Source organism: Fundulus heteroclitus, chromosome 5, assembly GCF_011125445.2.
Source record: "Fundulus heteroclitus isolate FHET01 chromosome 5, MU-UCD_Fhet_4.1, whole genome shotgun sequence".
Lineage (NCBI taxonomy): Eukaryota > Metazoa > Chordata > Actinopteri > Cyprinodontiformes > Fundulidae > Fundulus > Fundulus heteroclitus.
This window is the reverse complement of record NC_046365.1, coordinates 19,625,875-19,686,822: the sequence shown is the minus strand read 5'-3', so window position 1 is coordinate 19,686,822 and position 60,948 is coordinate 19,625,875. Positions and strand designations below refer to the sequence as shown.

The 60,948-nt window shown below is 39.4% G+C and overlaps 2 protein-coding genes across 5 annotated transcripts; both read left to right on the top strand.

Moving 5' to 3' along the window:
• The first annotated feature begins 878 nt into the window (after positions 1-878).
• Positions 879-12,094, top strand: ccdc40 (coiled-coil domain containing 40). 2 transcript variants are annotated; one of them, XM_036137126.1, is made up of 20 exons: positions 879-937; positions 1,309-1,409; positions 1,661-1,724; positions 2,425-2,460; positions 3,533-3,645; positions 3,810-3,893; positions 4,083-4,302; positions 5,380-5,537; positions 5,661-5,783; positions 6,568-6,689; positions 6,981-7,224; positions 7,344-7,526; positions 7,679-7,924; positions 8,720-8,933; positions 9,153-9,322; positions 9,404-9,495; positions 9,649-9,769; positions 10,902-11,090; positions 11,168-11,326; positions 11,756-12,094. In XM_036137126.1, the coding sequence occupies exons 2-20, from the start codon at positions 1,314-1,316 to the stop codon at positions 11,996-11,998; spliced, it is 2,877 nt and encodes a 958-aa protein (XP_035993019.1). In that variant the 5' UTR covers positions 879-937; positions 1,309-1,313; the 3' UTR covers positions 11,999-12,094. The 2 variants fall into 2 exon arrangements, with proteins under 2 accessions (XP_035993019.1, XP_035993020.1); XM_036137127.1 differs by lacking the exon at positions 2,425-2,460.
• Positions 11,948-33,194, top strand: card14 (caspase recruitment domain family, member 14). 3 transcript variants are annotated; one of them, XM_036137124.1, is made up of 21 exons: positions 11,948-12,034; positions 14,910-15,220; positions 16,922-17,059; positions 17,150-17,475; positions 19,992-20,102; positions 20,197-20,316; positions 20,452-20,577; positions 21,723-21,872; positions 21,969-22,091; positions 23,062-23,162; positions 23,645-23,700; positions 23,906-23,963; positions 24,952-25,168; positions 25,244-25,370; positions 27,726-27,966; positions 28,060-28,123; positions 28,201-28,321; positions 28,441-28,605; positions 30,632-30,750; positions 31,075-31,190; positions 31,776-33,194. In XM_036137124.1, the coding sequence occupies exons 2-21, from the start codon at positions 15,007-15,009 to the stop codon at positions 31,981-31,983; spliced, it is 2,901 nt and encodes a 966-aa protein (XP_035993017.1). In that variant the 5' UTR covers positions 11,948-12,034; positions 14,910-15,006; the 3' UTR covers positions 31,984-33,194. The 3 variants fall into 3 exon arrangements, with proteins under 3 accessions (XP_035993017.1, XP_035993016.1, XP_035993018.1); XM_036137123.1 differs by having other exon boundaries at positions 23,903-23,963; XM_036137125.1 differs by lacking the exon at positions 11,948-12,034 and having other exon boundaries at positions 15,120-17,059; positions 23,903-23,963.
• The last annotated feature ends 27,754 nt before the right edge of the window (positions 33,195-60,948 follow it).

Below are 60,948 nucleotides of genomic sequence, written 5' to 3'. Positions count from 1 at the left end.
AAAAATGGAATCTATGGGAAGACTTTAAGGTGAAAACCACTTCTGATCAAAAAGAGCAAAGGCTGTTCTCGCAATAACCAAAAGATCTCTTGATTCCCAAGACATTTGAGAAAATATTCACTGGAAAAACAAGAACAAATTGGAGCTTTTTTAATTTATTTTTTTTTATTTATTTTTTTAGATGTGGTTAACATCTGATATAAAACGAAAACAGCAGTTCAGTTGAAGAATATTGCAACATGCAAACAAGGCGGAGATAGTGTGATGGTATGCCTGCAGGTATGCCTGCACAGACCATCAGACGTGATCTGTTAGGAAAATGTCTGACCAGCAATTCATGGTCAAACTCAACATACCTGGATCTAGCAGCAGGATAATGATCTGAAGCAAAACAGCAATTTAGGCATACATTTAAGAGGACCAATTAGGGATATATGTAGCCATGCCCGTTCATTGTTTAACATAAAAATGTTAAAAAAAAAAATCAGCCATCACGGGGGAGCATGCATTAAAGCATCTCTACACATGTCAAGACAACTAGATATGTAAACAACAGTCACGATCCAACAGAGCTTGTTTGGAATGTGATGAAGTGAGAGATTCACCTCATGGAAGTGAATCCGAAAGAATTGCAATAACTACGTGAGAATTCACGAATATTAATAATAATAATAATAATAATAATAATAATAATAATAATTTAGCAGAAGTAATGGTGTTTACGTTTAGTGTATTATAGACATAATCTAAGTGACTGGAAGCCTAAGCGCATTTAAACACATTTAGGTTTTTTTTTACAAGACAACTTGTTTTTAATAACTGTTTATTTCGCCGAAATATACATACCGGAAGTTGCCGCTGATGCACTTCCTCCAGCAGCGGAAATTTACCGTTGCCTAGTTACGACACTGGGTTTGTTTGCTGCAGGGCGGTCGCGGTAGGTTTTTTTGTTTGTGGTCTTTTTTGGTGCAATAAAATGAAAATATGAGTTACATGCTTTCTCAAAGCGTTCCGTTTAGCTGTCAAAAGTTTTCATTCAGTGGTTGTTGTACTCAGTTGCCATGAAATACTGCTTTCTTTGGTTTTAGACCGTTTAGTTTGAATACATTAAACAGAGGGTATTACAATATATATATTTTTTTACATCCAACGGTTTGCGTACTTTACAGCAGTTAAAGGGGAAAATATATAAGTCAGTCTGGTAGTAGTTGTAATGCTGGAATTTGTGGGGGGGGGGGGGGGGGGGGGGGGGGGGGGTGAAGATATCTCCTGTGTGAGTGTTGACGTGTTGACGTTTTGTTGCTGTAGGTAAAATGGAGAACGCAAGAGATGAAGACCAACATGACGAAGAAGACCTGCTGATGAGAGAAGATGGGACTAGTGGAGTGACAGTCCCACTTTCTCTTGAGGTTTAATGTCCATATGAGCAGAGAAAGACTTTTTTTTTTTTTTTTTTAGGTTTTCATTTCTACACTGTGTTGAACCATCTACACAGTGTAGAAATAAATATTTGATGTGCTTTCTTGTTCCACATAATAATAGCAGGGAATAATGACTGCCGTATAAAATATTCCCTTTGTTAAAATATTCAAAGCTGAAGTTGTTTCAAACTATACACAATGTAAAGCTCATAAAAGACTTCCTATGTTATTTCACACAGAATCCACCGGCACAACAGTCAGACAGCCTCACTCCTCCTCCTGTTCTTGACCCAAATATGGCAGGTGAATATTCCTCTCTATCCTGTTCAACACAAAGCTGTCATTGCACAGCCGCATACGGTATACTCTGTACAGAGGGCTCATACTCAAACAGCTACAAGTAACTCTGGATATCATTATATTTAAGAATAATATCCATACATAAACACTGTAAAATTGTTATTTTTTTTAATATTTCAATAAAATTAGATCATAAACACGATTACAAAGCCAGTAGAGTGTTCAATTTTACTGATTCATCCTTATATAAAGATAGTTTGAGCCAAGATAAAAAAAAATTAAAAAAAATCTGATTCATCCTTCTATCAAGATGGTTTGAGCCAACCTGGCTGGTGACACAAGTCAGTGACTATGTAAAGGAACACTCTGTCCTGCAGCATGTTCCAGTTGATTTTAATCTATTTACGCTTAGCCTAAAAATTATTAATTCTCTTTACATATTTAGACTTATCATTATAGTTCAACCAAGAAATTGGTTCCAGATAGGAAAATCGGAGGAATCTCTGAAAAGATAATAAAATGTGTAAAATTAGAATGAATATTGTAAAAAAGATAATTGCTCTGTTTGGTGTTTTTATATATATATATATTACATTCACCATAATGTCGAACATGAATAATAACTTTTCTAGTAATTAATTGAAAAACTTTATTACAGCAATAAAACTCTTCTTATAACTGCTGCCAAACGTTTTTTATGCAGAGCTCCAACTCACTGACGTCAGGAGGCCTTGCCAAGGTTATAATCTATATTTCCCTCCAAAGATTCTTTATGATGTTCAAGTCAGGCTTCTGGCTGGGCCACTCCAAAACATTAATCTTACGTCCAGTCGGAAGAAATTAGTTGATAAAATTAAAAGATGACTTTAAATCTAAATCTGCCAGGTGTATGAATAGTTTTAGGGCTTAACCGTATGTGGGAACTCCCCCTTTACAATGACTGTGAGCAAAACAATGTATAGAAACAAGACTGAACCTGGATGATACTCACTGCCACCAAGGATAAAAATATCCTCAGTGAAGAACAAGCTTTACATTAGAATGAAAGAGCAGAGAGAATTAGTTGAATCCAAGAATCTAATTCCAGTGTAGTTCAATCCCATGTTGAGAATTTGTCATTATTCATTCATTTCCTTAAAAAGACATTTTAAGACTATTTTACACATATATTTCTGTAAAATTATTATTATTTATTTTCACAAAAATCTTTTTTATTCCTCAAAATGTGAATGTCTTCAGTTTGAGAACATTTTGTAATCCAAAATAAGGAGACTATTGGTTGATAATTATGTATAGTTCATTAGTTCCAAATCTGGAAAATCAGTCGCAGATAGCTTTACTCCGTTGCTGTTTTCTCTGATCTAAGATGAAAAAGAAAAAAATTATAGTTCTCAGGATCAGGAGAGTAATACAAACTGTCCCACCTAGTACAGCTACAAAGTAATGATACAAATGAATTTAAACTGTTTAACATTCTCAATTACATTCTCTCTGTGTAAACAACAGAAAAAAGCTTCTTGCAGCAGTTTACAGTATTTTAGGCTCTTAAGACTATGTTCTGTATGCCTGGATATAAACAATACATCTCTTTTTAAGGTGGACACAGGGAGAAAATAAAAAGTTCAAAATGTCACATCAGAGAAACATTACAAAAAAGTGGGATTTTTCAAATTGCTTTAAAGGACAAAGAAAAGAAAATCAAAACTACCCATTTTAAAACATTGTCAGACATGAACAAAAAGTCCAAAATTAAAGCAACATTTTTATTGGTTGGTTTGCTTTATTATTATTTTTTTTGGTCCTCTTTGTAGCACAAGTACCTCACCAGTTGAGCCTTGGCACAGCAGAAGATGTAACAGATGAGGAACCACCACGGGAGGAAGAAGACATGAATGAGGAGTTCATCATCCTGGACCCTGAACATGTCCGTGATTTAATGTTTAGATATATGCTTAATAGTTAATGTATAGATTTAAGCTTATAAGTATGTTAATACTTCAGTTTCACAAACCTTTAGTTTCAAGTTATACTGGTTATCTTGCATCCTATTGACATCCTGTTTATATATTTTGTACCCTTTGGTTGTAGCCGCTGATCAAAAGGTTTCAAGATGCTTTAAACATTTACTTCAGCAAACGTCTGGAGAAAAACCAACAGGAACTGAAGAAACAGGTCAGCAGTTTTTCAATCTATAGTAACCTAACCTTAGAGAAAAAAAAATCCTTTCTGTGAAAAATTCTGATTCAAATGAAATGTTGTAGAAAGAGCACATGTTTTGCACCAACATGGCTCAAACTGAATGGCAGCTTTGCACATTTATTTTCTGATTCTTTCATTGTGCTCTCCTCCCTGTAACTCCAGCGGGAAACTAAAAAGGAGGAGGCAAGACAGTTACAGGAGGTTAGCATTGAGTTGTTTAATATTCAAGAACAGCTGACCAAAATTGAAAACAAGCTGAGTGACAGCCATCAAGCCAAGGCACAGGCTGAAGCCCAACGGCGGCATGCCCAAGATCAGCTGCAAACAACAAAGAGCAAATATTCTGACAGGAGCAGTCAGAGCAGCAAAGCCAAAACTAAAGGTAGGACTTGTTTGTCATCTGGTGCTCCTGTTTTAGATCATGTTTTAAGGTTAGTGTGTTTGACTCTTTTCTTTTGACTCTTAACAGAAATAATCTCTGATCATTAAGATGTTTGTATGTGTGACTTCAAATATGAGAAGAATACTGATCAAGGGACACAATTACATTTGAAAATCTAGACTTCTCTATCTAGAATCTAGATCTATTTGCCATAATCTTAAATCAGTTTGTGCATCTGTGATCAAACACTGAAGTAGAAGAGATTTACTTGAGTTTGGGTTAAACCAGATGGAAGTTATTAAGCTTATTTACTAATTAGTAGTTGTTTTTTAATGCAGTGCCCCAAACAGATATCTTCATTTTTTGCTTTGCCTGATACTTTAATGTTTTTGATTGTCAAATCCATTTTACTATCAGATAAAGATAACTCCAGTAAATAGAGAAAACGATTTTCAAAGTATAATGAAAAAGCTTTCCAAACAAACCTTGTCCCAAGTAAAAAAAAAAGTAATTGTCCCTATTGTTTAATAATTTATAATCCGTGATTAACTGCATTTTTTTTTATCAGTGTTGCTTGTCACATATAGGACTAATTACTGCCAGCACTGTAGAGTCAAGAAGTCCCTTAATGGACAACAAGAAGTGGGCTAAAAGATTCTAAAAAGCAACACATGATGCCTTGTTATACTAAATTCAACGAGTTACAATGGGAGAGGATCGCAAAGCCATTTTCAAGGTTTTGTGAATCCAATGAGCTACAAAATAGGGGACATTATCCACCCAATGGAGAAAACGTGGAACAGCAATAAAACTCCCCATGAGTAGCCAGCTAGCAGGATTCCCCCAGTAGCACATCAGCAACTAATCCAAGAATAAAGAAACCCAAACATAAACAAACAAATTATCACTGTGCAATGAAAAGGTTTCGAACTACAGATTCACAGGATATTGAAAAAGGTGTATATGACACACAGCCTATACAGGGTTGTTTAGCAGCAAAAAGTCTCTCCCACATAATTTATCCAAACTGCAAACATTAAACGTCACAATAATCTTTACTTCTCTGTTTTACTCCAGTCTCCAGGCTACAGGCAGAGTTAGAGAAGACGATGCAGCATGTCATTTTTGCACAAGCAGTCAGTGAGGATCTGCACTCCAAAGTCAAAATTATGAATAATGTCAGACACAAAGTGGGCACTGAGAAGACACAGGCAGAAGAAGAGAAGATAAAGCAGGTGCATAAGCTCTTGTGGTATATTGTGTGTTTCAAATGACACATCTCTTCAAGTTTTCAATGTGGAAGGAAACTTCCTGAGCTAAGTATGTGCTAATTAATTGAAAATGCTGCTTGTCATCAGGACTTGTATGTAGAACGTTTGACAAAGGACTTGGAGAACCGGACACTGCAGGCAGCAGGGTATGAGGTCCAGAGAAATGCTCAAGCACAGGAGACATTAGAAGCCTCTAAATCACTCGCTGAGGTAACTGTTGTAGACTTGTTGAAAAAAGTCACTTATCAGTTATCAATTATGTGAAATTATGTTAAAATGATGTTATAATGCAACATTATATTTGTTGATCACTTTTAATAGCTGTCCCTGAGATTGGCAAAAGATGTCTATGGCCTAGAAAATTACTCTTTGTAATTGCTATTCAACAATTTTTTTAATTATTTTTTATCATTTTCATTCACTGAATGATGGTTTCATTTAAAGCAAATGTCAGTATTTCAGGTCCTATAACATCAACTTTTCACATTACTTTTACCATGGCTCATGTGCCCACATCAATAAACTGTTGAACAAAAAAGAGTAGAATAACGATTTTAATTATTATTACTGACTACAATAGTATATTGAAAATAAAAAGGAAATAAAACGTAAGCGATGAAATACGCACATACAAAAACCAAAATAACTCACACCATATACAGACTGGATTTTACTACTTATTTCTAAATCTTTTTTGCTGAGAAATGAAAACGGATCTTGTCACTAAACAAGTAGTGTCTTTATAAAAAATGTTGATGCAGCACCCATTTCAAGAGAAGCAGAAAAGTGGAAACATTTTGCATTATGTTGGATTTTTTTACTTAGGGAAAGCAAGCTAATTGGTGAAAGAGGAGAAGTTCACATAAGCTTTAAGATGGTATGCATTTGTCCTCTTTCCCCAATTAGCTTATCTTATTATTATTGGTATCTTAATTAATGCATGCACTGAGGTCAGACTTGTAATCTGTGTTTTCGTAACTCTGTCTTTATCTAGGCTGAGATGGAACTGGAGTCGCTGCTAATGATGCATAAAAAGCTGCTGCAGCAGTGGAACAGCAACATAGCAGATATAAGGAAACACGATGAGACTGTTAATGCAATGCAGGAAGCTGTACGGTAAGAGGAGAGAAAAGAAAAGAAAAGTTGAACATGTATCAGTCCCTTTACATCAGAAGGATGTTGGTTTCACAAGGAAGAAGTTTAAATGAAAATGAATTTGCTCTTTGTTTGTATATATTGTCATGCTTCCATTTGTGTTTCACTATCCCCAGTGAGGCACAAAGGTTATTTCTATTCTAGCTCAGGCAGATATGTGCAAAAATATGTGATCATTCTTGTCTGAAGGGATATATTTAGGATACCATGCTTACAATGTTATCTTTACTCACACTTCTTTCTTTGCGTTAGTGCCATTGAGGACGAGGTGATCTTGCTGGGCAGAGAGATTGAAGGCTATAAAAAATCCACCGCTGTAGAGCAGGAGAACAATGAGACACTGACTGTTCAGCTGAACTGGTGTGAAATGGATTGCGTGACTTGGAACAAACTGATCAGTCAGAAACAGACGGCCCGAGAGGTGCTGCAGGCTCAGTACAGCGCCTGTCTGCGCTCCCTGACGGAGACAAAGCACATCCTCGCCACACTCACAAAAGTATCTTCATAAAACTCCTGCTTTCTTCTCTGAGAATATTTTGTTATGCCTGCTTGCAGCTTCTGTAACTTTTCACTGCTCTGAATCTCTTTTTTTCTCTCTCTCTCTCTCTTGTCAAGGAAATGAGTGCAAATCAAACTGAACTAAACAACCAGAGGAGCCAGGAAGAGAAACTGAGCGCTGCACGTCTGGAGCTGGAGGAGAACATCATGGCCCACATTCAGCAGCAGCTCACACACAGCAAGGCCGCCACATTTTCACAACAGCTCATAAGCAAGATGGCCACTCGCAAGAAGGACAAGGTAAATAAATAATAAACTAATATCTCCATCTGAAATTTACATGTCTTTATATGTTTTATTTTGTGTGTTTTCATTTTTCTTTTCTTCACTGTGTTTTTTTTTTTTTTTTGAGAACGTTTGTCTTTTATCTTTCTTACCACATTTTTTTATAGATGCATCAGCTGCAACAGCTGGAGAGAGACAGTTTGTCAGTGAAGCTGGAGAGCCAAAAGGTTGAGCAGCAAGTCAACAGCCTGATCCTTACCGTGGAGACACTCGAGGAGGAGCTTAATAAGCAGCACAAGTTACTGACGTCACACGAGAATGTCCTTTCTTCACTGGTTCGGCAAATCAAGCAGAAAGAAACGACAATCAACAACCTAAAAAACAGGATTTCTCATATTGTGGAAAGCACTGGGGTAAGAGCCTGAATGGAAGCAGGATACCTTAGCAGTGCATTGTTATAATATGTGCATCACCGACCACATATATTCGTACCCCTGGTAATAATGACGTGTAAAAGGCCTTAGATAAACTCATCTTTTAACTGAAGTTTCATATTGACGACCCATCCATCCATCCATCCTCTTCCACTTATCCGGGGTCGGGTCGCAGGGGTAGCAGCATCTTTTGTATTTGTTTTTATTTATCATTATTGAAAGGTTCTGGTCAATGTATAAAAGAGTAGCATTCAACGCAATTTCAATTACACAATAAAAAAACATCAAAGAAACATAAAAAAATTGCTTAGAAAATTGTAAAACAACAGCAAACAATAATCTGAATGTTCATTATCAGGCCCCTTTAAGTAACAGGTTCATTTTGTTTGTTGGTTGATGTTGTTTTCTTACTTGATCATTTGTTAAAAGTATCGGTGAATATATTGATTCTTGACATGACTAGTTCCAAAAAAATATTTTTTTATAGTATAGAAATCTAATTCTATAATTTCTTTAAAGTATGTGATTAGATGGCTCCCTCATAAAGTAGAAGAATTTACCATTCAGATTAATCTTCAGTAGACATGAGACTGATCAATTTGATATCTTATAGGATTTTGATGCATAAATATAATAAGTACCCATGTCCATTGGTATATTTAAACATTTGTTTCTTTATAATTTCCGTTATTACATAAAGTTTTAAAATTGCTCCTTGTAACCTAGACCTAAAAAATATCTAGCAGCATTTGTGATTTGCCTTCCTATTTTCAGCAAGAAGATCTGAGTCCTCTGCAAATCCAGATCAAGGAAGTTTTATCTCAGATTCAGGAGCTGGCTGCTCACATCAAGAATGACCACCAGCTCTGGATGCTGCACCAGGGAACACTTGTGGGACTGTCCAGAGAGTTGGGGGCCAACAGCAAGAAGATACGCAAGCTGCAGAAAGACAACACTGGAATGCAGCAGAAGGAAATCAGACTTGACAGTATGCATTCCATGCACGCCCAGACGTACACGAATAGACAGGGAAAATCATTTCTCGCTTAATGAGTTTAAAAACACTCATAAGACTGATGTGATACAGTACATTTGTAACATGTGAGGTCCCAGAGTCTGATAATAACACATTTAATTGTAAAACTATTCACTTTTAGTATGTATAACCATTGGTAAAATGCGGCGACTGTGACTTCGTCATCACCAGGTCAGACTGAACAAGAGGAACGAGAGCAGGCAGAGCTGGACAAGAACTCGAAGCTGCTGAGGAGAGATCTCGAGAAGCTCAGCAAGCTGATGAAAAAGAACAAGCAGCAGAGTGAGACTCTGGAGCTGGAGAACATATTGCTGGAGACGGACTTCATTCAAAAACTCAAGGCACGGCTTGGCAGTGTTCGATAGTTATTTGCTCTCTTTTTTAACCTTGTAATCTAACTAACTTCAACTTCGCTTTGTCAGGAAGCTGAACAAGAGTCGGTCAGTGTTCAAATGAAACTCGAGAAGACTCAGGAGGAAAAAGAAAATCTCTTCAGGAATCTGTTGGAAGCTGAGTCAGTCACATCACAATCTGGTCTCCATCTGAATTACATCCCTTAATATAATATAATAATAAAAAAATGTATATAATGATGATCTGCCGAAATCAATAACATGATATTAAAAAACAGAAGCTCAGGCTGATTTAAGGCTCATGTGACCTGCAGGCGACAGATATTGCTGTGGGAGAAGAAGACCCAGATTTTAAAGGAGACTCGATCAGTTGTGGAGTCAGAGCTAGGCCAGGAAGAAATCCAGAAGATGAAGGTGGAAATACATCGTATGGAGGTAAACATATGTAGCATAATGCAATAATTGGGGTGGGGGGTTGAATAAAGCATCTATAAACAATATTAATTAGTAATTTTAGCGCAACTCATGTATGGAGGCCTTAGTCCTCGATGCGGTCGACCCGGGTTCTACTCCGACCCGCGGTCCTTTGCCGCATGTCTCTCCCCCTCTTCCACCCCCTTCCTGTCAGCCTACTGTGATAAAAAGCAAGCCCCTAGAGCCGCGAAAAAAATCTCCAAAAAAAAAAAAATTTTAATTTTGCTATTCTTTTTTCTTGAGGCAAAAATCTGAAAACTAAAGAATATTTAATTTCTTCAAGATGGTGTTTTTCATGTTTACACCCACGATGTGGTTGTTTTTGCTGCGTGGCATGTTTGACATGTTACGAGATACAGCGAAGGTCTTTCAAGACCACAGAGCAACTGTATATGTATGTATGTATGTATGTATATGTCTGAACAAAAGTTCAAATAATATAAAGTAGCTATGTAAATGTTATCGGCTAAAATTTCTCTGGGTTATTTTTTAAACAGAGCAGCATAAGCAGTCTGGTCGTATCATATAGTAAACTTGAAAGTATCCACCTTTTCCAAGACTACGCTTGGCTTTTATTTTGAGAAGCAGGGAGGATTTCTGTTGGCTGAGCTCAGCAAACTAATCCAGTCAAAAACATTTCAACCATTTATTCACTGTAAGTGTTATTTTTACATCACCCACTTACATACATGACATGTGTAGCACCACAGTCTGCACAGTTTGGGTAAAAAATATATTAATGCCCCTCTATCTCAAATGTGTGCTTTCAGCTTTTGTGGATTAACAGATAATTTGAGTTATCACTTGAGTCCAGTTTTAAAATATCGACTGAATAGAACGTACAACCAGTAATAAGTAAGAATGAAGTCTCAAATTTCCTCAACTTATCAATTTTCTGTACAGAAGTGATATTTTCCAGGATCGAGGGGCAGTGGTGGTTGGTGGTAGGATACAGTGATTTCCGACTTGGTTTACCGTACTAAATTCAAATCCATGATACATGAATTTGATCATACTTCATGATGATTTTTTTTTTTTTTTAAATCTGTTTGCGTTTCATTTCTTTGTTGGATGCTACTCAATATTTGTTCAGTTACGAGTCAACCAGCTGACGAAAGAACAAGAGCGGCTGATGAGGGAAAGTGAGGCTGCTGTGGCGAGAAGAGAAAACCTTGTCCTGCGCAAGGAGGCCATGGTCCGAGGTTCGCACAAAGAGATCACAAAGGATGAGCTAAGGCGCTCCAGCGAGGGCCTGCAGAGCAAGATCCAGAAAACACTCAAGGTAAGAGAAGTGGGTCGTCAACATCCAGAAAAATGAAAGGGGCAAACTATTTGAGTCTTCTAAATATGTCTCTTCAGGAGATTGCAGATTGTGAACTGGTGATGAAGGAGCTTGAAAAGGGCAAAACCATCCAGAGTGAAAAGCTTCTGCAGCAGAAGCAACACCTTGCTGAACTGTGCAGCACCTGGACAAAACTAGACAACGACTTGGCAAACCTCCAGGACAACCAATACACGGTAAATCTGCAAGTTCTTTCAGTGCATTTAAATAGTATTCTAGGCATTATTCTTCACGTCTTGAAAAAGAAACCCAGCAAACTCATTGGTTCCTCAAGTAAGAGCTAACAGCTGGTTTTGCATCAGCCAAGTGTAAGACTTTCACAATCAGTGAATCACAGCCTGTCACACAATAGCCCTAATGAAGGCGTAGTGACAAAGTTTATTTTAAAGCTGTTTCTTTTTCTTCCTACGTCGAGTTGACACACATGGATTTCCTGGCACAAGGATCGCCGCTTCTATTTTTAACGTCCTCTCCCACACATTGACAATGAGGCGTTTTAGATAATGTCCTGTTTCATCTGCCTCTGCAACGTGAGTCGCAAATGCTTTAAAAATAACGTACCAGCGCTAAACAGCTGCTCTTTATCTCTCTTCGCCTCTCCCCAGAACCAAGCTTACCTAATTGCTCTGCAGAGTCGAAACAAGAAGCTGCGGGATGTTTGCGAGGGCAGCTACAAACTCTCATCCAGCGAAGAGACCGTCGGAGCCGCTCTGCAGAGCCAAAGGGAGCGCCTGGAGGATTACAGAAGCGCCTTGAAGCGTAACTGTGAGGACCTCCCTCAGCACCAGGAGGCGCTCCGCCACATCACACAGGCAGTGGAGGCTTACATAAAAATTTCCCAGCAGTAAACGTTCTTAGAGTGAGGCGATGACTGAGACGTAACTGTGAGTACAACAAAGGCATGTTACTGAGGTTGAGGAGCAAAAAAAAAAAAAAAAAAAAAACTGAAATAACTGGTTTATTTTGAATGTTTTCTCTCTGTAATGCTTGAATTGAAATACTCGTTTGGAGGCAGCGTGTTCATTTAACGGCTATTGATGCAGAAATACAAATGAGAAAAATGTTTGTGGCGTTTCAGTTTCTCATGAGAATCGATATGTAATTTACTTTAGGAAATATAGTCCAATTTATTCACTATTCATTGACTTGTGTTGTTTCTGTATGTTTGTGTCTGTATTTGTCAGTACTTTGCTGCAGAGAAGGCAGCTCACTTTTTCATGTCTATAAGTACAGAACAATGAGCATTTTAATCAAATCATTAAAATTTGCTTAAATGCTTCTCCAGATGATTAGAAAAAGAACAAAAAAAGCTTAAAGTTTTTCAGAACACCACCAGGTTTTTATGAAGCGCTTTCTTGATGATGCTGCAGCTCTTAGAGTAGCTCTCTAAACCACACCTTGGGTCTGAATATGTTCCCTAGGAAACCGGGCTGCCACATGACGTCCTAGATGGCGGCATGCAGGGCGTACGTGAGAACAATGTTAAGACATCCCAAAACGATCAGGCCTATGCTGTGGAACTGGCTTCCTCGTAGAATGTCTCCGCTGCAGTTTTCCAAAACAAACCCCTGAATGTGTTCACGTCTATTATGTGAGCCTTCAACAAACTGTCATTATCATTGTCACATACGGGGGTGAAGCAACAAAAAAAAAGAAACATGTCAATCATCCAAACCGTTCAATATCTAACAAATAATGGCAGAAATCGACCGTGCCTCGTACTTATTATCATTGCAAAGATCACGGTGTTTAGCAGTCTCCTTGTTTCATTGCCAGCTTCATTTGGATTCTTCAGATTTTCCCTCTATCCACTGTATGGTTGTTTTTTTGAGTATCTTGCTGGTAAAAAAAACCCAAAAAACAATCTAAACCTAAATGTACAAACACGTTGATTATTTGTGTAAAGAAGTTTCAAGAAGCTGCAATGTTTTTTTGCAGTCTTGGAGAAAATCTTCCTGTTGAGCAGCTTAGAACCGAGCACCGTGGAAGCTCGTGTAATCGTTGTCCAAACATACAGTTGTTAGGAAAGTTCTTAAATTAACAGTGATATTATCAATCTCTTATATTCCTAGGCCCTAGGAATATCAATGAAGGTTTGCATTGAAATATTGAGGAGGGTATAACATACAAAATAAAAAAATAAATGAAATGCAGATAATTTTTTTTTAATCACAGAACAAACTAATTCTACGGCATGCATTGCAAGTGCTTGTTAGTGCTTATTTATCCTGTCAATTACAGTGCAGGAAGTTACTAAGCCAGTTTCCTGGAATTTAAAGATAGCTATAACGTCTTAAATTAAGCATCTAAGGAATTCACTCTCCTTGTTACATTAAAGTCTTTGATATATTTCAACTTCTAGAAAGCTCTCTAAAAGTTTCTAGTGTGAAATGAGGTTTTCTCAGATTTGGATTAAGTTTAAATCAGTTCTCTGATGAGTTGTCTAAAACTCATTTGACATGATTCACGCTGACAGATCAAAGCTGGATATGATCTGTCTGTTCATCGGGTGACCGTGCTCGGAGGTAAACGTTAAATTTCTGTTAAACTGCTCTCAAATGTTTGGAGGCTCAGTGGTTCTTCCCCTCATTCTTTATTGCGGTTTTCTTTCTTACATAACTGTTCATATACTATGGGAAAATTCCCCATATGGTTCAGCCTTTACTGTTTGCGGTGATATGAGTTAGATAATTAGACCTTGTATTGACAGAAGCCTACAGAATGCTGGATCGTTCTTCATGCTGGTAGGTTTTAATAACAGGTTTTTTTTTTGCTTATGTTGTAAATTTTCTATCTGCTGGTACGCCTGAATTTCCCCAACAGTAAAAAAAAAAAGGATCTCTTCTGTTTTGTCACGTGATTTAGACAGGAAAATAATCTGTGGTCTGCAGGAAATAAGAAAAGAGAATTAGTCTTGGTTCATGAACTTTGAAAACAGCCCGACCGTAGATACGCCCACTTGAAGATTCACACAGTTTTCTTTTGAACTGACCTTTTTTTTTTTTTTTTATTAAAACCAGTTCGCTGTCTTTCAAACAATAGATGTCTTTGTCCGTGCGTAAGTTCTGGAGGTAATTCAAGTGTACAATTTAAAGCGATGCTTCTAGAAAGCTTTTGCGACACTTGCTCACTTCATATGAACTGACTGATAACACACATCCTCCAAAGCCTCCAGAGACGCTTCAATTTATATACATCCTGCACTACGACACAGTAAGTCCACACGTGTTTGGCTAAGAAAAACACTTTGTCCCGGTAATATTATTTCCTTCTGTGGAAGAGGACTTTGCACTGACCCTCTCCGTGTTTGCTCCTGTCTGTGGCGCAGGATGTGTGTTTGTCTAGCTGTGATTAGGAATTATTAAGGTGAACTCCCATGTCCTCTAATGTCTTATTCCAAAAAGTATTTATAGAAAAATAAATGTCACAACTTATTCAGTATGGCAGATGTGTATTATTATTTGACAACCCACCTAATTTGCCTTTTAAAACTAAACAGCGTCCAGGAGTGTGAATGAAAGTTTGTCATGGGTAACGCTTTGTTTGACTGATTGTTTTTAGAAGTGTGACTAAAATATGACAACCCGGGTCTCTGTTTTTCATGGTCAGATGATTGTGCCAGCCCCTAGCTGAGCTGCATCACAAAGGTTGTCACACAGGTTTTTCAACACGCCCACAGATGCGTGCCTGAAATAAACACCAGGGCGTGGAAACTACCCTGCCTTTTTTTATCATACTTTATCCGGCTCCTTCCCTCAGTCTGTTGATCTGCTGTCGAAGGGTGCGCACGCGTGTGTTGGGTATCAGCTCTCCTGCTCCAGCTGTGTGTACGCATTAGCGAACACACACACTAAGGATGGCGGGGGAGGTCGCTCCAGAGGGTCCAAACCTGAAGGAGATGGGCGAGGAGGAACTTTGGGAGCTGATCAATGACAACCGCCACCGGATCTCCTTGGGGGTCCGACCGTGCATCTTGCTCCCGTATCTGAGGCAGGTCAAGGTTCTCTCAGAGGTGGACGAAGACGAGATCCTTTCCTGTCACAACCTGACTAATCGCTGCATGAGAACAAGTAAGCTTCCCTGACTAGATTTTTTTCTGTTTTAGATTTTGATTATTTAAAGCAGTCCAAGAGGCTGAATTACCAGAGGCGTCTGTAGTTTGTAACTGTGAAAATGTGGATTCAGATTTGTCCTCTTCTTTCAGCCAATCAGAGGTGGACCTGGGTTAATGTGATAGAGCAGTGAAAATGTATTTCCCTCCTTTTTTTCAGTTTTTCTATATTTTCTATATTTCAACATTTCAGATCATCAAAAATGTATTTTTGTCCTAGAAAGATGAACTTAGTAAATGCAAAAAATCATTTTCAAATTATGTTTTTATTTTTTATTTGTTTTATTATTTCCACCAACCTGGCCCTGTGTCAGAACTGTTCCAAACCTAATAACTGGTTGTGCCACCCCACGCATTTGCAATAACTGGTTCTGGGTTTTTTAGATCATTTTGAAGGAATTTTATACAACTCGTTTTTGCAGAATTGCTGTTATTCAGAAACATTGAAGGTATTTTTGATATTTTAATTGTGGTTAATTTGATCAGGTGGTTTTCACCTCAGAGCTCTCCCATGGATAGCATTTGTGCTTAGTTCTTTTTTCTTTATTGTTTACACATGAACACTGAACGCTTTTGATGGTCTGGGTGTTTCCTGACCTGGAGGAGATGGGAGTAGTTTTGGGTGCCTGGCAAATTAGGGGAAGGTTCACCGCTGTTCCATGTTTTCTGTGTTTGTGGATAATGGCTTTTACTGTGGTTTACTGTCAAGTCCCTAATACTTGAAAATGGCTTTGAAATTTAAATGGTTCCTTGATTTTATGGGTCTCATGGTATCCAGGCTGGAATGTGGCTTGTGAAAATGAACTCAGCTTTTTATTTAAAATTTTTTAAACTAAACCCTAACCCTACCAAGGGAGAGATTACTATTTCACATAAGGCCAGATTTTCTTAGATAGCTTTTTGCCTTATTAAATGAAATAGTTATTTGTCTATGATCTGATGATCTGAAACATTTATGTGGCTCAAAACACAGCAAAAACAGAAGAAATAAAAGCCCCGGCATTTTTTTCACAGCACTGCATGTCCGGTTAGGCAGTCAATAAAACAACTGATCAGCTGTCTTATTGTTATTGTTTCAGCATACAAAGCTACAAACGTAATCATTCCAGTGAATAAAAAGTCAGTCTGACATTCAAGGTTTAGCACGGCATGAGATATTTAGCGTTATGACTAGTCATGGATTATTTAAAAGCTTTCTGAAAGCTGATTTACAGTAATTGCTTTTAAAGCCTTTGATATGAACGGACAGGCATACAGACAGCGTCGTTGGGCTTAAAAATCTACAAGGTTAATAATTCTTGACTGTTTTGGAGATTGCAGGATGCCACCTGCTCATAATAAGAGGTTATTTAGCCAGACCTGTTGTCTACAAGGAAACCTTTAAGTGAACTGCAGAAAGCCAGTTCTTGAGCTCTGGTTAAATCTGAGACGTTCCTGAGTATTACACTTTGACTGATTAAGGTGTGCAAAGCCAAAACATAAACTTCAGATTTAAAAAAAATGTGTATGCTAGTTGAAAACATCTGTCCGAAATAAGCTTCTATTGTGTCCTCCACAAATATAACCTAGTTTTCCTTTCACCTTTATTAGGATGGATTTATAGTTGTGTGTCCTAAAGCTTAAACTGGAGTAGAAAGAGTAAAATAATGTCTCCTATTAGGCTACATGTTGGATCTGCTGAGGTCCCAGGGAAGAAATGGAGCTATAGCTCTGCTAGAGGGCCTGATGATCCATTACCCAGCTCTCTACACCCAAGTTACGGGACGCAAGCCCAGCACAGAGCCCTCGAGATTCAGTGGTTAGTGCCTTAAAAAATCTTCCTACATTTACAGAGACTGTCTTTTTTTTCCTCGTCCAGCTTACCTGAACTGCATTTTCCTCCTCACAGGCCTGATTAAGTACTCAGAGCTGACTGAGTACCTCATCCGAGCAGTAACAGGGATGCAGACGGAGTTGCAGGAGGCCCGCAACGAGGCCGGCAGGATGAGCGCACGCTGCTCCTCCCTGGAGTCGGAGGTCGGACAGCTGATAGAGCAGGAAGAGAAGTCCAGACACCTTCAGACCGAAAACGAACGTTTGCAGAGACACCTGAGCTCTCTGCAACGGGAAGTCACCAAGCTGAAGGACGAGAAGTGTGATTTGTACATCCGCTACACCGCAGCTATCGAGGAGAAATTGGCTATAAACGGGCGGCTGCACAACCTGAACCTGCAGGTGAGTTGTTGCTGAAGATTTCACCATGTGCTTCAGGATGAACAAACAAGCTAATGTATAAATATTCACCTATCAAAACAGAAAATTATTTTCAAAATTCCCTTTAGGTTATTGTGTCAGAGATCTAAAAATTATTTATTTTTATTTTTCAAAGTCCTCCTAATTTTACCAGGTAAGACCCATACAGATATTAAATATCTTGTTTCGCCAGTCAAAGTACAGCTTGCTGCAAATAGAAACAATATCAAATGGAAAATACTTTAAGTAAAAAAGGAAGACTATAAGGAAGTATGAACTGTACAAGCTTGAATTCCATGTGCATTCCTATCCAGTTAAACAATAACATGTTTCTTCTAAGACCGTTAAGGTGCAAGCCAAAAGGGAGTTGCTAAAAACCGATTGTAGTTCAAAGGTTTTCCAATTTAAGAGGAAGAGCAGTTTTGGGGGAAACGTTCAGAGAAAGTTATTAGATTTTGCACAATATATTCCTATGTTATATCTTAAAACAATGAAATGGCATGATTGCTAATAATATCTTTGCACCAAAGGCATTGTGAGAATTGTTCTTCTCTGGTTTAGAAATGACCATCCAAAGGGTGCATTCAGCGTGTCATGGCGAGCAGATGAGGATGCACTGGTTACTAGCACAATACAGTGCAGGCTGTTAAAGTAAGATCCATGACGCCAGTGTAGAATCAGTCAGACCATTAAAAAATATCCTTGACTGATTCCTAACACCACTACAGATGTGCAACCTCAAATGGCATGATATAAAAAAATCCATTTGTAAAATTTGAAGACAAAAAAAATGTGAGGAAAAGTAAATATCATATATGTTTTTTCTATTATTGTTTATTTGTATTTTCAAATCTGTCTGGATTGCCTTACATCAAAAGACAAAAGTTCAAAACCAAACATGGTTTCTCTTGTTTCTTAATGTTCTTAGTAATGTCTCTTCAGCTGTTAAATGGTTTACTTTAAAAGGAAATGAGTTAATAATGCTCTATGAGTACTTTGCATTCTTTTTTTTTCATATCCCAATAAGGAAATATGACTATGAGAAATTAACTGTTTGTTTTTCATCTATACCAGGAAACCCCACCGTCTAATTTGTGACCAAAGGCATCAGAAGCTCTATAAGCAGTCACTGCTACTATGACTATTACTACCATTACAGAAAGAAATGTTTCCACATAAAAGCAGAAACCATTCATCTTAGTTTCAACAACAAACCAACCATAAAACCAAGAGCTTATGTAACTGGTACTCGTCCAAGTTTTTGGATTAAATATTATGTCACCAATGTGTCTGCAGTGTGTTATTAAAACAGCCGGAGCTGGTTATGCAGCTGTGTTTCAAAGATGGAACAGTTGCAGGGATCTGTAGGTGAACTGCAGATTAGAAAGGTGGGTTGAAGGAGGTGTGGTGAATCAGCGATCGTTCTCCAGAACCCATTAGTCTCACAAGTCTCACATGCAGCGGTTAAAAAAAGAAGCAGCGCTTTTTTTTCTTTTTCTTTATTTGACCTAAGTACATCGCAACAACAACTTAATCAGGACTACCACAAATCTATTCAGCTTGCACAATAGCACATTATGTCTCATTCAACAAGCATTTTGAAATAGCTGCCAAGGGGGATGGGTAGGTGGTTGACCGGATAACTGTATACAGTCTCGTGGCTGAAATGTTTATTTTGCATTAATCTAAGAGTGAAAAACAACCAGCTTTGGATGAAATGCAAACGTTTTTTTATGTATTTATTGTATTTATTTCCTCACTTCTTTGCCCTTGTTGTGTATGAAAAGTGTTCTAAAAACAAAAACTTACTGATTGATTTCTGTTTCTAGGTTTAACTGTTCAATTTAAATATTTAATTGACTTAATAGTAATGCTTCTACAGTCAGTGTTCACAAGTCTCTTGAACTGTTATTTTATAAATAGGATGTAGAAAAGGTAATATATCCAATCAACTCGTTTTTGTTGTATGAGAAAACATCGACACACTAGCAATTTGATTTAAAAAGATCAAAAAAGGAATATACATTTATTTTGTAATCTGACGGCATAGCAGCACGCCTAAAGAGAAATTCTGATATTCTGTCAAGCCTTTTGGTTGTGATGTGCTGCCCAAAGATTTCTTGTGTCCTCTGACCGATCACCCCTTTCAAAACTTTCTAGAGGCCCACCTAGTGGAAGGGAAACTTATCCGTACTGATCTTATGTGACTTCAAGATTTAATAAAAAAATTTTATCGTTCTGCGTCACAAGAGTAAAATTTAACTGAAAGCTCTCCAGAAGAATAAAGTCGATTAAAACTCAGCAAAAATCCTTGGTTTCCATCTGCTGTTGAATCAAATACCCGAACATCGGGTCTTTCCTAAGAAATGCAAATTCAGATGTTGAACTTCATGACATTTCTGTCAAGCTACAAAAAAAAGACAACACCTTTGGATCCAAAATTAGATCCCAATAGTTGATTATTAATATTAGCATTTGCGTGTCTTCTGTGATTGTAGGTATATCAGCTGCAGACGGAGCTCCAGAGCATTCAGATGGAGAATGAGTTCCACAAACAGCGTTCCCTCCGAAGTGTTTCTAATTCTCAGACCCCACAGCTGCAGGAGGAGGTCAGCAACCGTTGTCATCAGGGTCATTGAGTAGTGTCAGTTTTCTCAAATGAACTTCAGACACACTTTTGTCTCGTCTGCTCTTACCTGTCAGACTCATAAGGACATCCTGGAACAGGACCTGGCAGAGGCAATTGACAGTCAGGTGGAGCTTGCAGAGCACCTAAGAACCTACAGAGAAGAGAACGAAAAGCTGCTCAGAGACAAAAAGGGGGTATGTGTGCTCGCTTGTGGTCTGCTATAATTAACGATCAGGAAAGAGCATGTCAGTTTGTAAAAACATTTACAAACGAAAGTGACCGTTTCAGATTTTCCATGTTTTTAATGTAATTAAATCTTTTCCTTTTAGCTCTTGGATCAAACACAGGCTCTGAGCCTTCAGGTGCAGCAGCTTTCCCTGGACTGTAAAATGCACCAGCAGAAGAGCACCGTGGTCCAGAGCCAGATGAAGGAACTCCAGGTAGAGAGGGATCAGGTAGGTAGCTACCACCCCCCCCCCCCCCACACACACACACACACACACACACACAAGCCTACCATTATATATCTACACTGTGTTTACAAGCCTAATATTTTACCTGAAATGTTCAGCTAGGACTGAACTACCATTGTGATGTTTTTCATTGCTTCCTTAATTAATGTATTATTAGCAATTAACTTGTTTTTTTTTTTGTTTTGTTTTTTGAGAGATTTTTTGCGTGTTTTAGTAGATTTTTTTTTTTTTACTCTTTCTGTATGAGAAACACGAGTTAGGATGTCCTCTGAAAAACAGAAGTATGTGTGTTAATTTGCATGAAAAGCATGCCTTTTTGCACATTTTCCTCCTATGAGGTATTTTGGCTGCTATTTATAACACTTTAACTCTGCACAAAGAAAATGTAGATATACAATCTGCCCTTCACCTTTGAAACTGTGACGTGTCATCAAGCTGCCTACTGAAACTCTATCAGCCTTTTGTATTCTTTGACAGCGCCTGAGTGTTATTTACTGCTTGTTCTTTCTGGACGGTCTTCTTGTTGAGTAAACCATTGCTTTTCTATCCTGGGTTTAAAAAGCCTGTTATCCCCAAAAAACACCATCACTTGTTCTTAAACTATATATTTATCCATCACTTAAGAATAATGATCATAGCTACTGTATTGATATTATAAAAAAGTATCACATTGTGTACACAGTTTAAATATATGCCGAACATTTGCCCTACAATGAGTTTGCATCTTAAATAGCTCAGAAATCATCAGTCATTCCTAATCCTACTATACAGTTTTAGGTGAATCACTTTTTTGATTCCGCATTTCCATCATGTATCATTACTGTGCTCAAAAGAAAATGGTGAAATAATGAAGTGTGACACAACTTTAACACCAACCTGCGTTTTGATTAACTCGAAGGAAGCCAGCATCTGCAGTGTTATATATTCGTTTGAACAAACTCCAAAGCAGCCATCTGCTTTTCAAGGTGTAGGTGGCGCATGACCAGTTTTTCCATGGTGATCATCAAGGTGTTGCATTCTCTAGATGAGTCAGGAATCCAGCAGACCTGAGTCAGTGAGGCGTCTGCATGCCATTCCTTATCAGCTGAGCCGCTTTTGATTGATTTGACTTCTTCCCCGGTGTCTAGGCCTACCAGTCGAGAGACGATGCCCAGGCCATGATCGCCCGCATCCTGGCTGAGAAGGACGCATTGAGGAGTCAGCTGGTGGAGCTCCAGGAGGCCGTCTTCACGCTTCAGGCCAAACGCAGCCCTAGAATCCAGCGGCAGAGATCTCATGTATGGTTTTCAACTCACAAATTGCCACAAACCGTTCACACAAGCACAAGAGAATACAGAAGTAACTTTATTTATGTCTTTGGGTTGGCACTGAAGTTGAAGGAGATCAGCTGGGAGAGCCCAACCTCCAGCTCCGAAGAATGTCCGCCGTCAGTTCGACGGAGACTTCGCCGCATGGATGCCCTTAACCCCGTGTCTCAGAGTTCCTGCTCGTCAGAAGTATGTAGCTGTGTGAGGCGGAAATGCTCTAATAGTTTACGGTGCTTTTCAAAACTTTGTCCTCCTTAAACGTTCTCACGCTTATTGCCACTTTATTGTATAGATGCACACAAGGTAGCTTGTAACTGTGAAGTACACGGAAAATAATAAATGCTTCTCTATTTATTTCTTTTTTTCACAAATATATTCTGAAAAGTGTGCAGTGCAGCCTCTGTGTGTGAATACTTTTGGGGTTTGTCTCCACCAGCTTAGCACATCTGGAGAGTTTTTGCGCATTCTGTCTTGCAAAATAGCTGAAGCTCTGTCAGATCGGAGTCTTAATTAGATTCTAACACGGTTTGCTTGATTGGCTAAGCACATAGCTCCATCAATATACCCCATAAGTCTGACCAGCTTTCCTGTCCCTTCTGAGGAAAAGCATCCAGTGGCACAATGCTGCTGCCACCACGTTTTATTGTTGGGAGATCACGTTCAAGGTGTTGTGCAGTGCTACTTTTCTGCCGTACGTTATGTTTTGTATGTGGACACAACTCAGCTGTTCTGCCCACCTGAGCGGTGGATCTCTGCAGCTACTCCAGAGTTACCTCAGTCCTCTGGGCTGCCTCTAATGCCTTCTTTGCCTGCCCTGACTGTTCAACTGAAAGGCCATGTTGGTTTGTTTATTTTTCTTTCCAGTTGCTCGTCCTGTTTTTTGAACAGTGCATATCTTTGAAGCTTGAGCTGTGGTTTTATAACCTAACCTCTGCTTTAAACTTCTCTTCAACTTCCTGCCTGACTTGTCAGCTGTGTTCAGCTTTTGAAGTCATCTACCTAAGTACTTTACGTGGTAATGAATTTCTTACGGAGAACAAAGTAAGAGGGGCTAAATGCTCTTGAATGACCTAAACCACACGATGATGCAAAACTCCAACAGAACCTGTTAAAATAAGTATATTTTATTTATTCATGTCGTCTTTATTTTTTCCTTTAGACAGAAAATGCCGGGCCCACCAGCGTCCGATCCAAAGCCGTCGAGCCGCCCAGTCCAGAGTCTTTACGTCGAAGACAGGAAGTTTTGTATGCAGACAGCAGGTGTGTTTGTGAACTTAAACGGTGTGTGTTGCGTCGTTTCTTTTTTTTTTTTTCGTTGACACATACCAAACGTTCGTTCGAACCGATGAGTTTGGTGCTGGTGGTGGAGTCATTTTACAGACCAGGAAAAGGCCGATTTAAACTTTTCTCTGCTCTGCCTTTTTCTTCTGCTGTTTTAACACGAGTTTCAGGTGGATCATTAATTCATAGGAATGTGAGATACATTACGTACAGTCGTAGAAGTAAGCAAGAGCTGTTGAGCAATCTGTGCTACTTGAAACCCCTTTCTATTATTCTTCTTTTTAGTTTTAGTTCCTGTAGCCTAAGGGAATGTTCAGTGTCAAAACATTTGCCAACTTTACCTTTGTCATTGCATAATTCATTTTCAGTGAGTCATGGAAGGCCTCTAAGCCTTCCACGACTTTTGCGTGTACACATATCTCCAATGTTCATGCTTGTTCTTTTTTTTTTTCCTCACGTAGTCTGGAGACAGCAGAAACTGACCCTCTACTAGAGGATTTTGTCTTCCTTTCTGATGGTATGTAGAGACAAAAAAACATTCATACAGTGAGCTATTTTTAGTGGTTGATCGGTTGCTGTTGAGTCAAAGAACCTTCATTACTTATTGTTTAAAGCCAAACCGTTCCCAGAAGTGAAAAGTGATACATTAACTCTGGCATATCATTGGCGGGGAAACAGCCCCGATGCCAGTTCATCTTACAAACCTCTCTTTTGTTCAGCAGGGAGTGAAGACGAGCAGACACCCAGACCTTCCTCTTCTCGTGACTCCAAATCTGTCGGGTGAGGGGTCCTCTGAATAAAAAAAAAAAAAAGAAATGTTGCCGTTATTCAGTACAGCCTGAGTTTGCTAGTAGTGTTACCTGAAGAAGAAGGCTGGTGAGCGGTGACATGATTAATGATAAAGGGGATAAAGTGTAAGCAATTAGTCTGACCCTAGCCAAATAAATTTTGCTTCGCCTAGCTCCACTCATCCATCTGGGACAGATCCATAGGATTGGCGTTTCAGAAGGTTGGGCCTTATCAAAAATCCTTGCATATGATTGGATAAGCCACTTGTCTGTCATCTTTATCGACGTGCTATTTCAACCACTCACACCGAAGCTAACCTGTGACGCTGATGAGAGCGACGCTGGAAAAAACAAAACAGAACAGCCAACAAAAGCCTTCAGAGGCGTTCTCTGATGTTCTTTTAATGAAACAATATTAGGTAGATTGGACAACACGGAAGAAATAGCAGCATCAATGTTAACGCTTGCTTCCTCGATGCGAGCCGCCATTGTCTAAATCAAAACAGTCTCACGGTCGCTTCTCCACTACGTCACATCTATTAAACTCCAGCCCTGCGTCCTGATTGGCTAGACAATAAAATTGGTTGGAGAAATCACTCTCTATGGAAGATGTCCCTGATGGACGTGAGTGAAGCTAGGCGGAGCTAAGCGGAACAAAATTCATCTGGCTCGTCAGGTTAGTAAGCAATAGCTCCTAAGTTAAAAAAAAAAACCAAAACAAACAGGCCTGTAAACCACTTTGAACAAATGTTATAAACAAAGACAGTCTAAATCAACGAGTAGGATGCATTTAAAAAAAAATAAACTGTAGCTTTTGTCAAAGCTGCTACTTTGTCATTTCTGTGCTAAGTCTCATTAAAAAGCTATTTAGGGTGATGTAGTCGTTTCAGAATTGATTTGGTTTTGAAACGATGTATGTTTAAAAAAAAAAAAAAGTGGAAACACCAGAAATCAATCCCCGTTTTCTCTCTTCTCCTCAGCCTCTCAAAAACCTCAGCCCCTCCCTTCCTGGTGCGCTCTCGTCCAAAAGCGATCCGCGTCAACGGCCGCGTTCTCAGCATCTCCCTCCAATGCGAGGCGCTGCTCAGCGAGCTCACAGTCGTAGGAGGAAATAAGTCCGGGGTGTTTGTGCACCAGGTGACCGAAGGCAGCACCGCCCATTCTGTTGGCATCAGCCCTGGGGCTCAGATTGTGGAGGTGAGCGTACTGAGAAAAAAAGGAGATGAATTTGTTTGTAATGAAGGTGTTCCTTATCATATTGTTGTTGTGCAGGTCAGGTATGAGCAAAACAACAGGGCTCTGAAGATGGTGTTGGAGGACTCCACCTTAGAAGAAGCTACTTGGGCTCTCAGCCAGGTCACAGGCTTCTGTCACCTGTCCCTCCGCCCCAGGCAAAAAGGTATGTCCTGCAGCATGGAAAAGACCAACACAGGCCAGAGCAGCGCCACTGCACATCAGCCGTTTTCCTTTTCAGAGACAGTAAGCAATGATGGTTCCTGCTGATGTGAAGCCGTCAGGAAGCTGATTTTTCTGGAGCTTTTGAAATGAGATTACGGCTCATTTTATGTCTCCTGACACGGAGAAATATTGTCAGAATATTGCTTCTGGATCTCATTGTTTGCCAGTTTTGCCAAAGGTTTCTCATTCAAGTATGTACATGAAACAAGTATCTGTTGGACAGAATCAAAGAGGAAACCATGGATTAATAAACAAAATATCCAGCATATAATGTTGGAGTGGTATTCCCTTCACCTCTTTGTTAAAAATCCAAGTTCCTATACATTTTTTGTAACTTCTTTTAAATTAAGAAAAATATTTTTTTATATGAACACAGCTAATATCCGGCGTAATGATCTTTATCACTACACGTGAATGCATTCACTGTTTAGAATTGGGACCAAAGTCTATCCTTGGGTGGAAAGACTCCCAATTTAACCTAAAGGTAAAGTCTGCTGCTGACTACTTACCATTTCAGACCTTAGCGACACCATCATTGCTTAAATTAATGAAAGGGCAGACAGGCATGTAATCCATCTACATTCCTTCCAGTCTTTTAGTTTCATTGTGAATGCATGCACAATTGTGAGCATTTGTATTTTCTGTCAGCTTTTTTTTTCCTGTATTTTTCAGATTTTTCATAAATGAATAGGCTTATTTCAGGCCACAAGGAGTCAATGCACTAGGTTCAGCTGCTGATGAACTTTGGGAACTCCTCTAACAGGATATGCCAGAAATGGCAAAGTCAATTTTATTTATGTAGCACATTTAACATAACACCAAGCTGACTAAAGTGCTTCACCTGAAAAGTGCTTTGCATTGCACCGCAGACAAGTGCGATGCAAACAAACACAAATATGGTTTGAAAATCACCATAAACACCAACAATTACAATACAAACAGAAGAAGAGAAAGCTACATTATGCAACGTCTCAACTGATTGAGCCGATATTCTCAAACTTGACTCAAATTAAATGCGAAACAATTTGAAAAACGAGTTTTCAGGAGGTATTTAAAAGACTCTGCAGAACAAATGTCAAGGGGTAACGTGTTGGAACTTATCCATCCTAAAGATTGGCCTCAGATCTTCCAATCAACTCCATTTATACAAGGGTGTATAAAAATCAAGCACCTAGGCACACAGATTGCTTTTATTAATATTTGTGTAAGAATGGGTCACTTTCAGGGGCACAATGAAGTCGGCTTGGTACCATGATAGGATGCCACCTGCCCACTAAGACCAGACTTGTCATATATTTGCTGCTAAGGGTTTCACAGTTGTCTGCTTGTGGTATTATAACAAAGTGGAAGTCATTAGGACTGACAGTAGCCCCAGCCAAGAAGTGGTAGTCAGCGTAAATCCACAGAGCGGGCTCAGCGGATGCAGAGCTCACCAACTTTCTGCCGAGCCAATCGCTACAATCCTCCAAACTTCATGTCACCTTCAGATTGACTCAAGAGCATCCATGGGTATCCATGGTCGAGAAGATATGTCCAAGTCTTACGTCACTAGTGATGTAATGACAATACAAAGAGTAGGATGCAGTGGTGTAAAGCATGGCGCCACTGGACTCTGCTGTAGAGCAGTTACGTTTCCCGGAGTGACACGTCATGTCTGTGTCTGATAATGCAATGGCCGAGTCTGGGTGTGGCCAGGAGAACGATACTCGGCCGACTGCATTGCGTCAAGTGTGAAGTTTGGTGCAGAGGGGATTATGGTGTAGGGTAATGTTTGTTTAAAGCCCTTCTTTCCAGTGAAAGGAACTCTGCCCCTTCCTGTTCAAGCATGACTGTGCACCTATGGATAAAGCAAAGTCCATAGACACATGAAACAGCAAGTTTGATCCAACAGAACACGTTTGAAATGAATGCAAGCAGAGACTGCACACACACAATTCCCCTTCTGGAAGAAGGAACAGACTCTTACACCTTATAGAAAGCCTTTCCGAATCAGTTCAAGCTGTCATAGCTGCAAAGGGTGGTCAGAAATCTTACATTTAACCCTATGGAATAGGTTCTGGATGTCACCAAAGTTTAAGTGTTTGCGAAACCATGCGACCGAATACTTTTGGCAATCTGGTGTGTCTTCCAGCGTAACCGGATCCAGCTATACATTTAAAGAAGCAGCGTGGACCGCTGTCTGAAAACACTGAATTCATACAGATTCATCATCTCCATCATGAGCAGACGGTGGCTGCGTAGCAAAGAAGTCCACCTGACGCCGCAGTGAATTTAGTTTCGTTATCTTCCTGCACAGACTACGAGGCGCTGCTGCAGCAGCTGCAGAACAGCAACACGGCGTCAGGGGACTCCTTCTACATTCGGGTCAACTTATCCCTTAGTGCTGGTGCCAGCGGGACCTTGGCCGTGTCGTGCAACGATATCCTGCATGTAACAAACACGCGACCAGCAGGCGCTGAGGATCAGTGGCACGCGAGCCAGGTTCACCCGTGTCAGCTGCTGGACCTGCAGAGCGGAGCTGTGCCCAATTATTACAGGTCGGTACTCTGCTGCGAGCCTTGTTGTCGATCATAAGAGGTTGAGATGATGAAACTTAGGAAGTCCTAACAGATTCTTTTTCTGTGTCACAGGGCACAGAGGCTTTTGATTCAAACTATTGAAGATATGAGCTTTCAGACAAAGAAGTTTCGGAAGGTATAAAAGCAAGAAAAACCTGACCAATCAAGTTATCAGTGTTATAAGTTATTGCTGACAAACTGTCCTCACTGCAGGTTAGACGAGTGGACACCCCGAGTGAACAGAAAGCGGTGAGGATTGTCAGCACAGGGCGCCAGGGAAGGAATCCTCTGTGGCTCAGCGTGGAGGAGGAGAACAGCAAAAGCACAGAGTCAGGTACAGTAAGCTACAGCTGCACAACCTGGAGGGTAAAATCCACACCCTTAACGCTACTCTGTAGCTGCAGTGTTCAGTTGCTGCTAGACGTTTTTGCCTCTGTCCTTTCTCCTCTGAAGGTCCTCCGTCTCCATCCAAAAGCTGCGTGACCCTCATGCCCTACACCCTGGTGACTCCTCATTTCCCACCAGTCTGCAGGCCCGTCCTGCTGCTGCCCACAATACTGGGACGCATGCTGGACAGTAAGCTGGCCAATTGGCAGGGCTTTCAGCTCTGTGTGCCCGGTAAGAAACGACGCAGCGCTGCCGGCTGACGTTCTCGTCATTATCAATACGCTCATCGGGAAGCTCGTTGTAACACTTTAAAACTTTAACACATAAAAACATTTATATTAGTTGATTTTTTTTTGTCCCCCACATTTAGTCATTTTTACAGTCATAAACCTCATTGTGTTTTAATGTTATTTTGTGAGATATACCAACACAAGGTAGTGTAGTAACTGCAAAGTAGAAGGAAACAACATCATCAGGTCTCCCAGGAAAATACTTTGTAGAACCATCCTTAGGAAAAAGCAGCAGGTCGTTTTTTTTACCAGCTTCGCTCATCTACAAATATTTGCTCATTCTGGCTTGTAAAATGCTGGTGAAGATTCTCAGTCATCCAGGTCATGGTCATTCCAAAAAAAGGTAAAAAACAAAGCAACTGGACTTGTTTTCCGTAGTTTGAAGACGTTTCGCTTCCTCTCCAGGAAGATTTCTCAATTCAAAAAGTCTGGAGTAATGTGGAGTACCAAGCTTTATACAATTGGCAAACAAAGGCCTTGTAATGGCTTATATAACATGCAAATTCAACAGAAACAGGACCACCCCTTGGTAATCCCGTGCCTTGTAAAACAGCTCAGGCTCAGTGCTGTCCTGCTGGGAGGTGAACCTCTGTCTCAGTCTAAACCCTTCTGCCGCATCTAACAGGTTTATTTATCTGGCTCCCTCCATCTTCTCATCATCACTCCCTAGCTTCCCCGTCGTTCCTGTTGAGGAAAGCCATCCCCACAGCACCATGCTGCCACCACTCTGTGAGCTCGGTGTGTTCAGGGTGATTAACAGTAATTAAAGTAGTTTCCTCCAGGCTTTGCGTTTTTCACGTTTGCAGAGAAGTTCCGCTTTCATCTCAGCTGACCAGAGCATCTTCTTACACATGCTCGCTGTGTCCCCTGCATGGCTTGTGGCAAAGTTGAAAGACATGACGGCTTTTCAGCAACAGATTTCCTTTTGCCTTCCCACCCAGCCAGATTTAGGGAGAGCACAACTCGTCGTTCTCCTTTTAATAGATTCTCCCACCTGAGCTGTGGATCTCTGCAGCTCCTCCAGAGTAGCCAGGGTCCTCTAGCCCACCGTCAGTTTAGGCTTGGCAGGTTTGTACTTGTGCAGTACACTTTCCGTTTTTTCGTGATAGTTTGAACAGTGCGTTTTGAGGTGTGCGAAGCGCAGGACGTTGTTTTATAGCAAAGACCCGCTTCAAATCTCGCCACAACTTCATCCCAAGAATGTTTGCTATGATGACTGGTTTTCGTGATGCTGTTTGTTCACTGAAACAAGAAAGCCGATATCATGCTACAACTAAATTACCACTTAGATGGCTTCTGAAGGCGATTAGTTGCATCAACTTTCATTTAGGGATAGCCGAGTAAAGGCTTGCATCCCTTTCTTTCCACTTCACAGACCAACTTTGTGTTGGTCTGTTTCATAAAATCCCAGTAAAATACAGTGAGGTTTGTGGGTGTGACGTGACAATATCGGAAAACGTTTACGGGGCACGAATCTATTTGCAACACGTTATGTTCTGTAGACACAACAAGCTTTATGGCTGGGATTACAGAGTCATCACTTCCCCTGCTTCCGATTTAAAACCCTGAAATGAAGGTGTGTCTGACTTGCTCTGTAAACAACCTGGCCCCTTACTGGACAGGAGTACGTCTCTCTCTTATGGTTTTGTCTGTGGCCGTAATCCAGGAAGGAAACAAACTCAGTCGGTAAATATTTATATTAAAAAAAAAAAAAAAAATCACAGCAGCTATAAATAGTAAATGTGTGCCAGTGTTCCCTGCAGCGGGGTTAATTAAATATTTGTTGATCGTTGGGGGAGGAAGTTTGATCATTACAACAAAAAGAAGAACATTTGTGGGAAACCACGGGATGTGCATTAGAAAGTTAAATGATTAGTGCTCAGGATAACCGACATGTTGCTTTTATGTGTGCAGTCCTTCCCTCTCATCTCCTCCCTGCTGTACTTGTTCTGTCCCTTCTCCTCCAGAGGTTCTGACCTCCAGCGAGCACGCTGCTCGGCTCCAGAGATCCGAGATTCTGGAGGAGGTTGAGCCTGGCGAAAACCAGTGCTTCACCCTTCAGGGCGTTGAGAAAGTCATGAAAAAGGTCAGAAAAATGCTTGTTTTTAGCATGTCTATTTAAAGCTGTGAGATAAAAGCTGTGGAATTAAGTCCAGTCTTTTAGCAGAAACATCAAACAGTCACACATATCTAAGTATCTCTTTGCCTCATTCCGTTAAGGTTGAGTCATTTCGGTATGTCTACGTAAGGAAATCTCCGCCTTGTTGAAATGTTACGGTTTCACTTGCATTCAGACTAAAACTACCAAACAAACCGGCACAAAGAGCCAGTCCTCTATCAATTGACTGCAATTGATGAGACAATCCTGCTGGTTCAACAAGCATGTCTTGTCTTCCCCCTGTTCTCTCAGGGCCTTCACTGTGTGCTGCCTCTGGGCCTGGACTGTGTGCGCCGGCTGCACCGCTCCGAGATCTTCCCAATCATCATCTTCATTGGCCTGTCTGCACGCAACGCACGCAAACTCAGGTGTGTTTGTCTGTCTTCCCCTCAGAGGCCCTGGAGTTCACATTTTTTAAACTCTGACACCCGTTGAATGTTTCGCAGACTTCCTTAATGACATTTTATGTGATAGACAAACATGCCTGATTAAGTGGAAGTGGATGGAAGCTGCACACAACATTATACTAAGCTTAAAATAACTGTTACTAACGTCTAAGTTACTGAACTTACTGAAGGATAAAAGTAGGGCAAAGGAAGGAGGTTTTAGAGAGCGGTGAGAGGTGACACATTTCTGGTAAATTTTATAATCAGCCGACTCATCGGTTACTGTTGATGCTGTCATGCTTGTGTCTAAAAGCGGCCTCCGCCGAAAACTCGGCCTTTTTAAGCAATGACAGGCGCTCTTTGAGCATGTGTAGTGCGTGATATTGTTGAAAGTCTGGGACGATCTTAAGGTTCTTAAAATGAAACACCCTTTCCTCTCATAGACAACTGAGTATTTCTACAGCACTGGAACTGTCACATTTCCCTCAAACACTGCAGCGAGTTACTCCGGTGAAATGAAATCACGTGGTGAAACGTCACTGCTCCTTTTTTCTTTTCGTTTGGCAGGTCAAAGCTGCAGCGTAACAATCAGACGGAGGAACAGCTGCTGGCATGTGCGAAGAGCGAGGAGCCGCTGCTGGACAAGCTGCCGTGTCTGTATCACAGCATGGCTCCGGGCTCCTGGTGTGACCAAACCTCGCTGCTGACCAGCCTCCGCACTGTCATCTGGGAGGAGCAGAGGAAGATCGTCTGGGTGGAGCCTGACCTGTGGTGAAGCTAAAAGGAGGAAAATACAGGCCGTGCTTTTATAATAATAATAATATATATATATATATACATATATACATGTATATGTAATGAGTAAGCTTTACAAGAAATGTTTTTGTAAACATGAGTATGTATCTATGATACTTAAGTGTATAAGATCTCAGTGGGGTACCTAGAAATATTGTCTAAACTGAATATTATTACCCTCTATTTTAGGTATTTGTTTATAACAAGCATGTGTAAATTAATTATCTTAACTGTATAATAATAATAATAATAATAATAATACTAATAATATCTCCATATTAGGTTGTAGGCCAGTTCTTGCTATGAGGGACTGCATCTGGTGCAGATCTTGTTTAAACCACTACGTCTGACTACTACTGTTTTATTTAAATGTTATCCGGAGGGCATTTTGGTTTTTCGAATGTTTTGTGTAATTTATGGAATAAAGGGTTGTTGTTATAAATGAAAAAGGTATCACTGATACCCCTGCAGGTTTCATTTCTCTAGGACTGCATGTCATGACCACACCAACGGGTTTGTTACGTTGTACTCATCGGACGCATTGTATACGTGCGGCTCCAGCCTGAACTCTCTGAACTCGGAGATCCTACTTCCTCGTAGCTGCCGTTTGCCCCTTTCTTTGTCTCATCAGGAAATGTGACACAGGTTTTTTTTTTTTTTCCTGCTTATGTCTGACGCTGATGCTGTCACTCTGCATAAAAAAACCAGCTTGCTTTTTATCTTCGGTCTCTCAGCAACCTCTACCGAGCTCGAGCATATTTGTCCGTGTGCAACCTTCCCTCTAATCTGCAGCCACCCTGTGTGACAAGTGCTTCTCTTCAATGTTTTTGTTTTCCTTCTACATTTTCTTAGCCCGTCAGATCTCCATGCACATTAAGTGTGCTCCAATTTTGCCAATAAAAATATTTAACTTTAACTTTCTCTGAAATTTTGAAATGGACGGATAATGTCTCACTATCTGCAGTACATTTTTGAAAGAACGCATGTTGACCATTAGATCCTTTAGGCTAGACTCTAAGATTTCTCCAGTTTTGTCAAGGTTTGTTTGATTTAGACATTTATGCTTCCTTATTTATTTTATTCTGAACTTAAGCATTTATCCTTAGCACAAATAAAGTCTAAAGAGATGAATGAAGGCCTTTTTATGGAGATTGATCAACCATTCACATGCCTAATAATATCTGTCCGCACACACTGTATTGTGTGTTAAAGAGCCACAAAATCACAGTAAGATTTGCTGCCTGTCTCTACTGCCTAGACCACGTGTGTCAAAGTCAAGGCCTGCGGGCCGAATCCGGCCCATCAAGGCAATTTATCTGGCAAAGCCAAAAAAGGCATATCATGTCATAAAGTAGAGGCATATATCCTTTTAAAGTGTATAAAATGGCCAAACCTGTGCCTCCTGTAGCGAATGTGGATTTTTCAACTGTGTAGTAACAGGATCCTGCCACTAGATGTCAGTTTTCCCACAACACACTAAAACAACCCAGAAAGGTCCAAAAAGAGAAAGATGTATGCAGAGTTTAAAGTGTAACTCACCCCAATATCAACTTTTTTTTACAGATGAACTGTATAAACATGGCTTAGGGGTGCTACTTTTATGTTACTGTGCATTTGTTTTATTTTTCTGTGTGAACTGAAATGAAATTCTGAAATCAAAAGTATCATCTATACACGTGCAACCAGCCCTTTTAATGACTTCATGATGCCATAGTGGCCCAGTTTAGAAATGGGTTTGCCAAGCTGCGTATCAGTGTATAAATGTGTGTGTGTTAGTGAGTGTGATTGGGTGAATGTGGCTCTAGTGTACAGCGATTTCAGTGACTGGAAATGACTGGAAAGGCGCTACATAGGTTCAGTCCATTTACCATTTATATCAATCCTTACATCAAGGATACAAAATTACATACTTTTCTATTATGGATTATTAATATTATTGTTATTGGCGTCTGTTGCTAAACCTACTAGGCAGAAAACGTAATATATTCCACATAATGTTTTGTTTTTGTTTTTTTTACCAAATAGTTTACTTCTGCGCATGGGCGTTATAACATTCACTGCTCGCTGCAAAGCCACTACAGGATTCACAATGTAAATTTGCCAAAATTGGGATAACAAGAAGTGTTGCTTTGCGGAGTCATTATTATTATTATTATTGTTGTTGTTATTATTATTGCTATTTATTTATGTATTTATTTTGTATGCAGTATTTCAGCTCCAAGTTGAATCTGATGGTTAAAGGAGGAGAAAGCAAGCTAAGAGGAGGGGGAGATGTTATTCTATAATGGTAAACTGACTCAAAGTGAACAATTTTTTTATAGAAAGAAGCTAGCTGGTATTTAAGTGATTTTAATTTATCCTACAAGTGTTCTTCAATGAGTCTATTCAATGGCATTGGCTAAGTCAATATTCAAATAAAAAAGAAAAGAAAAGATTTATTTTAATAATGTAAGTAAATCACAAGCTTTAACATCCAACTTTAACATTTAATATATATAAATTTTCTTCCAAGGTGTGTAATTTATTTTAATAATTGACTCTCCTCTTGTGGGCATTAAATTAATGTAACACATGTTAATGTTGTTTCATATCTAATTTGTGTCCCATCCCCGATAAGGCTGTAAAAGTCACATTTAAAGTAAACGAAAGAAAAACCAATGAAAACTGCCTAAACCATTTATATCCATTGCCATTAACCGTTTTGTATTTAGAGCTTTGAAGGTCGTGAGGAAAAGATGAGTGAAACATCATCGTTATAGTTGATAAGCTGCACACGTAGAGGAATGGCTTTTTTTTTTCTTATTGGCTTTGTATTCTGCATATCTAAAATAGCTGATCTGCAGACAAAGACAGACAACGTCACCCATAGAGGTATATTTGTGTCTTCTGTTTTTAAATGTAATGCAGCTTTTCACAAACCACCACACATTAAAGCCACACACTAAACTCCCTCAATATAAGATGCAAACAGAGAACATGCTGGTTTTGGGGATATTAGATGGCTCTTTTTTTGTTCAGCAGATGGTTAATTACATATAACCCATTTCTATTTTTTGTGTTGTATTGTGGGAGGATCATCTTTTGATACATCCCCTGCAGTCTTTCAGCTCAGTTCTTAGGTACTGTTTTTTAACCCTTCTTTTGGTAAAAAAAAATCATGCATAAGTGTGAAAATATTGTTCAAATTAAAAAGGTAAACTTCAAATAGACAGAAACCCCAAAAGAACCTTTAGTATCAATTAGCTCATCTTGTATGTCTTGTAATATCTCGTCTGATATTGAAATAAGATTAATGATCTGAAACATTTAAGACAGATTTTTTTTTAGAGCACCCAAAACAATAAACTAAAAAATCTGTAAGGGGTTGAATACTTGTTCACAGCCCTGTATGTTGCACAAGTCTCATTAGATGTCATGATTTCCACTTTTGCAAAACAACACATAATATGTTTTTCTGTTTCTTTAGCTGCTTCTCAATATTTGTAGAGTTACCACTCAGCCAGCAGACAAGAGTGGCTGATAAGGGGGAAATTGGGACACTTGTGACAAAAAGAAAGGACCCTGTGCAAAAGGACCTTGACCTGAGGTTGACCACAAAGGCTGCCCTGAAGTGCACCAGTGAGCATGCAGCGCTACATCCTAGCAAAAACAGGAGAAATCTGTAAGGGAGCAAATACATTTCACAGCACTGCACAATGTGTGCTAAAAGTTTACCAACATTAAACATTAGTATGAATCTCCTATTAATTTTGGTATTTCAATGAAGCATATCCAAGTTGAATGACAATTGTATGTTCATGCAACTGCACTGATTTTGAAAAACGAGTTTAACATTGAATTCAATGTTAATTTTCTATAAGGTTTGTATAGAAGCCCTTTAACAAGTTGTAGCGAAATCCCACATTTTTCAGATCCATCACTAAAATCTGGATGGACCTCTTGCCTTATAAGAAATAGTAGTGCTTATTTAAAACCAGGTTCTAAGCGTAGTTAAGGTCAGAGCCACTCTGTTTTCCATCCCTAATTCTTCATGCCGTCATCTGAGCTTTTTAAATTTTAACATTTAAACAGCTGTTACCGGGGGTGCCACTATGTATAACTTTTAGTCGGTTCAGATGAGAGGAAGTCCACATAAATTTAAACCTGTGTACCAAATTCTAGTTTTTAACAATGAATGAAGTCATTTCATAATCTCACCACCTTAAAACAAGAACTATGAAACTGGATCATTAAAAGCCCACAAAGGCTCAGATATACAAACCATATACGTGATGATCTTAAAATCGATGCGGTGCTTTCACTGTCAATGACCACTTGAGGGCAGCAGAGAGAAGCACATAAGGGCATGGAGGGAGCAGCTAAAGCAGTGGTGATAATGAGAAGCTGTGTGTGTGTGTGTGTGTGTGTGTGTGTGTGTGTGTGTGTGTGTGTGTGTGTGAGTGTTTGGGGGGGCAGCTCTTTGGTTTCTGACCACATGCTCACAGCATCACTGTTTCTCTGGCCTCTTCCCAGCTAATTTGTTTACTGCCAGCACTGGGAAGCAGCGCGCCCCCTGCTCTGCACACACTCTTCCTCCCTCCTCTGTGTTCTGCCTTTAATCGGCCGTTGTTTATTGACTAGATCTGAGGCTTTTTTTTTTTAAGACTTTAATGGAATCAATTTCCCCGGCTGGAAGATATTTTTGGCTCCATCAAGGACCCCAAACCCTCCCTCTTGTTGCTGGGAAACCACGCCAGTGATTTGTGTGCTTGTCAGGGTGCATTAAAGACGGCAAGGTGGAAAAGTTGGTTGAAGAAAATGGAAATTAGAGATAAAGGCATAGAAATGTGGTCTAATTTCATTATATTTCCTTCTGTTTCTTTTTGTTTTACATTACTGCTCTGATGATCACCATGCCCCGATTTCCTGTTTTAAGCCCCTGCTGCTTCACACAGATATTTGAGTCGGGATTAAAGAAACTAATAGAGTTTGTAGAGTATTGGGTGTTTAATTAAAAAGCCACTGGAAAGTTTAAACAAGGGCTTGGTATCTGCAGCCAACCTAGACTGTGCCGGGCAGTGTTTCTGTGGGCAGTATAAGTAAGAAGGAAATCCATATTTCAAAGTTTGTTGCCAAATTTCTTTCACATGGCCAGAGTAAGAGGATCATATTAAAGAGACAAGGCAATCTTGCATTGATGTAAGATGCGGTGTATATGGGTATAATGGCTCATTGAACAGAGCACCTTTGTGTCTGGAGGCACACAAACTTTGGGGAAAGAATAAAAACAGATAAACCAAAGAGTGTAAACTGTAGCTATTTAGGTACTGGACATCCATGTGTGTTGCAACCCAGTGTATGCCCTATATAACAGTGGATTTATATAGAAGCAATGTTGAACTTGATACTAGTTTTCTATTTAATGTTAAATTAAAAGGCCATTTTACTGTTTTGAAGGAATATAGACTGTTCCTGACCACTTCTAATGCAAAATAAAAAAAATCTCTAGACCAGTTAAATGTGAAATTAACTATTTTACACAGAACATTTTCTTCCTTAAAATATAATTTCTTGTGCATTTTTGGCATCAAGACAACCTGACGTACAACAAGTGTAAATTAAGTTTAAAGTTATCTTTTATTTTATCATTTCTTTTGACTGAAAGTAATATAAACGTTTTGGATTGACCCAGCCAAGGTCCAAAGAATCTGACAGAGAATCTCTGGAGGTGGCCAAAGATTAGGGTGATGGCAAAGAAGCCCTCCAAGTTAGTTACACTATCAGTGGAAACATTGAAAAACCTCGTCAGCAATGATAAGAACAGTTTGAGTGCTGCAATAGCAGTAAAGATTGTTCAGTTGGTTATTGAGAGGGATATAAATAACAAGCATTCTTTATATGGGCTATGTATGTGTTAAAAAATATCCAAGATATGCAATGGACAAAAGAAGCAAAATAAATGTTATCTTTAAAACTTTAGGAGGATCAAAGTGTTGTTTGTTAGTTGTGAACAAAACTGGAAAGACCTGACATTCAGGTATCCTTCAGAGGAACTAATCCTAGGCTGTTAAATGTACAAGAGTATGATTATAAAGACAGAAAAACACACCATGTGACTCTGAAAACAAGTTTCTGTTATATTCTGTAATATCTTGAGTTTTTGTGAATTCCTAGGTGTGCATTTCTGTTAGTGTTTGATATGTATTGTTACTAGCCTCATTTTCATTAGAAATGTGCGGGATACTTTGTCGATATTCTGCTAATGTTGAAAAAAATTGTTTTGCAATTGTAGGGTTTCCATTGAATAAGAAATGCAATTGAAATCACGCTTGACTAAGTTTGTTCACACAACAACGTATTAAGAAAACAAGCCACGCCATCTTGCTGCCAGTAGTAACATCCGGTTGTTGATCACTTGAATCGTGTGATGCGAAAAAATAGTTTCCGTTGCAGTTTTGCAAAATATACGGCTTAAAAAAACACCTCATCCTAGCACGAAAACAGTTTATTGAAAGACGTGCTTGTTTTTTTTAAGTTGGTGTTTCCATTAACCAAATTTATTTTTGTAATTACATTTTGATGGTCAATGTAAATGCAGCCAGTGATAGTTTGTACTCTAATTAACCCAGTGGCTTAAAAAAACATTAGCAGCTTGCATAAAACAAAGACAACCTTGTCGTTCCTATATCTTTTTTAAAACATTTTGGAAATGGAAATAGTTTATGAGTCCGGCCAAAAACTCAGAAGAATAACTTGATGAATAAACATATAGAATATGAAACTGTGGGAACAAGTTGACTCATTACTTTCATGTCAAAGCAATTATGTCATTATAACCTAATAAATCTGGGTTGGGCCAACACAATCTTTCAGGGTGGATAAACATTTTTCACTAGGGCGGTGTCTGATTGTCCATAATTAAGTTGGAAACAAATTGTCCTCTGATAATCTTTGTCCTTGTGTAAGTAAGGTCAGTTTTATTCCACTTCGTGCGTTACACAGTTCAGTGAAACCAGAGAAAATCTTATAAGAACACATACTTTGTCTCTTCTACTTTTATCAGTCTTGAATTGAAAAAAAAAAAGTATTATTTGTAAAATACATGAATGAAATCACTAAATATGGCAAAACATAAACTATTTTTGATTACTTCAGAGAGCCAATGACAATGAGGGCCAACAAATAAAGCAGATCGGTCCATATAAATCTTGTTGACTTGGCACAATTACATGAATGATGTGCCACAAAATCCCTTAAATCTGAATGATATGTGTATTTATGAAATCATTACATTTTATATTTAAATGTCAATCAACATTTCCAACAACTGAGGATATATTTGAGAAACGTAAACATTTTATACCTACATTTTTGCAAGGTTATTCCTACTGACTTGAATTAACAGTATTGCTTTTTTTTAAGCGTCATGTTGCATTACATAAATAATTTCACCATTTCCATTCCCGAGGCTTTTTGATATCAGCAGAAAAGGTAAAAGTGTGAGAGAGTAGGTGAATATAATAATAATCAAGTGTGCAGGTAAAACCAAACTTCATTTATTTCAGTAACTCATTAAATAAAGGAGTTACTCACAGACTGATGTCAAGCCTTTATCCCTATTACTGATGATGATTTTCCACTTACGGCTGATGATAACATGACTTTTAAGATTTTGAATATCACACCACACCAATAAAAAGAACAGTTTCTATGGGCTTAATGAAAATTATAGTTAATATCTTCTTGAAGGTTGTTAGTAGTATGTTAGTGTGTAAAAGGCTGTTATTTTCAAAAGGTACATTTTATATGGTACATTTAATCAAGCCTACATGTTCTAATTTATTAAACAGGACTGAAAATGTAAAATATCTTTATATTACAATGTATTTTGAATAAAATCAATGTGTGTCAATGCAATAACCAGGTCTGGCCTTCATCGGAGTCATCATCTGATGTGGTATTTGCTCCTGTTCTGCAGCTTTAATACGATGCTTCAACAAACAACCTTCCACCAGACAACGACATCTAACTATTTTCATAAATATATCTATTTTGTCTGCACCATCTACACCAAGTCAAATTCCTAGTAAGTTCAAACATACTTGGCAATAAAGTTGATCCTGATTCCGATTGTTTTTCTTTTCATAAAGATTTCATAAGAAGTTTGTTTCTTCATAGGCTTTGGTTGTACACAATAGACACAGCAGGATGTTGATGTTTTTCTTCTAATAGTGGACAACCAAACTCAGAGCGCCACAGTTACCGACTGTCACATTTCACATCCCACAGCATAATTTGATCTGTTGCTTGATCCTCGCCACATAAAGCTGGTAGGAAGACTATTAGATCTGCAGCTGATGGTCACGGTGAAATTTGATCATCTCCAGGTCGGTGGCTTTAAACTCTCAAATGTTATTATTGTTGCTTAGAAGAAAAAAAAAACCTAAACTGAAACAGAAATCCATCTCTTTCTGCATCTGTCTCTATGCACAGTGCGCTGAACCTCTGATGACCCTGCACAGTGTGAAACATGTCACACAGGAGCGGCCATGACCTCATGTGTGGGTGTCTTCAGGCTATCTGCCACAAACACACACTCCCGCAATTATACAAAGACCTCAGCTTAAACACCTCTCATCACTGGATCAGCTTTCTGTCAACGGTTTCGTTTTGAGCCCCATCAGTATTAACAGCAAATCCACCATCTTTCAATAGTGTTGGCATTTTAATAAAACTTTGACGGCTCCACCCAGTGTTTTTCAGCCTCTGTTATAGCTCCGTAGCCTGGAGGGTAGTTGCAAAGTTAAATGTCAGTGTGGCAAAAGTCACCTAAAGGGAACCTTCTTCTTAGAAAAACCTCACCTGCTTTTTGTCTCTGATGGAAAGTGAAATACTTTGGAAAAGCACAAACCGAACACTTTGATTTGGTTTGCTTAAAGGGGACGTGTCATGCTTTTTAATGCCCTCCTTTTCACATTTAAATCAGTCCGTTGTGGTTTGTAAAAGGTGGAAGCGCAATGCTTTGGTCTGAATTCCTCATTAATCACTCCCCACATTCCCCCTTTTTATCCCTGTCCTGAGTTGCATCTGAGAGCAAGTTGTTTTGGTGCTGTCTCTTTAAATGAAAAGGAGAAATTTGACACCCCGCCCCCCCTCCAGATCGCAGATGGTTCCCTTATACCATTTTTGTAGTATGCTGGAGGACAGTGTAATAATGTGTGTGGGTTAATACACCCAGCAACAGCTGTTTGCAGTTAATGGCGGATTTGAGGAAATAGTTAACCGGACACACGTGACCTTGTTTAGCACTTCCACAGAAAATATTGAGATGTAATTGTTCAAAAAACGGAATTGAGAAGAGGGTAAACTGAACTGCTTGAAAAATATGACCTAAACAGAATATGAACATATCTACGCAGCACCTGGACAGACTACATTCAACTTTTTTCCACTCCCAGAGACTCCAAGGACACAACAACATTAATTGAAGAATTGGGGAAAAAAAGTGGATTTTGCATGATAAGCCCCCTGTAAGATTTAAAATGTTTTCTGGTAAAATAAATATAAATAAGAACTACTACTGTACCTTGAAGTTCCTGGTGTTCATCCTTTTGGATTTACTGGTTGTTCATAAATAGCACAACTCACCTCTTACATAATTTCCGCAACCATATGCTACTTTTTCTTAACGTTTAAACAGCTTTAACAATGTGGTTGAAATTCACCCCAAAAATGTACTGGCTTATTTTCTGTTGTGGGTTTGCACTGTTCATGTGGACTATGTTTTATTTTATTATTCTCAACAACACACAAAGTGATCGGAGGAACCAGATAATCAATTTGATCACTTAGCAGCCTCTCAGTGTAATGATTTAGGTTTTTGTTTGTTTATTTTGGACTTTTTTGGACAGCATTCACCTCTCAGCCAATGTCCAATCAGCTCAGTCTCCTTCAAGCCAACACCTGCTGTTAATCAGACCCACCTGCTGAACTAATTAGCCACCTCAGTTCACCTGTCTACATATGCCTGCCTCAGTCATCCACTCATGGCCAGAACGTCTCATCTGATCTCATCTCGTGTGATGTGCTTTGGCTCTACCAGGTCCTGTGTGCTCAGCCAGCTGGACTCCTCTGCTCGCTTCACTGAAGAAAGTTGCCTGTGTGGGCAGGCTGCAGTTCTGCCTGTTTTCTCCGTGAGTCCCAGCCGCTTGCTCTGCCTGTTCTGGTGGTTTCCCCTGGTCCACATTTCCTGTTCTGGTCTTTCACTACCTACATCCGCTGGTCTCCTGCTCATCCCTGCCTGCCTGCACCTTAAGCCGTTCTTATTTTTGGTTGGGTGCATTGAAGCAAAGACACATTTAAATGTTGAAAGACACTCGCACACAACCAATCACAGTTTTCTTTTTTTTCTTTTTTCTTTTTTTTTTTATTTTATTTTTTTATTTTTTTTATTTTTTTTTTCAATCACAGTTTTCCAGAAACTGGTTTAAAAAAAAAAAAAAGAGAAAATATTCAGTGAGCATCATTTGCGTGGACAAAGACGTCAGAAGAGAATAGTCACACTGGTTTGAGGTGACGGAAAGACAAGAGTTGCTTTAAGGTTGCAAATATGCAGCCTTAAAGTACTTCTTGATTCTGAGATCGACCAACTCAGAAATACATGCATTAGTGACCATATTTAAAAAAAAATTAACATTAAGATCGTGATTGCGCCGGTAAACGTTTTTTTAAGGACTTAAAATTGTCCCTCGGCGACCGCTAGGCTGAAAATCCATAATTTGGGTTGATGACGTAGTTTGTGGGCGTTGCCCAAGCTACGCTACAGAGAGTTCAATGAAGTACACCACGAGAAGTTCAGAGGGCGATTCACAAAGTGATGATTTTAACACGAAAGTCAGCGCAAGCGTCTGTTACGACTCGGGTAAGTCTGACAAAAACATTTTAGGAGAATAAACGGAATGCTTTGCTAATGTATAATTGGAATTGGTGCTCATAATCGCGGTCATGGCTGACCGTTCGGATGTAAACGGAAACAACTCATTGAAGCTCGATTGTCTGGCATCGTTCACTACCTCTCAGCACATCAGCGCCGTGCAGAGAGGTAGTGTAGAGAGCATGTCGCTTCTCAGCAGGCTGCTGTGATGACAGTGAGATTTCTCCGCTTCACTGCGCGATGAGTTAGGAGGAGAGGAGAGAATATGGACATTTATTTTTATTTTACAATTTTGTAAACAACAGCTGCCGATTAAACTGAATGTTACAATCTTGACATGATCATGAGTTGTTTTACCGAGAAACCGATCAGAAGCGCCGTGAAACCCCGCCTCTCTGGCTGTAGCTCCCGACAGAGGGGAACAGATTTTCACAGGGGAACTGAATTTCGCACAACACAGGGACTTTTTGGGTTCGGAAATGTGTGTAAAGAGACATTATCCTTGTTGGTAATTGACCAACCATAAGCCACACACTTTTTAGCCATGTTTAATCCGTCTATTTGTCTTTGAGAAAGCGAGTTTGCAACCAGGAAGTATCATGTTACCATGTCAACAGATCAACGCCTACCCACAAATTACGTCATCGGTCATGCAATGTTTTTTTTATGAGCCTTGAGCTAAAAAGCCTTAAAAATCCACTTTTTCATCGAATTTTTAATTTTTTTCCCCTCAGGTCATAATAATATGTGAACTTTCTAACATTTAGCAACTTGTATGATCTCATAATCAAGAAGTACTTTAAAGCAGGTCAGCTACAGCAGCAGACGACCACACCATCTGTCACTTCTATGTCACCAACAAACGTTGGACCATGACAGACTGGAGGAACGTTTTCCTAATCACTGTTTCAGCTGCAACGTTGCAATGGTAAGGTCAACATTTAGCATAAACACCATGAAAGCACAGATTCATTCAGTCTTGAATGAAGGTCCAGGCTGGTGGTGAGGTTGTAAAGATGTGTGGCTGCTGTCAGTGGGATGATGCACCAGCTCAGAAAGCTAAGATCATCTCAAACTGGTTTCTTGACCATGACAATGAATTGACTGTGTCCCAATGGAAGGTTGACCCTTTAGTTAACATAAAACTAAACCTAAACACTAATGTTATAATCAAAAATTTGTTTTATATCCCAATCAGATAATCTGACTTATTTACTTTCTTAGCTACAGCTGGTGGCTCAGTGTTTTGTTTGTATTTTAATGCGGCATTAAAATAGCCAGATGGTCGCAGTCAGCTTTTCAAAATAAAATAAAAATCATTTAGGAATTGTATGAGTTTAGCTTACTAATTCAGTCCATCACAAATTAAGTTAAGTCCTGATTGACTGAACTATGTAAGAAAATTTCAATTCATTAAATTGGAATCGATGTTAATTCGGACATGTTGGTTTGTTCTGTGTGTCCCGCTGATGGTACTCCGGTGAAAAATTAACACTTTATGAAAATTGACTCAAAACAAAATGAATGAATGATCACCAGTGTTTATTGTTAGCACACAAAAGCAAGAGTAATTATCTTATTAATTATAGGCTCTAAAAATGTAAAGAATAGAGGGAAGAGCCAGCTCTAATGAAGTGGATTCATGATGAAAAAGATTACGATGAGTAATTGTGGCGTTATGTTGTCTGTTACGTTCCTCAGCATTCCTGACTGTGGTGTGTACCTGTTTTAACACTTTCAACCTGTTTCAAAATGTGCACGCCCTGATATTTTACACTGTCATGTACATATTTTATATTACTGTACTGTATTTTTCTGCTTTATGTCTATAAAGAAGAAAAAAACTAAGATTAGGCTTTTCAGATTTAAAGCTTTTCATTTCCCAGCATAGTTTTATCAGTCTTCACATCTCACGCTGAAAGACATCCACTAATCTGATATATTTATACTGAGAATGTGCTTCCCATCAAACTACTTAAAGGTGAACGATCATCTCTGAATGTGCACAAACAAACATGGCATTAAAACAGAATCAAACGTTTAATAGAAGATACTCTGGGGCGTCTATAAATGTGTCACAACACAGTCTGAGGTGTCTGCAGGCAAAGCTCCACAGCAAAACTTGATATAGCTTTTTCTGCGGAAGTAAATGCTCTGATATTTCAAAAACAATAGGAACTGATGACTGCAGACTCTGGTCTGTGACATGATGTGAAGATGAACCTGTTAGGCTGGATTTTCACGTTATCTTCTTTGATCTCTCATGACAACATTCACAGGTATTCCTCATTTGGATCCAAACACACATGTTGATTGTTATCAAGCAGGGTAAGGAGTAAGCTTCAGTAGAGTCTAAGAGGAAACAAAAGACACAACATTCAGTTACCGGGTGTTTAAAGTCCTGTTTCTGTTACCCGGACTAGACCGCACACATTCTTGTTCACACCCATGGGATAGTGCCTCTCATTTCAGCGTCTCTTCTCGTGTTTTGAAAGAAATCGCCATAAAAGGAAAAAGGAAAAGTGCGGCCCTACAAAGTGTTGGAGTTTATAATTCAGAAAGTATGAGTTTGATCAGCTCTCAAATCGACCCAAGAAAAGCAGAGTGAGCAGCGTCGGGTGTTTTCACTATGACCGAAATCTTGACGGAGTAGAAAGCAACAGGACTTAATTTGCCCTTTAGGTTAAATGGAACGGCCTTTCTGCTTAAGCATTAACCTTCACTGGCCACAAAACGCAAATGTAATTAATATTTGAATCATCAACCTTTCTATTGACTTACATCGCAACCAGGGAGGGTTCTTGCATGAACGTTGCCCTGGGCGAGCCCCCTTTCCTCTTACCACCCACCCTTCCCTCGCTGTAGACTTACTTTCAATACTTCTTTTCTTATTTTTGCTCACAAAGCTCAAAGCACCCTCTTTTGGCCCTGCTGTGTTCACATTTTAGTGCTACATATTACATGGCTGCTGCCATGATGCAAACATCCACAGACGATTAATTTTCTTCAAATTTAAAAGAAGCGCTCAAATGAAGACCTCGTTGAAATATAATTCAGTGCAACCAACTGCCTTTAGAAGTCACCTAACTCGTAACATTAAGGCGTTACCGGTTTTCTCAGTCGTCTGTATCAATCCAGCTGTTCTGTACAGGCCTCAGAGATTTGTTAGAGGACTTTTGAGAACAAACAGCATCATAATGACCAAGGAACACAGCAGACAGCTATCGAATAAAGTTGTGGAAAAGTTTAAAAGAAGGTTGGTTTACAAAAAAGCACCCCACGCTTTGGTCATCTCACTGAGCACATCTCAATCTATCGTCAAGAAACGGAAAGCGGATGACAGAATTGCTGCTCGTCTAAACTGACTGGCGGGGGAGGGAAATCATTGATCGGCAAAGCAACCAAAAACTCATGTTACTCTTGAGGAGCTGCAGAGATCCGCAACTCAGGTGCAACAACCTGTTGACAGGACAACAATTACAGTATTTTTAGAGCTATAAGGCGCACTTAAAATCTTAAATCTTTCTTAAAAAATTATGGTGCGTCTTACAATCCGATGCACCTTATATATGATTTAAGTTGTCTTACTGATCGATGTTAGGTGGTGCAATATGCTCAAAAATCAGTTAAAATATGTAAGTACAACTTTGGTTAGCAACGAAGCCGCTCCGCTCAATGGATAGTTGGATCATCGCTGTGTCACTTCCTGATCGGACCCCTGAGCTGTCTACAAGACTGCCTGACTGTAATGTCGAAACTAGAAGTGCATTAATGTAAAGGCCCCCACATACTCGGGTGTAGTTCACTGAGCTGCTCCAAGCAGGCGGTCACAAGGATGCGAGGCCTCACAGTCCCTCTCTGTTCTCACTGACAGGTGTGAGCCTGCTAGAAAAGGAACGGCTCTAGGTGCTCAGCTAGCAAATTACACCTTTTATCATCCATTCCTAGGCTTCGCCCCACTGTCAGAAAGTGTGGGAATTGTAGGAATTTGCCACAAGAAATGTAGGCAACAGTTCGCTCAACTATTAAGGATAAAACGTTCACAGAGAGTCAGCGTGACATCTGTGCAGCTCATAGTATGCACACAGTACGTCTGAGTATGTGGGAGCCTTTAGGCAGCCCGCTCCCGGAGTACGTCCTAGCGACCATAAACCTAGTAAGTTAATTCAGTATAAAAGTTATGTTTATTTTGACCTTGTGTTAGAAACAGGGCAGTGTAGTCCAACTACTCTGTCCTGCTAACAAAGACGGAGTCTCCCTCTCAGTAGAGAGCTGCGTACGTGAAGGGGCGGAGTGATATTACATGCTTGGGAAGGATATTCAACTGTTATAAAAGTGTAAACAAAAGAAAGTCATTGTTTTAAAGAAAACCTTAATGTCCCATTTATAGTTTGCCACATTCAACGTAAGGGACACAGCAAACATGTGGGAGCAGGGGCTCTGGTTAGATTCATCCAAAATGTAACGATTTCTCCTTCATGCAAAAAGCTAAACTATGTGTGGAGGAAAATTGCCTCTGCAAATCATAAAAGATGCTTTTATTCAGCAGAGACATGAAGCTGCTCAGTTCATTGGAAGATAGACAGAGTTTGAGTTTATTGACTGTAGTATAGTAAAAGAAAACAAATTTATGAATAAATACATAAAGAAAAAAATATATATAAACATAAATTAAAAAAACAAGAAAAAGAAGAACGATAGTAAAATATAAGAATACACATTCAAAGGAATGGGTAGAAGTATAAATGCATCATTAAATCCAGCCCTTTTCCAGCAGCACTATAATTAAATCAATTTCTAAAACTGTTGGTTATAACATTCTTTCCTAATAACTAGTTTCTGTAGCTACAAATAATAAAAAAAAATCCTACTTGTATGCCATACACAGGCATCAATGCAATTCAATTGTATCTCAATCTACAGTAACACAAAATAACAAAGACTTGAAATAACAATGACAATAACATTAGTAAGAACTGAGTATTTTTTTTCTCATATTGATGTGCAGAGATGACCATCTTGTTAAAAAAATATTTTAATGTTTGGACATTTTCTTCATGCTTAAACCGTTCCGTAGCTTCACCCCACATATTGCTACAAAGAAGCTCCTTCTTGTGGTTCTGTAAATAAGGGTTTAACTTTATTCACATTTGTTCCTCAAGCTATAAAGTCATTCCTTTTTAATAAAAAGCTTGTGAACATTTTATAGTAACAATTTATTTTGGCTGTGAACAACACAATAGCTGTTTGTAATTACACTATCCCAGCAGGTTTGAACAATTTAGATTTTTTGAAAAGTGTGTTTGTGTGATCCAAATAACCAACATTATTATTCTTATAGCTCATTTTTGCAATATTATTAATGACTGTAGTGTATTGATGTAGTTGTCATCCCATAATTATGCACAGTAACTCAAATGAGGTAAGACTGGGGAACAGTAAACTGGAGGAAACATTTCCTGAATTTCCTCCAGGAAATGTTTGGCTTTATTCAGTGTAAATAGACGTTTTGACAGTTACTTTAAACATATCTAATTTGAGGTTTCCGGTTTATTTTATCATCAATGATGCCCCCAAGAAATTTGTAATCATGTATTCTTTAAGTTATAAATGATTTCTATATTTGATCTGACATTCCCAAATAGCAACATTTTTGTTTTGGTCAGATTTAAGGACAAGCTATTCAGAGATAAATACAGCGCAATCTATAAACTTTTAAAAGACTTTGAAATAGGCTTCACAAAGTATAAACTTAGGATGAAATGAATATAACTTTTTTTTCAAACTGTTGTTTGTAAAATAAATAATTTACCATATCACACTCTACTTTATATTGTTTTTCCCATAAAATCCCAGCAGATCAGTATAAATGTAAGGGTAAGGTGAGTATTATACTTTAATATAAGGTATTGTAATGATCCAAAATCTCTGTCATTGTACTAGTATTTGATGGAAATAGAGAAAGAGAATTTTAAACAAGAAAAAAAGTGTTTTTGATTTCAAAATGTTTTGTTGCACTTTTCCAATGTTCTAAAGCATAATTCATATTTTCAATAAATCACATCTAAAGTTCTCAAGAAGAATCCCCCCCACCCCCGTTCCTTTCTTGCCGATAAGTCCTTATCTACATTACAGTCAATGGTGTTTTCATTCCTTCAGGAAGACTTTGGATGAATATGAAACATTTTTCTTTTCCCGATCAGTAATAAAGTCTTAAAGTTTATTGCCCATATCTTCTTTGAAGTGATAATCTGCTGGCACCAAGCCCCCGTCAAGTCTATAAATGTAGCCTCAGCTGAAATAACCACCACGTATTCAGTGACCTGCTGTCAAGCAGCCACACGACGATCAATACTTTCAGATAATGAAGTCATTGACTCGCAGCAAACCCTAGATAATGACAAGACTGAAGGTCTCATGTTTTGCCTTATTTTATGGCTTTGTCTCTTGGTACCAAGTGAATGATTCCTCCATGCTGATGCATTAATGACGGCAGTTGTGAGGGACATATGATTTGGAGTCCGGCACAGCGAACTAATGAGTTTTTTTTCCAGTATTAACGCAGCGGGTTTAACTCATTTGTCACTGATTCAGTATTCATCAAAGACTGTAACGCCTCCAGAGTGCATATGATTCCACTAAAAGTAGGACAAAAATATTTCTTCAGCTGTCTTTTTTTACACCCTAAAACGAGACTAAAACTACATAATGAATCAATTAGAATGACACTAAATATGGGGGAAATAATTGTAATTTTGATGAAACAGATGTTAAAATTTTCATCAATGTCAACATGAATTCATTTATTTTCTTATTTCAGTGCTAAAACACACCAGTTCAAAATACTCCTGTTACAAAAGGTTTTTATGAAGCCAAGGCCCTTCAATCTTGTTCAGTCTATATTTATTAAATAAATGCAGTTAATCAAACTGCCTTTTAAAATATATGCAAACCTTCTCCTCATATACCCCTGAGAATGAGATATTGCCTACGCCTGGTTTAGTTGGTGTTATTGTAATTGTCGCAATGCCTGTAGTGGGTTTTAGTATATTTACATGTACTGTATGTATATTCACAAAGCATCTGGGATTAAGGTTTTAGCGAGCCATTTTTTAACTTAAACTGCACCTTGGTGTGAATGTGTGCAAACATTTTGTCTTTCTAAAAGCCCCACGGAGCATTCCTGAATCTCCTTTAAACAGAAGTGTGGAAGGATTTTTTTTTAATATTACAAAATTGTCAGGGATAATAACATCCCCAATGTTGAGACTATTGTTTTTCAGCATGTTCTGATCTCGTCATAATGAACTGTACACATGTACATGTTGTAAATTCATGCTAACGTGAAGCCTGAGCCTCGGGTTGATCCACGGCTGATCTGACAAGAAGCACAGCAAGTCAGAATACGCCTGCAGCTAACTACCCCCCACCTTTACGCACTTTCCTCTAAACCCTCACATTCACCCCTTTCTCCTTGATGTTTTCACTTCCTCCACAACATCCTTCATCCTTTCCCCTCCGCTCCTCTTCTCCCCTCCTCTACCTCCAGGAGGAGAGTTAAGACAGACAGCCTGAAGTGGATGTCGGGGAAAATTACACACCAGCAGACAATGTGATTTCTTCTTCTTCAAGGCTTTCTTTTCCCCAGAAGAGAGCAAAGAGGGCTGGTTTGATATTTGCCGAAAAAAACTTTGCTCAGAGGAAGAGGCAGAAAAAGAGAGGCGATGTAAGCGAGAAAAGAGGTGCGAGACAAGCATAAGCATGGAGCAATTTAAAGTCTAAAAGAAATACAGAGCAGCCAATTAGAAGTCATGCAAAAAAGGTGTGAAAAAAAATAAATCATGAAAGAAATCACACTGAAAAGAATGACACAGAAAAAAAGAACCCAGAGAGTAAAAGACTGATCAGTCAAAAGGATGTGTGTGTCAGAAACACAAGAAGACAACAGCGTGCCATCTAGGCAGCCACTTAATAGTCAGCCCACTCTCTGCTATCCGAATGGGCAGAATGACGCCTCTTAGCCCCTTTAATAGCTCCAATAATGGACCACAGTATAGGTGGGATGTGAAGAGGATAGTCATCCTGTCCAAAGTAACTCAATTCCTCAGTTCTGGTCTCTTGTTTCAACCGCTTTCAGTACATCGGGATGGGAAGTGCATGTGATAATGCTCTCATATATTTACCAAGCCACAAAGGACTGTGGACAGATGGATTATGGTGAGAGGGGCTGATGTGGTAACATCAGGTTAGTTCAGGTTGTGTGGGTATATTACAATATTTACATCAAGGACGTAATGCTCATCATAGCTGATGTCTTCTTGGCCTGCCTGGACATCCAACGCTAACTCTGTTGTGTGTTCATTTCTGTGCACATGTGTAAATTCACTATACTGTTGGTTGAGCCGCAACCTTATGGAGAACTTGAAAATGCTGATAAGGATGCGCAGGACCTTTATTACCTAAACGTGTCAGGCCTATTTTATTAAACCCTAATGAAGACAAGATACTTTGTTATAAGTGAGTGCATCCTCTTCACGTTTTTTCACATGTACAAGCTGAATATTTGATTGGCAGCCGACTGTAGACGGAGGACTTTTGAGCGAAATTTCCAACTGAGACACATAAAACTTTGATCAATTGAAATTTAGTGCAGTTCACATCATTTAATGAGAAAGTTTCTAAACTTGCATTTTGACCAAAGTTGATTTTGATCATCCTTGACTGTCTCTGTTGCTATGCTACAATAGACCTAGGTGGCTAGAGTATTTACTGACAATTTTCCTTTCTGGGCTATTTTCTCCTACTAATCTTCCTTTGTGTATTATATGCAGTTATTCATGTCATTAGCCTTATTCCCTCTCTGGCTTTCTTTTGATAAAAGGCATATTTAGCTCAGTGATTCAGACTTTGGCTATATGTGTTTCCTGGATGGCGTCACCGATGGAGTCATAGGTTTTTGAACAAGAAGCAAGTGTAGCAACTGATCCACCGTTTTCAAAAGTTGTGATGCAAACTTATTTGTTCTCCATTTTTTTCACCCAAAGAAATCTGATCACTCCTTGCAGTCCAAACAATTTAGAAAGTCCCTGCAATTTTCATCATATTTTTTGAATAGCAAGCTAAAAAATAAAATCACTAGTAGAAATTATTTCAGCATTTCAGTCCCTGCGTCCTTCACCTCTGAGTTGAGTTAATCTAATTCATCCAGTGCGCCACAATCTGATTTGGACATTAAAGTTGCTTCGTCTCTAGGTTATCTCTTCTGTTCTACAGTTTACAGTAACGGGCAACAAAGCTAAAATGAACAGAACCAAAATCCAGATTTGAAATGTTGCAGGAATAGGCTGCTTGCATCTCAGACCTGTGACCAGTCTACATTTGTCTGCCTGCAACATGTGAACACACAGGAGTCTCTTGCTCCTCACCACTAGTAATAAAAAAACATAGCAGAGACTGTTTTACAATGGAATCTAGCCTTAAAATCTTTAAATGAGGTTAATTTCAGCACATAAACAACAATATTAAGAAAACGTGGTAGGTTGATGCTCCGTAGATTTTTACAAATCTGACCCCTTCATCGTGTTACAGTAAAATCAGAAGCCTAAAGACAGAGTTGTTGCAGAGATTAATTCAGTAAACTCAATCTTTCTTTTCCTAAAGAAAGCACTGGGCCACTGTTTCTTGTTTTTTTTAACTCATTCTTTTCTTCCAAGCCTTGTTGGAAGCAGCAATTGGCCAATCATACCAAGCCTGGTTCTGCTGGAGCCGTCTTCCTGTTAGAGATGAGTTGTTCCTTTCCACTGTCACCACTTCTCTTGCGCAGGATGAGGGATTGCTGCAAAGTCATCAACTTGATATTAGGATTTTAATATGAAAGAACTGGATCTGAATCTAACTATGTAAATTGATTGTACTCGGAAATGATTTGATTGATGTTAACTGAAATTGCACCAAATAGGAATTTATATAATTTTATGTGAATTGGACCTATTTGTATTCTCAAGCACTTGGAAATTATATATGTTGTGAATTGGCAATATATATATACTGATAAACTGATTTGAATTAATAAGCAAAGAATATCAATCAATTGTATTAAATCTTTGCCTCGATTTAATCCTCCATGATGGAGGGACACGTTAATAGGCTTTATCTTAAATGATCTTTATTATAAAAAGGGTTCCTTTCAAAAAATGTAATGTAACAAAAAATATTCTGGGGACTGAAAGGATGCAGGACTTAAATAATAATATTTCTAAATGCTATTCTAAAGTTTAAAATGACCTTGAAAGCCATATATATTATTTAAAACCTTTCTGTGTAACAACACCAGATTTAGATTTCAGCCTAAATAACAGAGAAATAATTGATGGATGAAATTTTGGCAAAAAAGTCAATAATTTCAGCTAATAGATCTTTAAATAGCATTCACTTAACTCATAGGCAAAAGATCACCGATACAGGTAAAAACTCAAGCTCCAGTGTGAAAATAAATGGATGTTTATCAGAAACATTCTCTTGAATTTCCTTAGTTGTGACCTGTTGTTGTTCTTGTTTATTACGTCGATAGTAAAGCCATGTAACTTCAGATAGACCGGGCAACGAGCGCATTATAATGCTGCTCATTGGAAATAAAAAGAAGGACACTCAAAATATGTTATTTTAAACGCACGTACAGTATCGGGCCGCCAACCCACACAGCATGGTTGAAATTCTTGCTGTGTTCTTTTCAGTGTCTTGGCTTCTCCCTGTATAATTTACCCCTTGAGCTTCAGGAGGCCGGCTTCCACGGCTGTACATTAACTGAGCCTGCAGCTCTGGAGCAGGGGAGGAAACTACACATCCGTTTCAGACCCTAAATACACCCCAAGTGAGTCATCAACCGTTCGCTGCAGTTCACCCCATCCCAGTCGATGCGCCGTGCCCCCACCCACCCATCGTCTTACCACCCTCCCAGAACCAACAGCTGAGGATTGCCAGGTCCTCGGCCCCCAGATGTACCGCAGGTTGCCGTAGCGTAGTAAGCCCATGCAGCGTGGAGTGGTGGGGTCTGAGGCGCTGCCTGTGGCCTGGTGCCACGCTGGGCTTGGTTATTATCTCCAGATGACTTCAGCATGAGTAGCAGATGCCTTTTTGGCCACAGGGGCCAAACAGAGTGCTGCAGATAGGAAAGTGAGTCCATGTGTGTGTGTGTGTGTGTGTGCATGAATGTCTGCATGCTGTTCACGGCTGCACGGAGCAATTTATTACCTTCCCACTTATCAGACCATCTCCCTCACTGTGGCTGGAAGGAGTTGGTCTCATTACAAAATAGCAATCCTCTCCCACAATAACAGTCTTACACAGACTTGGAGAGATGCATAGATGAACCATCTGATAGCTCTAGTTATGTTGACATAGTGATACTAGCAAACGGACGAAAAAGACGACGCGGACTTCGAAACGAGATTGTGGCAGTGAGTAAATGCGTGTAAACATATCTGTTCTTGTGCCCAAGTCTGTTAGCGAGTCTATCACCTCAGTTATTTTTACAGCGCTCCTTCCCAGCGGCTAATAATACACAGGCCGTCCCTGCACAGCTCTGACCAATTTAATAGGAGAGCGTCAGGAAATGATATTTCTAATCAGACCGCGGCAAATGTCTCCTTTTATTAAAGTGGGGGTGCGTTTCCTTTCCATCTCCCCGTCTGTGTTTGGAGAAGTCTACCCAGCAGATAATGGCCTCGGCCGGCCCGGTGTCATCATATTAAAGCGCTGAACACCCCTCCCCCCCACTTACAAATGCTATCCTCCTCCCGCTAACACCAATCGCCTCATATTCTTCCTTCCTCACTCAACTCCAGTGAAAACGGACAGTTTTGTTGATCGCTTGTGTGTGTGTGTGTGTGTGTGTGTGTGTGTGTGTGTGTGTGTGTGTGTGTGTGTGTGTGTGTGTGTGTGTGTGTGTGTGTGTGTGTGTGTGCGCGCTGGATATTTGGAAGAATATTGAATTCCTCCGAGGAGTCATGGCCAAGCAGCTCTACTGTTTTTTTTTTTTTTTTTCTTTGTTTTGTTTTTTTTTTAAGCTGTGTCTCTTTATGCGGTGGTGATAAAGAAATATAAAAATCAATGCAGCAAGTAGATACGTGCAGATTCACGTATATAAAAAAAAAAAGGTTTGGTTGAAAGCTTAAAATAGTAATTCTACTGATTTCAGCATTAAGCCAACTCACAGTTTGGAAATAAAAATAAACAGAACAAAGGATGAACTTGCGTGACTACACCCCTCATTCTGTATCACATCCCTTTAAATGATAATGTTTTATCATTACAAGGCTGTTAACATGATTTGAATAAATACAAACAAATAAACCCACAATCAATCATGATCAAAAAGCTTGACACCTTAATTGCTTTAGCTGGCAATTTTAAATATTTAACTTCCTCACCCCAAGTGTATTTACGGATTTAGAATGATATTAGATGACAGATATAACTTACAGTATATCGCAGCAACCGTAATGAGTTTAATTTCCATTTACTCAACATTTACTCAACATTTGCTCAACAAGCAGATGCAGAGTCCCAAATCCAACTCTATTCATACATTGGAGTGACTGGTTTGGAAGACGTCGTATGGAGAGAAACACAGCAATTTACAAAATAGGTCCACGTATGGTCAGGTGTGCATCTTGGCACACAGGTGTAATAGACCTATCCATCAAAATCAACAGAATGAGAGGTGGGGAGAGGCCTCAACACGTCTCCAGTCAGAATTTCATGAAATTAAATAATTAGGAAGTCAGGTCACGTTTTCTGACGTTTGTAGCATTTTCTAATTCAGAGCGAGAGGAGGAGATTAAAGATGGTCAAATGACAATCTCTCATAAGCTCCTTTTCTCGCCCAGCACTACATGTATGATATAGAATTCAGCCTATTGTGACGGTGAGAGCAAAGCCTTATCAGTTCCTTGGTCCTGACCTATGATTCCTTTGCAGCAGGACGAAAGATCAATACCAAGCTACACTACACTATACACTATGCTAAAGTATGCTATACTATGCTAAGGTATGCCATGCCACACAATGTTGTTCTATTCTGAAGCATGTGAAGTTATGCCACACTAGACTATGTTATACTGCTATACTATGTTATGCTGGCCAAGCTATACGGCCCCATGCAATACAATACAATACTACACTCTACTATGCTATGCTATGTTATGCTCTACTATGTTATGCTATGTAAACTATACTATACTATGCCATTCTATACTATATTATACAATGTTACTCTACACCAAACCATAAGTTGTTATGCTATGCAGATCATACATTATACTATTTCATACTATAGTAGACTATGCTATACTATGCAATGTTGTGCTATGCAAACTATTCTATACTATGCCATACTATACCATATTGTACAATGTTACGCCACACCACACAATATTATACTATACTATGATACGCGAACCCACACTGTAGTGTACTACACTGTAATATTCCAAACATTACATACTGTACTATAATATAACACACCATACTATGTTACAGTATGCCACACTCTACCAACCTACCTTCAGTGTCATCAATGCGTTGAGTTAATAAAAAGGTTACAGTTCCATTCCTTGCCTGTTTTTCTGATGCTGTTTGAACAACGGGAGACTAAACAGTTTCGCGGGTTGCATCAGTTGTGTTTTACTTACACTGAGCCATATCATCATGGTAGGTGTAAATCAAGCTAAAGTTGCAATTAGAGGCCACTGCGAGGGAGTTGTCTAAGGGATAGTGAGTGGTTACTGTTGAGGGAGGAAACAAAGGCAGGTGAGTGACAGAGTTCACTGTTTGGTATATTTATTGTTTTTCTTTTTCTTTTTCTTTTACAAGGCTGTGTTTTGAGCAGTGCAGCCCCTGAAATGTACGAGCAATAGGCCGGTGACTCCATGCAACCACTGGGGTGTTGTCATCAAAATACAGACGGCTACAGCTTGAGGTACACACAGAAATTGCCACATACACACAGTAAGTCTGGTAATGTGCACCATCGGCTCCTGAATTAGGGTTTCTTATTTTCCGTGTTGTGTGTTAACATTTTGGAGACATGCAGTCATATGCTGGAGAAAGAACATGTCATCCTAACTTCTTTTTATACATACAGTACACTGGTCGAAGCCCTGACCCCTGACACACACGCTTAACCGGAAGCATATTTACAAAACCTTTTGCCATGACTGCTGAATACTTAACCGTTGGCGATGCTGTGTTTCTCAAATCCCAATCTCTCTGCTATCTCCAGCATGCAGCAGCTGCTTACACAACAAATATTCAACCTGCTTTCCTGGGTGTGGTTCTGATTTCTCTTGTTGTTGTTTCCCCAAGCCACTTTGGGTGTAGTTGAATTTCTTACTTTGGTGAGAAACACTGTTTTCATAAGATAAGTAGGTATGGCATGATTTCAACAGATCTGCCAACCTGAGGATTTTCACAAAGCTTATGGACTTTAAACACAGGCTGAAACTTGCTGACACGATGTGCAAGATGACAATTACCGGCAAAGACAATGAAGCAAAAATAATTCAGCTTTCAAAGAGGCAGTTGCATGCGTTGCAGTAAGCTGTTACGACATCCACTGCTAGAAGTCCATATTCTACTTTTATTTTTATCTCAGCTCGATTCATTTCAGAGCTAAGCTGGGAAAATCTCCATTAAAAAAAATAAGCAGTGGCTCTGAGTTAATGGCAGTCGCATTTTAAGGCCACCTTTTTAATAGGTATTGACGGCAGGTTTTAGCTTCGTTCTACCGCCATGCTTAAAAGCCCATGTTCCACTGATTAGCTAATTAAAACCTGGAGCGAGGGCATCGATCCAGGGGAAGGGCAGCTGGGAGGCTCCGGTCTCTCAGTGTGAGATGGCCCTGGTGCTCTCACGTGTTCACACGTACGCACAGACACACACAATAATGCACACCTCTCCAGTTGGTGCCTAAAAGCATTACCAAGGCCTTTTACACTCTACTAGATCTATATATTGGCTCTGAGCCGAACCTATTTCTTCTATATTGAGGACGTTTGCTCATGATTGCCAGTTGAAGAGGAGATATTTCTGTGCTGTCTCGTGTTGTGTGCGGCGATCGGACTCACCCCTCCAGCCTCTATTTAATTTGTCCCCCGGTAACCTCTCGATAGTACTGGGTATTTATATCCAGAGTGTTCAGACACCTGATGGAGGTAGATTACAGGCTTGTGAAAAGAGCAGGTAGCTATGGAGGTGACAGCCTTCACTTTTAGCGAATCAAGGCTCTTTCGTTTTTCTGGCACCTCGTATTACAGCTAATTCTGCCGCATGATATCATCAGACCCCAGAGAGACTGAAGTCATTTTCTCAAGAAAAGGCAAAAAAAAATAAATGTAGCGTGTTGCATTCGTGGCAGGTGTGGAAAAACAGCAAGTCACACAAGTGAAGGGTGTAATTTAAGGGACACTTTTAGAACGACAGAATAAAGGAGAATTAGTGTAACTTGTGAGCTGTGTTTTGCACACAGCTGTTCGTGAGGAATTGGGTCTAATTATTTATTATGTTCAAACTATTATTATTAGCGCCAGACAGGATATTTATGTAAACATATCAAACCTAAAACCTTTAACATCAATGTTTAAATTACTTGTAAATAGTCTGCTGTTGTTTCATACATGGATATACAGTATACACAGTTTACCCATTATCATAGTTAGTTGCACATTTCTTTAGTCTGAGTGTACTATTTTCAAAAACTGTAAATAGATTTTTTCTTATGTTGCAAATTGGCTCTTGCTGTACAGTCTCTTATTCTTATTTTTTCTGTTATCATATTTTTTTTAACTCTTGTGTCAATCTGCATGCTTCCATTTCCCTTTCACTTCGCTGCTGAAATTCCCCGCTGTGGGACAATAAAGGGCATTTCTGTCTATTCTAACTTTTCTGAAGAGTTAAACCTTGAATTTATTAGCAAGTCTGTGCTTTAAAATGAATCAAACTGATGGTTCAAACTCATTCAGAAATGGTGGCATTTCAAGAATCAACCAGACATCCTGCTCCTCATGGCACCGGTCGCAGCCGAATAATTGCCAAGGTCTCAGACTTACGATGAGTCCGTGTGAAGCAGTTTGCCCCAACATGCCTCCACACAAGTTCAAATGAGAAGTGGTTCTGATAGGTGTTTAGATTTCACCGTTTTCTGTTGTGGCTCAGCTTTTGAACAGCTTGGTTAGATGTCAACACATTACTGCAGGAAGAGAGAACCCTGAATAAGACAGGAAAAATAAATTACAACTTTCTTGTTGTCTTAGTCTCTGAGCATATGTACCTTCACTGGACCTCACTTGAAAAGAAATCTGAACTATGCCTTTAAGAACAAAACTGTGGAAGTGTCACATTGCTATTTTTTCCCATGACACTCATTTTCCACAATGGTCAGAACTGGTTATGTCACAAAGATGACTGAACATCTGCAGTTTATTTTGGCTACAGTGCAGGGAAAGGTCAACTTATTTTGGTATAAAAAAGAGCAAATAGCATAAAATGACATCATTAAGATGTGTGTAAAATTATATATACAGTGCAGGGAAAGGTCAACTTATTTTAGTATAAAAAAGAGCAAATAGCATAAAATGACATCATTAAGATGCCAAAAGGCGAAGCTCTCGATTTACCGGTCGATCTACGTTCCTACCCTCATCTATGGTCACGAGCTTTGGGTCGTGACCGAAAGAACGAGATCCCGGATACAAGCGGCTGAAATGAGTTTTCTCCGTAGTGTGTCTGGGCTCTCCCTTAGAGATAGGGTGAGGAGCTCAGTCATCCGGGGAGGACTCAGAGTAGAGCCGCTGCTCCTCCACGTCGAGAGGAGCCAGTTGAGGTGGCTCGGGCATCTGGTCAGGATGCCTCCTGGACGCCTCCCTGGAGAGGTGTTCCGGGCACGTCCCACCGGGAGGAGACCCAGGGGAAGACCCAGGACACGCTGGAGGGACTATGTCTCCCGGCTGGCCTGGGAACGCCTTGGGATTCCTCCTGAGGAGCTGGCCCAAGTGGCTGGGGAGAGGGACGTCTGGGCCTCCCTACTGAAGCTGCTACCCCCGCGACCCGACCCCGGATAAGCGGAAGACAACGGACGGACGGACGGACATCATTAAGATGTGTGTAAAATTATAAGTTTAGCTGAGCTGGGGTCAAACCTGCATAACAAATCTTTTTTGAGCTGATGATAAGGATATATATTTCACAGACAGTTATACAACTGATTCACATGATGTCCTTTGAGAAAATAGGACATTTGAGTGTTGTAATGATTTCATAATGGTATTTACCTAATCACTTATCCAGTCTAAGGTTGGTGGTACCTTGTAATGTTTTTTTTTCTTTACATTTCTGTAACCTTCCAACTTTATATGAAACAAAAAGTTGGGTAAGAGCTGCATTTCGGGGCATTTTGATGCATCAGTGAGTCCATCTAAACACAGATTGGACTGTATGTGATGTGGGTTTGATGACTCGGAGCATGAAGAACTCAGATTACCTCCTCTGTATTCATTGGCCAGCCGCTCATCTCTCCTGGGACGGAGGATTAGCTCAAGAGGGGAAATGAACTCTTTCTGGTTAGACGGCGTTCTTTCAGCCTGCAGCAGGAGGTCTATTGTCTGGTCTGATATCCACGCAGGACACAGGACATCTGATCTGGCAACCTTGACGCAGTTGACACCGTCGTTTACACTGCGGGACCAGAGAGGCGACTCAGTGATGTTGACAGGAAGAACTCCTGTTTCCATCTGGGAGCTGCTGGTTGATGTGCTTGGCTTTGGCTTTCTGTAGCAGAAAAAAAAATGTTGGAAAGTAATGAAGATTTTATTGACTTCCTGTTGACAAGGGGAGACACGCTTGTGGTGTGAATCACCCGAAAGAGTTGGGAATTGATTTTGATTAGTGACGGGAGGTGGATGGTCAGCATTTCAGCCTGTGAACAGGATCTTCAATAAGAGATAACATAAAACACATTCTTCACATCCCTGTTAAACT

Coding starts and splice junctions, on each gene's coding strand:
- ccdc40 (XM_036137126.1), top strand. CDS start 1,314: ATGGAGAACGCAAGAGATGAAGACCAACATGACGAAGAAGACCTGCTG. Junction 8,934..9,152: donor GAAGGAAATCAGACTTGACA/GTATGCATTCCA, acceptor CGTCATCACCAG/GTCAGACTGAACAAGAGGAA. Junction 11,091..11,167: donor AGATCCAGAAAACACTCAAG/GTAAGAGAAGTG, acceptor ATGTCTCTTCAG/GAGATTGCAGATTGTGAACT.
- card14 (XM_036137123.1), top strand. CDS start 15,007: ATGGCGGGGGAGGTCGCTCCAGAGGGTCCAAACCTGAAGGAGATGGGC. Junction 28,322..28,440: donor CAGCAAAAGCACAGAGTCAG/GTACAGTAAGCT, acceptor TCTCCTCTGAAG/GTCCTCCGTCTCCATCCAAA. Junction 28,606..30,631: donor CTTTCAGCTCTGTGTGCCCG/GTAAGAAACGAC, acceptor CTTCTCCTCCAG/AGGTTCTGACCTCCAGCGAG.